Genomic DNA, 70,294 nt, shown 5'->3' with positions numbered 1-70,294 from the left:
TAAGCCCAAGAGGCGAGCCAAACCAAATCGAGTCTACCCAAGGGCATAGAAATAGGATGTGTTCGAAAGACTCCTCGTAAGCTTCACATATAGGATAGAGAGGGGAATATGATAATTTTCTAAAAAATAAGTTAAGCATAGAAGTAGCAGCCTTGTTTAACACTTTCCACAAAAACACTTGATCTTAGGCAAAGTATGCAAGTTCCACGATATTTTCCAACACTTTGGGTCCACCAAAAGAGAGGGGTTGCTACGAGTAGGGTGAGAGCTCAATTGTTTCAAATGAAACCAGTGATAACCCAATTTGACTGTATATTGACCATATTTGTTTCCTGGCCATATACGCTGATCCTCTTCTTCCCCGTCTCCAATAGGAATAGATAAGATCTTTGAGACTTTTGGTGGGTGAATCAAATGTAAAATCTGGTCAAGTACCCAAGTGTGTGAGTCTCTATCAATAATAGAGCAGACGTACCTTGGGGCATTTGCTGGAATAGGGCCAGTAGCGCAGATTGTATCTCGGTTTGGTGGAGGGAGCCATTTATCCTCCCATGTGTTAATAGAACATCCATTGATGACTTTCTAACAGGTTCCCTTCAGTAAAACATCTCTGGCTTCTAAAAGGCTAGACCAGCCCTAAGAAGCTCGATACACCTTAGTAGCCAAAAGAGAATTGCAGTCTAGGAAGTACCTTGCTTTCAAAACACGTGCCCACAAAGAAAAGGGGTCTTGTAATAGTTTCCAGCATTGCTTAGCCAAAAGGGCCAAGTTAAATTGCTGGAGGTCTCTAAATCCCATGCCTCCAGCAAGTTTGGGTAAACCCAAGTACTCCCAACCCTTCCAATGTAGGTTGTTACCCTTGTTTGTAGATCCCACTAGAATTCCCTAAAACTGAGTTTATTTCATTGCAGATGCCTTTTGGGAGTTTAAAACATGACATTGGGAAAGCTGGAATTGCCATAGCCACAGACTTGATGAGAACTTCCCTGCCTACCATTGATAAGGAGCTCTGTTTCCATCCTTCAACCTTCTTGTTTATTCTCTCCTTAATATAAACCAAAGCTTCTCTTTTTGAGCGACCCCATATAGTAGGAAGACCCATATAATTACCTAGGTTATCAACAACAATAATATTCAATAGTTCACACATTAAGAGCTTTATCTATAGAGAAATGTTGGGTGAGAAGAAGATACTAGATTTCTCATTGTTGATAAGCTGGCCTAAAGCACAGCAATCCTCCTTGAATATCATAACTAACTGCCAACAATTGATAAGAGTAGTTTTCATGAAAAAGAGAGCATTATCTCTGAAGAAGAGGCGTGAGAGAGTTGGGCAACCCCTGCATAGTCTGATACCAATAAGTTCACCATCATGTATTGCTCTAGTAAGCTTAGGTGAGACAGCCTCACTCACAAATCACAATAAGGAAAAGGTATAAGGAGAGGGGATCTCCCTGCCTTAATCCTCTACTAGGCGAGAAAAACTTTCCACGATTCCCATTAAGAACAATAGAAAAGGATACGGTAGTTACACAAGCCATGATCAAATTCACCCATTTTCTAGCAAAACCAAATCTAAAAAAGGCAGCCTCGAGAAAATCTCAATCCACTCTATCATAGGCCTTATTCATGTCCAACTTGAGGCCAAACTCATGGTTACCTCCTTCTCATTTCAATTTGAGGTAGTGATAGGATTCATGTGCAAGCATGATATTGTCTTGAATTTGCCTTTCTAGAACAAACACGTTCTGGTTAGGAGTAATTAATTGTGGAAGAATTTGCCTTATTAACTATCCTCCAATATTTATGATAAAACAAGCCTGGAAAATCGTCAGGCCTAGGTGCTTTTAAAGTACCCAGTTGAAAAGTGGATTCCTTCACCCCCTTAAGAGAAAAAGGGGCTTTTACATCAACATTCATAACATTAAAAACAATTGGAGATACACCTTTAAAAACTTCACTCTAGTTCCTTTGGCCTGAGCAAGTGAAAAGTTTTCTGAATTGGACTTCAAACAACCTTTTAATTTAGCTCTCCCCAATTATCCAAACATTATCATCCTTTTGGATCTTGAGGATTCGATTTCTCTGTCTCCTATGAAGAGTAGATAAATGAAAAAATTGAGAATTGGAATCACCGGTCTTGGGCCAATTGACTCGAGACCTTTGGTGTCAAAATTTCTCCTCTCTGATCCACAACCTGCCCAGCTTTCTAGTCAAATCTCTTTGGTCCTCTAAACTACTAAAGGGAGAAATAGTCTGCAGCTCCTCTAGTTGTAACAGACAACTCTTTATCTTAGCCTTGTTGCACTTTGGAAACTTACCTTTGCTCCAAGTAGTAAGACGGCTTCTTCAACGATTAAGATTAGAAGACCATTGAGAAACACTTGGGATACTGATGTCTCTCAGCCAACAGTCTTCAATAATCAGAGCTGAGTCTTCCTCATCAGCCCAAAAGGCTTCAAATTTAAAGCCAGACTTAGGCTTTCCCAATACCGGATTGGTGTTAAGAAGAATTGGGTTATGATCAGACCCAATTCAAGCTAGGTGAGAGAGGCAAGTTTCTGGCCATGAAATTAACTAATGCTAATTAACTAGGCTCCTATCCAATCTTTCTTAAAGAACAATCTCATCACCTTCCTTACTCCCCCCAGTGTTGGCCTTTATAGCCAATGTCCAGTAACCGATTTGTATTTAGAAAAGTACATAGAAACTGTCTTCGATTTGGATTCAAAGGGACACCACCTTCCATTTCATATTGGCAAAGGAGCTCATTTAGGTCACCGATAACCAACCATGGAGTATCGTCACCACGACACCGATTATTCCATGCATTCCAAAACTCAGATTTCTCAATGTTGTAAGGGGGACCGTACATCCAAGTGATTCTCACTTTAAAGATGTCATCTAATAAAGTGATCTCAGTATCAATAAAGTGCTTTGAAAAGTCAATTATATCAACCTTGTAATCATCTTTCCACTAAAGGCTCAAAACACTAGCCATGTTTATTGGGTCAACATTAAAACCCAAATAGTATCCCATTCTACTTCTAACATTATCCACAAAAGTACTTCCCTGATGGGTTTCAAAAAGAAATATAAAACTTGGATTGTGGGAGTGGGTAATCTCCCTAAGTGTCTGCTCTATCAAGGACTTCTCCAAGCCCTGACAGTTCCATGCAAGGAAAATCATTGAGACCTTGCAGCTGCATTAGGCTAACCGCCACAAACCTGGAGGTGGGTTAAATCCTTCGTACCTTTGGAATCAGTAATTGGAGTAATTAACTCCTGTTTTCTCTTGCTAGATTTCACCCTAGCCCTTGATACATTGAGACTTCCAGTTTGGGAGTCTATAGCAATATCGGTTGCTTGAGAGCCATCAATTCTATCTTCAGCATATCGCTCCTTCCCCCTTTATCTTCTTCCCCTTCCCCTGCCTCTACTAGTGTTACTTGAGAGACGGAGACTCGGGCTATGAGTGATCTTAGTCTTTTCGTTGTACTCTTAGGCACATCTTGATTGTCACTTCCCATCTTTTTCCTTCGCTTGTTTGAGGAAGGATAAGAGAGTGTTACAATATTTGTTGTGGATAAAGACTTACCGCTTATAGCTTCCAGTTCCATAATTTTTTACTGATGATGACTGACTCACAAGTTTAAAGGTATCAGTAGACAGTGGAATTGGAAAAAAAAAAAAAAAGGGTTTGCATTGTAATACTCATCCTTCTTCTTAAATGCCCAAGGTTGTATACATTCAAGGTTGGCCCATGACCCTTGATGTAGGCTCAGCCCACCCAATGCATAAGTAATACTTCCATTGCCCCATGTGCATCAGGGTCAAACATGTTGGGGCCCTGTTGTAAGGCTTGTTTTGTCAGTCTTGGTCTTTGTGTCACAATAGGCACAATGAGGTATCCTCTGAAGCTTGTGTAATGCCAGCAGAGTAGTCACCATTAACCTTTTTGTAGTGAGCCAATCTGGAATTGTCCCTTTCAGTTGCTCCCCTCACATCCAGATTCAAAATTTGACTTGTTCCTCCCATCTTCTTATTCCGGCCAAAGATTCCGGTGGTCGGTGCATAAGGGAACTCCAGAGGAAATTCATTCTAAGTGAAGACCGACTTTTGAGGAGGTTCTGCAATTAAGGAATTATCATATTTCACCCCTAGTTTGATGAGAAGAGAATTTACCTAATGTCTACAATAAGTAACCATATGTCCAAGCCGATCTCAATGGAAGCAGAAGTTTATGAGCTTCTCTTACTGTAGTCGGATATTAGAGACTGAGGCATTAGATCTGGGCAGCTGCACAAAAGTGGCAAGAAGCTTCCTTATATCAAAATTTACTCTTATCCTCAAATACCCTCGATTCCCTGCCTTGAGAGGGTCCTCCACTTCAATAACAGATCCCAGCAAGCCTCCTAATTTTCTTCCATTGTTGACATTTATTTGATCAAGCGGAATCCCATGTGCTTGAATCCAATAGGTGGCTCTATGTGTTTCGATGTCATCGATAGATTGATATCTAGGATAGTGCCTTATTGAGAAACAATGCCCTTTAATAATCTAGGAGCTTTCATCTAACAGCTTACTAGCAAGTTTCTTCGATCCAACAGTTAAACAGTAAGTGTTACTCTTAACTCGAATGATTCAGATTTGACCAAGGGCTTTTCAAATACCCATAAGATTGACCTTTACAACACCTAAGCCGGGCTCTTCATCAGCTATTAAGATGCCAAGTAGATTGATGCCATACTCTAAATCTAGAAAGTCAACACTATCCTCAAAATTAACTGACATGGCCTCAGTGATTCCCTCATCCTCAAAAGGGATTTCATCCTAAGGGGTAAAAGATGAAGCCATCTAGTTAATAGCAAAGGTAAAATAAGAGAAGAGACAAGCTCTTTAATACCACAGAACGTGGACAATACCCTAACTCAGAGAGAGTAAGTGAAAAATAATTGAGGAGAGATGCAAATAGTTTATGAGAGATGGGAAAGTGACATTTCCAACAGGAATGATAAGCAGTACAGGTTGTGGGTCTAGTTTTCAGGAGATAACAGTGTCATTACCAAGGGTCAAGAATCTTCCTCTTTTGTAGGCTCTTGACTCCTTCTGGAGAAAAGCCAAAGCACAGAGTAGATAACTTCCCTCCTTGGTAAGGGCATGACCCTACAAATCAACAGTTAGCTATTAATAACAAATAAGATTGATTACCTGTAAGAAGCCTGAGAAAGAACCAATTAACCTTCGAAAAAGAAGTTGGAAAGGAAGGTAGCTTTTAGAGATCAGAAGGGAAACATATTAGACTCTAACAAAATCTACTTGAATTTGTTCAACCTTGTTAGAAGTTAGTAAATGTCAAGAGGAGTGCAAAATTCAACCCCAAAAATAGAAGAAGACGAGGACAAGTGTTAGAATGTTCTTGTATAAAAAAAAAAAAGAAATAAAAATAAAAGACGTAGAATAGTGTACTGGAGAAGAGGAAGAAGAATTCATAGAGGAAAAAAAAAAAAAGAAGAAGAAGAGTGGGGATGTGAGATAATTAAGCTTTGATTAAGGGTAGCTATGACTTTTTAACTCTAGAAATGGCCATTTTTTTAACAGTTTTAGAAAACAAGCTTATAAGTCAATTTGATAGCCTAAAAGAGGTCGTTTTTCAAAATTTCTCATAGCATAATACAATCTCGGGCTAGTGTTTTATAAAACTAGCACACATGGATTCTAAATCTAATTGATAAGACTTAAAATAACAGAGAGGAAAGTAAATCCAATCATAATACAGCTAAAACAAGCAGCCCAATTAACCTTAAGTAAATAAATCACAACCTAATGCTAGAATTACAAAATTTTGGAAAAAAAAAAATCAAATTACTTTCCTTTTTTTTTTTTTTTACAATCCGAGTACATTGACTATCCTGAACAGCATTATTGTGGCCAAAAACATAAATTATGACCCAAAATTATGTCAACTTGAACAATCCGAAACCTTTGGATAACTCTTTTCCAAGTGCGTTGTGTTTGAACCCAAAATTAATATTTTTTCCCAAGGGGGACTCGAGAGAATCCTGGCCAATATCCGTGGCCCAAGCTATATATTCCCGATAAGTTCGGAATATATTATTTAGAGGCTAAATAAAGCCTACTTGGAGATCAAGCAATCTTGAGGCAAATCTGGATATTCATTTATTTACTATTTAATTATCAATATATTTGATAATTAATGGTGATTTGCTTGGTTGTCAAGACTGTGCAAGGATGCAAACAAGTTGGGTAAGGAGACAATTGCTTTGCTAGAGAATATCAAGGAAGGGCATAATCATTCTTGATGGCAATCAACAGAAGATATATATACAAGTTAATTATGCAAGCTGCATGGCTTAGATTACGTGGGCTATATATATATGCATGCAATTAAAGATTGTTGGACTTGGACATACAACATATGAGTCCTCGCGAAGATATATATGCAATTAAGACGTGCATATCCTACTGTTCGCATCCAAGAAGATTACGTCCAGGTTTCCCAGAAGGTAATTAACCTTGCCTAGAAGATTGCTACTAAAGAGTTAATCTATTATTGCCTACGATAGTTACCAAGACTATTAAGAGTTTTGATTTGATTCAAGGCCAATAATTGTGGCCTAAAATATAGTATTTCATTCATATTAGGAAGGAGAATCTACGAGTAGCCTATATATAGAGGCTAAAGTGATATACAAGACAAAACAACTCTTCAATCAATTAATTGCACAGATTATCAAAGTCTCCCAAGAGAAAACCTACCTTCAACCTAGTTGAAACCAGCGAAGCAAGGGTAACACCCTCGCAACCTAGCAAAGCTAAAGTCACGCTAAAGCGTGACTTTAGCAAACCCGTGCTTTCTCCTACTTCCCGGTGATTGCTTTGCTTAACCTACAACGTTAAGTATCGACTCGGTGACTCAAGAGATCACACCACAAGCCCTTATCCGTAAGGCAAGAAGTCCTTGTCCGAAAGGCATAGAAAAGAACCTGGTGACGAGGTTGGTGCTCTCCTCGTCCACAACGTTTGATCAAGAAGTCAGGTCAAGGGACGCCCCGACGACTGCACCCCACGGTGCTGGCAAGCCTGTGCATTCAAAAAGAGATTGTTTGCACGCCAGACTGGTTTTGGAGCCAAACACGTTGAATCTCCTTGTACGCGAATTTTCAATTTCTCAATTAGTAGTTTTATTTATTTATCTATTTATACAATTTTTCTCCTCCTTGTTCCAAAGTTGAAAAGAAAAAATTGACTTGGAAACTTGTAAGCAAAACAATATTCATTAATATTAATTAATCTAAATTTCATTTACATCCCTAACTTTTACATTTTAAATTATTGTGACCCTTCAATTCGAATTTCATCACATGTCTCCACCAATTTTTTATGTATGAGGAATTTTAATCAAAGTCCAATTTTATAGTGCAATAGTGGATGCAGTTTGGTTACTTTTCTTTGTCAATTGCAGTCCATTGATTATTTGTTCAATCCAATTTGCTGTTTTAGATCAAGAAAGGAAACAAGATTAAATAACCTGATATTGTGAATTTTTCATCATTATTATTTTTAAGATTTGAGTTCGCACATTATTAACTATACATAATCATTCTAAAAATTATGAATGAATATAAAATGAACATAACTAAACAATATAAAACTTGAAACATTAGAGAATTGAGTGAACCAAGACTCAATGAAGATCCAATCACAGGACACTGTCGTAGTAGGGGAAATGATGAGGTAATTATCTCTCCAAAAAAATTGCATTTAAGTCTTGCTATTGGAAAGAAAAATTTGGATGCAGTGACTATGGGCTTGTTGGAGGGACCTTCGAACAACAATGATCAACCTAAGAGAAAGAGAGGACGTCCTGTTGGAAGTGTGAACAAGCTGCCATATGGAACAGCAGGAAAAGGAAGAAAGAAAGATGGAGATCAAGAAAAGACAAAGAGCAAAAAGACCAACCTGATGCCGAAGTTGTTAGCTGCTGATGAGCCTAAAACAAGTACTAGCTCTAACCCTAAGGGGAAAGAGAAAGTGCTTGCTTAAGGTACAAAATTTCAAGACATTCTGAACATCAAGTCTTCTCAAGTGGGAGTGATTTCTATATACTTTCTGAGATGTTTCTAGTTGATACGTGTACCACAATTGAGTACTAACATATTAGACCAGATGAATTGATTTTGCCTTAGGAAGTGAGATTACTTTTACTTAATTTGTTGGCTTGTTGTTTCAGCGAGAGACCAATATTTTAGTTTTAATGAGTTTAGGTGTGACTTAGATAGGACGCCCGGTTAAATTCCGGATCATCTAATGTAAGTTCTGTTAGACTCAAAAAACTTTTTGAATTAAACCCATAAGGGCGACAATATCATTCATCTCATATCAGAATGACCATTACATACCCATTGACATCTATAGAAAGATAAGAAGATGTATTAGTACCCACAGTGGCACATAGGCCTAGGTCGACTCATTAGATATCAAATACATCGAAAACTAGGTCTCTTCCTTCGGTACTACTTCAAAAGATTCACTAAAAGTACATAAAAGTGCATAGCTCCCTAAAAAATAGAAAATTGTTGAAAATAGACAAAACTACATACATAAAGCTCCCTAAACAAAGGAAATTAATAGAAACAAAAAAAAATCTAATTAATTAGCAACCCACAGGTCCAAGGGGAAAAATCAGCCCTAGGCCCAGTAGCATGTCGGCTCAAAACCATTCCTAACATCCCTGCACGCCGTTAGTGCACCGCTACCACCCTACTTCAAGGAAGCCCACTACCACCGCGATCATCAGCAAAAGGACGAACGATGAAGTAGAAAAGTAGGCAACCCGACTCCCTATTGGGCAGGGTGTCCGCATCCAAGCTGCTGACTGACCTCCACGATGATGCCTTTGCAGTCGTCGCCACCTAAATTACTCCAGCCCTCACCGCCCCGCCTTCCTAAAGACCAAGCCCACAAGTGCCCCAGCCAAAGAGATATTGATCAGATCAGGTCCCATGCACCACCGATAGCCATTAAGCCTAGCAATCCCGAGAATCCAGGCCATAGAACCACCCGTCCGGCAGTAGCAACATAACCTCAATGCCACCAAAATCAGCACTGATGCCAGCCACCGCCGAACGAGCAATGTTTGAACGCCTGAAGTCGATTGGCTAGGGTTTGAAGCGGAGAAAAAAGGACGCGACTCCCCTCTAAGGCGTTTTTCATATGGTTGTAGTTAAGCTAAAGAACTTGAAATCAATTTAACCAAAAATTATGCAAGCATGAATATTTTACCTCATGTTGAGGTATATATTTTCACCTCGATCACAAAGATAAAATAAGGTATGTCTAGTATAAACCTAACCAAAAAGTAGAAAGTGAAGAACATTAAATCAATCTAACTACAAAGTCTATATAATTATAGAACACGATATGAACATAAAAAAAATATAGAGGAATAATTATTTTCACCTCATAAAGAGGTAAGTTTTTTATTCATATGTCACTAGAAAGGGTCCGGATCAAGGGACACCAAATTTTACACAAATTTTGACACACCTTGTGAGCCATTAGATTTTAAAAAGTTCAATGGTTCAGATTTATTGTTTGAGTGATGTCAACACAACACCAAATGATGTGAAAATTACATGGCATTACATATTTCTAATCTAAAATTAAATTTTTCTTCATTAAAAGATAAAAACAAAATCAATAAAAACTAAAAAGAGAAAAAGGAGAAGAACGAGCAGAAGAACAAGAATTCCTAGCTCCCATCAAAATTCTGCAGGCCTTCAATTATATTCCTCCTTATTCCAATCCCAAGTCCCTTGTAACGTGAGCTTTGCTGAGTGGTGATACTGTGTGGCCATGCCTAGCAGACCCATGAGAAGAATGTCATAATTGGGAAGAGATAGTAGCCATGGAACAAATAATAGAAAAAGCTTGCTGCAAACTTGCAAAGGCAAACATGAAAAATTTCACCAGCGTCATGCCTTTTGCTACAAGCACATGCCTGGATGGTGCTTGAATGGGAGGTTGCCAATAACAATCTCTGTTGACTTTTTTCAGTTCATAGTAGTATTAGCTTCCTTAAACTGCTATAGAAGGATAGAGGTTCTAGAGAGAGTAGTAACTTGATGCATATACTCTCGCAAGCATACGAATCGTGTCAAGTAACGAAAGTATTTGGACCTTAGTTTATTGTACCTCAGGGTTTAGGTGTTAGACCTAACCGAGATAATTGACTCTAGGACAACTTGAATGCATACAATAAAATTATATAATAAAAACTATAAACAATCAAGGCACCAAGCATTGGCAATGCTTGGCTTAGCTCACACTAAGCCTATTCATAGCCACTAACTTGTAGCCTCAAGGTCAATATACACAAATGAGTCGATGGATTCAATGATTGAATTGATTTGAATTAACAAAAAGTAATAAAATGTAAAGCGATTACTAAAAATGCAAAGAAATTAAACTAGAAAAGTGTAAACAATATAATGAGAATGTCGGGTGCTGGGGAGGTTCCTTCACCCAAATTTCATGTGTCGAAAGCTAATCTAATGTAGATGCAAATTTCCTACTTTGGCGGTAGTCTTATCCAAGGCGGTTCAAGGCTCAAGGACCGAAATTCCCTTTCATTGTTTTCCTACTCCGGTTCAAGGGTTGTAGGAACTCACTTGGCATGAATTAGAGCCAGTTCAAGGGTCTCTAATTCACATCAAGAGGGCTAAAGATTGAGGAATTAGACTACTAAGCGACCCGCCCACGCATTCACCCAACGGGTGTAAATCACCATGCTTATAACCCTTCGAATACGAAATTGAAGGTTTCTAGCTTAGGAATTAGAGGGGGTCAAGCCTCTAATTCCATCCTAGACATGCTCAAAATACACACCCTAGAGTTGACTAGGCTCCTAGATATGCATTTTAACCCAACAAATATAGATTTAAGCATCCATCATATGAAAATTACATCATTATATTAAAATAAGCATCTTTTACACAAGATTTCGACTAAGACACACAACCCTAGCCCCCAACAACAAAACTACTCACTACCTATCATTAAACTAACATCAATATACATAATTTAAAGAGGAAAAAGTGAAGAGAAGTAACCAATAACAAGAGCAAGCCACAAATTGCTATAGAATAATTATGGATAGCCTTGATTTGTGGCTCTCCACTTTTACCCAAATTTAATGGTGTTGAAGTTCTTGATGCTCAAAGCTGCAATGGTTTCGTGAGAAAGAGGAAAGGGTAAGAAACGCGTGGCAAGGCCAAATTGGTCTAAGGGGTAGAATGATTAGGCAATTAATAGCCTAATAGATGATGGTTTAATTATCCCAGGTGCAGCTCAATTTGCTTCATTTCAGCTTCTTTACATAACCCATGTGACGCCCACTTGGTTTAATTAACAATTCTTTCCTCCATCTAATTAATTTTTTTTCCTTTTTTATTTGTTGGCTTTGACTACAATTGACCGCGTCGATATTTTCTTTTTTTATCGAAAACTCTATTTTGCTCCAATTTCGCACAAATTCTTCCGAAATCCACAACTCCGCTTATTTACTACAAAATAGATAAAAATGGATTTATAACATAATAATTAGTTTGGAGACTAGCTTAATTATAATGTTTAGAACGTAATTACGCGCATAAAAATATGTGTAATCAAGTAGGTAGACAGTGGCGGACGCATAAACTTTTAGACGTGGAGGTGAAAAAAATTAACAACCACAAGATAAAACTTCGATGAATGAAACAAAACTTTGATCGGTATATTTTCTAGCAAATATAAATATCGATTTTCAATTAGTATATTTCTTTAAAATACAAAACATTTACATTCAATTCTTCTTATATAAATAAACATTGCTATTATTTCCCTATCAAATTAAATCTTTCATATCAGTAAAATACCCGAATGTATATTATTACAAGCCATAATGTGACATTAGGTTGCTTTCTATAACCAATGGTACAATTCAATCTTATCTGAAGCTTTGCATTAGGTTGATGAGCTCTTGAAAACTCTGGTCCTTGTCTTTATTTTCCTCAATAGATTACTATATGCATATTATTGTCCACCAACATCAATATACAAAATTGAAAAATAAAGAATGAATGAGACGTGGGGTATGATTGTGGGGACAAAGCAGTGAAATAATACTAAAATATGAGACTCAGCTCAACAAAAGTAAAAACCCATCGGGGGCCACATGCCCCACTCACCTCTATGTGCGTCTGCCATTGTAGGTGGATCTCATCTGCAATGAGGGAAGAAAAAAGCAATGCCTCACTTTTCTAGATTTTATGTTAACGAATAGAAAAACGATGTCAATGTTGATACGAACGGTAAGATTTTCATCTCACTACACTTGTATGAGTCACATGAACTACAAAACAAACACATGTATGACTCACTTAAATATTATACCTATAACACTTGTAAGTGACCATATATGTCTAAAACAAAGATAAAAGCTTAATTACATATTATATCTTTTTTTTTTTTTTTTTTTGTTAAACAACAACTCCTTAGTCCACCCACCCTCGTTACATATGTCAGTGAGAATCAAACTCATGACCTTTACAATGTTGGATTTATAACTTACTAACAGGTCACAGCTCACCGACAAAAATACATAAACAAAAATTATATTTACACGACAACAAATTATCAATTCATTGATAAGATAAAAATGGTCCATGTAAGAGAGTATATATAAAATGAAGACAAATTAAGTCAACAATTTCTAAATATATATATATATATATATATATATATATATATATAGACACACACACACACACCTACCTACCTATATTATAGAATATAAAACGAAAAAGTACATGTGGCATTTATCTTTATCATTCCAAATATGGAATAATAATATTTACCTCAATAGTGGTGATAAAAAATGTGATAAGAAAGACGAGACAAGATTGATAGGAGATGAGAGAAAGAAGAAGAAGGAGAATGAGGCAATACGTAATAGGCAAGATCAAGGAAGAATAATGTTATATATTTCTCTTTTGAATTTAATAAAGAAACTAATAATATAAATTAAAATCAACATATTAAATTTACTAATTTTATATTAAACATGATCATAATAATTTAGGATTGCGATTAAATAAAAAATTTATCCAATACAAGCAAGAACCGGCAGGAGAAGTCGGAGGAAAGGAGGTAAGGAGGAATCCCGTGATCTTTCCCCTCGTCCGGTGGCGGTCGACTACAGCGTTGGCGGTTCTACTTCGCTGTTGTTGTATCATTTGCCGGACGGAAATGGTTTTATATTATTACCCTATTGGCTTATGGATTGCTGGCCTTGGGGTTTTGACTGTGGTGGCGGCGTATTTCGGGATCTTTCTTCTCTAAGGCATGGAGGCCATGGGCATCATCTCGAGGGAGGCTCACGGCTTGAGTTGAGTTTCGGTGGCGGGGATGGCTACTTCGGGTGGAGCCAGTAGCGGCTTGAGACGGCGATCCAAGCTTGGTTGGCTTGCTCAGGTTTAATCCGTGCTTTTTGGTGGCCGTTCCTTTAGGCGTCGTGGCTCTGACTTGCTAGTGGCGGAGTGGTGTTGGCAGCTCGCTTTGTTTTGGTGCGTAAGGGGGTTCTGCATAGAAAGGGATGATTGGACTGGGCTGGGCCATGGGTTGGACCTTGGGCTTTAGGGTTTTTTAAGGTTTTAGTTTTTTAAATTCCAATAACTCCCAAATTTGTTTGGGGAAAGTAGTGGGTTTCGGCCCAGTTTTAGGCTTGCTATGTTAGTGGGCTTTAGTCCACCTTGCTATGGTTTCTTTTTACACCAAGTTAATGAATCTCCTGGAGTACCACAATTGAGTGCATTGACAAAGGGAGATTCGAGGTAATTTTCTTAGTGTACGTTAAGATTTGTAGTTGTGTAGGCTCTTAAAATTCAAGTGAGCATCATTGTACTAGTGGATGGTACCTGTATTCGCTTACATGCTTGACCACTGAGTTAAGGTACAAGCATATAGGGTTTATTTGTATGTACCGCTCTGGCTTTGAGATTAAATGAAATCTCTATTACTCTGTCAAAAATAAAAAAAGGATTGCGATTAGTATATTGATTTTTACTATTTTTTATGCAAAAGATATTAAATAAGGATATAATAGGAATGAAAAATTTACATGTTGAGTCAGCAAAATAGAAAATAAAATAAATCTAATATGATAGCTGAGTCATAAAACTGCCATTAACAAAATTATTGATCCTTACTGCATCAAATAAATACAAGGTGTGAGTTGTAGACATAAATTAAATCATCTCTTACTTTACTTTATTTGCACCTAACCATACTTATCCAAAATGATACGTGCCAGGCTTATAAAGGGTGGCCATCAGCATCTAATTAAATTTATTCCCGCGTAATTTGACGCTCAGCCGCCGCGCCCCATTTTCCAGTTCCACAACACAAAGACTGAAAGACGTATTCATTTTCTCTTCTCCACAACACATAAACACAAACCAGTCGGATAAACCCACATTTCCGCAGCCATGGCTTACTCCACTGTTGCTCCATCCTTCACCTCCTTCATCAACAAAAACACCAAGGTGAATTTCTCTTGTTCAATCTCATAAAATTGTCACCTTCAGCTCTAAATTTCTGACCTTGGATTTTTTTTTTTTTCTTTTTTTCCAGAAGGATTTGGATCTCTCTGCTTTCTCTTCCACATCGCCGGCTTCATTTCAGAGATGCAAGGGATCGGTCTCCAAGAAAATCTGCTCTGTCATGGCTCCACAGCAATCGGAGCGGAAGCCAGCCACTACTGGCTCGGTTAGTACGGTTTTATTTGGTGCTCTTGGGTTAATGGGAATCTTAGTTTTCCAGTCTTTGATATTGGGTTTTGGTCGACTTTGCAGGTCAAGACGGGAATGACGATGACCGAGAAAATATTGGCTAGGGCTTCTGAGAAAACCCATTTGAGCCCAGGTGACAATGTTTGGGTTAACATTGATGTTCTGATGACCCATGATGTCTGTGGCCCTGGTTCCTTTGGAATCTTCAAGAAAGAGTTTGGCCAGAATGCTAAGGTAATTCCATTTTGCAGCTAAGAAGATCATTGCCTTAATTACCACATATATAGTAATATAGACAATGTATGGTATATGTATGTATATTTGTTCTTCCTTTCGTTCAGCTCAGTCTTTGTCATCTTTGTATTGCTGTGTGTTCTGTGAAGTTTTTTAATTGCTTGATTAGGTTTATTTTTGTGGGGTTTTTTTTTTTTTTTTTTTTTTTATGGGGGTTAATTGTTACTTCATTGTAGGTTTGGGATCGAGAAAAGATTGTAGTCATACCTGACCATTATATATTCACTACTGATGAGCGTGCAAACCGTAATGTGGATACCTTGAGGGATTTCTGCAAGGAGCAGAACATCAAGTACTTCTATGATATCAAGGATCTTGGTAACTTTCAGGTGTGGATTTGAAGTTTCATTTTATGTCGATTTGCTAGCCTACTGTATATTTTCTTGTGTCTTATTCTGTTTTTGCAGCAGTGGTTAACTTAGTTCACAATTTGGCAGGCTAACCCAGATTACAAGGGTGTATGCCATATTGCTCTTGCTCAAGAAGGTCATTGCAGGCCTGGAGAGGTACTGTTCTTTAAAAAGCCCACTATATTTTTTTGGCTTTATGATCCAAAACAGCAATCAGACATTTTGTGTTGGCTTCAGGTGCTGCTGGGTACAGATTCTCACACCTGCACCACTGGAGCTTTTGGACAATTTGCTACTGGAATCGGGATCACTGATGCTGGTTTCGTATTGGGCACTGGGAAACTTTTGCTCAAGGTTTGTGGAAGTTGCATTTTGTTTTCATTCTCTCTAATCTCATATTTTGATAGATTTTATGCAAATGACGTGATTCCACAGCTTTAGTTTCCAATAATATTTTATTAATGAATAAGGGCCCCTGCCCGGCTGCCCCTCCTTTAACTTTCCTAATGGGTTTCACAGTTCACATGTAGGACAATTTTCTGATTCATTGATAGTGTTTGCTGATCTTATGATACTGTTTAATTAAATGATTTTGGGAGTTCTTCTCTTTTCTTTATGTACAAATGCTGAATGAGTATCAAAATGATTTTATTTTTGGAAGTTTTATACAAATTTAAGGTTAACGAATCATTAAATTGGCCCATGTTTGCCAAAGCTTATGGGGCATTTGTTGGTATCAAGAATCTGTGATTTTCTCACCTTTTTTAAAAATTGCAGGTGCCTCCAACTCTGAGATTTGTGCTGGATGGTGAAATGCCTGACTATTTGCTTGCCAAAGACTTGATTTTGCAAGTAAGTTCGACCAGCTCTCAAGCCAAGTGTTTTATAATGTTCAGAGGATACTGGAAAGTTAAAACTACATCAGATACAGCCTACGATTTCAGTTCTTTTCTTGATATATAATCCGGTGAATATATCCAGTATTTATGTTGCTTCCTTGAAAACTGATTTTCATCTCGCAGATTATTGGTGAAATCTCTGTTGCTGGTGCAACATATAAAGCTATGGAGTTTGTTGGAAGCACTGTTGAAGCCTTAAGTGTAAGTGAACTCACTGCGATATGGAACTGCAGTTCATTTGGTTGCAGTTGTTAATTACTCTTTGTTTGACTTATACTGGACAGATGGAAGAGAGGATGACATTATGCAACATGGTTATTGAAGCTGGGGGTAAAAATGGTATCGTCCCTGCTGATAGCACTACATACAAGTACCTTGAGGTTAGTATTGTAAATCATCAAATCCTCTCGCACTCCCACACAGGGTTCATATCCAAAACCAATTGACAACGGATGGAGTGGCTCAAACTCTTATAAATCTGTAGGCAAGGTCCCATTTTTCCCTATAAATCTATAGGCAAGGTCCCATTTTTTCCATGTGGGATGTATATATTCTCAACACGCCATTTATAGGCAAGGTCCCATTTTTTCCATGTGGGATGTATATATTCTCAACACGCCCCCGCATGTGTGGCGAATTTTCAAGCCATACACGTGGATAATTTTTGGGTGACGTGGAGCCCGTGTGGCCGTTAGGCATACACACGTGGGTAACCCGCTCTGATACCATGATAAAGTAATCTGGGGTTTACATCCAAAACCAATTGGCAACAGATGGAGTGGCCCAAACCCTTATAAATCCATAGGCAAGGTCCCATTTTTCCCATGTGGGATGTATATATTCTCAACAACACATACATAAAGTTTTGTATGTATATGTATATTAGCATCAATAGCATGTAAATGAATGTCTATGTGTATGCGAATAGTCAATAGCTGTTCTTGTTTTCTCTGGTGCATGCTGTTGATGCATTTGTGAGCATCTGTGGGTGACTGTAAGGCTGGGTTTGGAACCTTCCTTGTCTAAATATTTTAAAGCGTTTGCATGAGGACATCAACATTCATTATCCCATATACCTAGTGGCGGCAGGAACTGCTTGTCTAGAATGGGTTAGGAACAAGCCTAGCCTTTCACTTTTGCTCTGTCATAAACATGTTACTGTTTTATGGGTTGCTTTGCAACAAATCGTTTTCTCTTTGTATGTTGCTGTACATTTCAGTTCTCTAGCACAGGGCTAAATGATGTAAATTTTGTATTGCAGGATATAACGTCTGTACCCTATGAACCTGTGTACAGTGATGATACAGCTAGGTAAATTTTTTCTATTAGATTTTCGCACTTTATTAGCGTAGCCATTTCATATTCTGGTTTATAAGTTGGTACATCTTCTGTGTATTAACATTGAAATCGGCATTAAAATTGCATTCAACTTGGAGATGAACTCTGGAATTTGTGTTTAAGTTTGCTATGGTGAATGCATCACCTTCTGATTTTACTAATATAAAGTCAGGATTTCAGAAAATGATTTTACTTGGATTGCAATTCATGAAATTTCTAGCTCATTGCTGGTGCATGCCCTTGCCATGTTAGTAGATGAGACTAAACAACAGTTTAGATCATTTCCTAATTCCTACCATATTGCTCCCTAAGAATCATGCTGTACTAATGAGTTTGTTTTCCTGGGATTTAGATTTCTTACAGAGTACAGATTTGATATCTCAAAACTGGAGCCATTGGTGGCAAAGGTGAGCTGCACATATATAACTCCCATATAATCCTCTGTTTTTGGTATTGAGGATTACTTTTTTAGCCTCTCTTCTGCAAGTAATTTTTTGAATTTTTTGTAGCCTCATTCTCCAGATAACCGTGCTTTAGCAAGAGAGTGCAAAGATGTGAAAATTGACAGAGTCTATATTGGATCTTGTACTGGTGGGAAAACAGAGGATTTTATGGCTGCTGCTAAAGTTTTTCTAGCTTCAGTAAGGACTCCAATAACATAGTATATTCAGATTGCACAGTTCAATTCCCTGTATCTTTGTATTACATCTCAATTCCTTGTATTTTCCTTACATGTTTTTATTTAATTTACTTACGCATGCTACTATTGGTTTAAGCTTACAGAACTGATTGCTATACTGCAGGGAAAGAAGGTCAAAGTACCCACTTTTCTTGTACCTGCTACACAAAAGGTTTGTCATGCAACAGAATTAAACTTCTAAAAATTTCTTGATAAATGCAAATTTGATCTATTGCATTTGCCATTTGTAGGTTTGGATGGACGTGTACAGTCTTCCAGTGCCAGGATCAGGTGGCAAGACTTGCTCGCAGATATTTGAGGAAGCTGGTTGTGACACACCTGCAAGTCCCACCTGTGGTGCTTGCATGGGTGGTCCTAGGGACACTTATGCTCGCTTGAATGAACCACAGGTAAATGTATTTCTTCACCTGCACACATTCAGATGATCTAATCATGTCCAGGCTCTTATTTTCCGAGGCTGTTAGACCTCAGATAATTGCATCTTCACTGATGTAGGACTGATTCTCTGAACCTCATAATCCCATTTGCAGATAATCTTGTCCTAATGGAAACATTAATTATTTGAATTTAATAATTCTGAAACTATTGTCATCTTGTTTTGAAGATCCACTGATACTGAATCATTATTTTCCATTTCGAATATGTCTACCATTTCTTCCGTTGCAGGTATGTGTCTCTACTACGAACAGGAACTTCCCCGGCAGAATGGGCCACAAGGAAGGCCAGATATATCTTGCTTCACCATATACAGCTGCAGCATCTGCTTTGACAGGTTATGTCACCGACCCAAGAGAGTTTTTGCATTAAGCAACCGATCAGTATTAGTTTATTGTGTACTCTTCCGGTGTAAGTTAGGTAGCAGATCGAGAAAGTAAATAATGGGTCATCACACCCATCTCAATGGTTTTGTATGCTGTGATTATCAGGTCAGTATCATCTGTATTCTATCTGAATTATGAGAGCGAGTGCTTAGATTGATTTGTGACCAGAAAACGAGGCATCTATCTATATGAGCATAATTTGACAACTTTTGATGACTTTTATTTGATAAAATTACATTCCCGTTTCCTAACTTATATATCCTGCCTTCAATGTCATTAAATTGTACGAAAAATTCCTGCATCGCAAATAGCTTCCTGTAGTTGTCACTAGCCAGTAATCCAGCATATACACCTGTAAGATGCGAGACTTTACTGAAAGGCAAGATGCAGTAGAAAATTCTGAGCAACTCTCAATTTCGAAACAGAAGTTCTCCCTTTATTGGAAAGGTTGTAGACTTAAACCATGCCCTTGTCCATTTCTTGATCCTAAAAATACGTTGCTTCTTTTACTAGATTTCACACTTACTATCTTAACTCCGAGTCCCCACTGGCATTCATGTACACATGGTCATTCTAAATGGGATTCTGGAGATGGAGATGAGTTGTTATGTAGGACCTAGAGACATTCACACAGGGGTTTATCTAACTATCTATTATTCATCATCCTCAAGACCTCAAGTAGGTATTGGCATTAAATGTAGTTCCATTGCGATACGATTTTGAATGCATTATCGTATACACTCAGGTTTGTACATGAGCAACAGTCGTCAGAATGTGTGTGAAGTTGTGACGACTGTGTTGGGTTTTGCTAAACCTGTCAAAGAATCCCGCGTTAGAACCCACAACAACGAAGAATTCGTGACAAACGCATGTCTGTTATATTAGGATACTAAATTCTTCAAGCGTGGATGAACCTATACGCTCTTCTAGTACCACCAGGATCTGGTGGCTAAACTTGTTCTTCAATAATTGAAATGAATGAAAAGTACACATACATTGAGTAGAACAAAAATCCTGATAAATTATTGTCTGTGTCAACGAACAGAACTTTCCGGATCAAATCAGACAATAAGAAAGATAGATATCTCTTGCTTTTCCATTCACAGCATTGCATGTGCAGGCACTAATGGTTATGTCAATGATCCGAGAGGGTTGTTGAACACTTGAACTAGAAATGTAGAAGGATCATAAATCAGAACTCTGGTTGCGTATGCTTCTTTTCTGGTTTTTAAGGCCAGGTGTTTATTTTGTTTCTTTTTTAGTTGGGTTTTTGGAAAGCATTGATCATCTATTTGGTTCTATCTATTTGTTGTGTACGTGAGGAATGGGGAATAATGTTAATTTGATATACATTGTTGACTTCTTTTTAAGATTTTAAATATTTAAAATTTAGAAATTATAGAAGAATTATAAATCAAAACTCTAGTTGCGTATGCTTCTTTTTTTGTTTTTAAGGCCAGGTGTTTATTTTGTTCCCCTTTTAGCTGTGTTTTTGAAAAGCATTGATCATCTATTTGGTTCTATCTATTTGCTTTGTACGTGAGGAATATTGTTAATTTGATATATACATTGTTGACTTCTTTTTAAGATTTTAAATCTTTAAAATTTAGTAATTATCTAAAGATTTTAAAAACCAATTAAACCAAATACCACGATCAATTCAAAGGCATCACATAATCGACATGCCAAAACCTACCAACTGTTTTCTTTGCCAAAAAAAAAAAACTACCAACTGTTTTAGGGGCTGTATAGCTGTGATCCTCATTATGTACTATTTGGTGCACCACCAAACTCATCTTAACACCAAAAGTCCCAGCTTTCTCAAGTGCTTAGAATTGTGACAGTCTTCCACCCAGATAAAGGAGATGGTAATAACTCAAAGCTTTCCAGCTGTTGGGTTCCAACGCAATTATCAGTGCTCTTCTTTAGGCTACATGATAAATAAGCTCTGACGAAAGTTAAGAAGAGCTTTAAATAATGACGACTCAGTTATTCAATTATGTAGCCAAATTAAGAAAAAAAGCTCTAAGAGGCAGAGAAAAGAAAATAAGCTATTTTTAGTTACTCCATTTCACCAAGGAACTTGTTCAACAAGATATGAAATGGAAACCAGCAAGAAAAGGCATGCAAGTCAGATCAGAAAGTTGAGCACGAGTCTGGCCAATAATAATAAGACACAGTTGCCCCATGATTTAATTAAAAGAAGGTGATTATGCCAGTTGCATTTGATTTCCACCAGGACCACAATTGTCCAGTATCATCAATTGGGTAGTAATCTGCAGTCAAAAACAAAATGATTGCATAAGATTTACCCACATGTGAAGGCTGTCCGCTTTCATTGAGCATTGCTGCAAACAAAGGATGACTAAAAGACAGATATGATAAATCCAAAGATAACATGTGTGATGGTTACTCCTTGAGCATTAGTCCTCTATTTCATGAATAAAGTATCTAATTCTTTTCAAAATTTACTTAGGTTTCAGAATGAATGTTCAATATGGTATGTGTAAGACATTTTTTTGTACTTTCTGTAATAGGTTAAACTTTTGTCAAGAAAACTAGCATAATATACTTTCTTGGTCTATTTTCTCCTCTCTCTCTCTCTCTCTCTCTCTCTTTTTTTTTCTAATAACTCATAACTTTGGAGAACAAATATTTATTCTTTAGTTTCGGGGTGCAAGAGGTCATCGATTTAAGATCTCTAATTCCCTCTCTCCCATTTCTTTGATTCATCCCTATACGCTGGGAAGGCTATACAAGTACGTTTTCTATTCGAATAAAGCGTTTGCATATACATTGTTGGTCTATTTCATAACTGTTTAAGCTTTTGGGGTATGATATACTGGTTGTGCGGTTGGACCAGTTAGTAGAGCTCAATCTATATGAGCTACTGCAATTACAAGGGTTCTTAGAATTGACAATTCAGAAGACTGGGGTCCCTCCATTGTTGTCAGTTGGACCAGTTAGTAGTTATGATATAGCAGGTGATTTCTGTGAATACAAAACCTGCCATCACCTATATCTCATGCATATTTTTCAGATTTTAGTTGGTACCACTTTTTGTTTGATATTTCTACCAATTATTCTAGATAAGTATATGTGAATCAGAACTTGGTGATAGTGATAGAAAAAATCAACAATTAATGGTAATCAACATAAACCAAATAAATAATTAATAAATAAAAAAACCACACAAGCTTTTCTTCTATCATCAAGAAAAACGAGTCACTAGATTTTGCAGCAAAACACTCTAGATATGAAGTGCTCCCATATTTACAGTATGAGAAAGCAGCATTTAGCCGAGTATGCAGGGCCTGTATGCTAGCACTATGTAAGAAGAAGTAAAAAGAAAAATACTAAAAACAATAAATATCGCCTAACCAAAAAAGAAAAAAGAAAACCAGCATGAACCAGAGGATGGTTGTGAAAGAAAAGCAAACAAAGCCCAGTGGAAGCCAATCTTTCTTAGCACTCCTGTCTCATCAGATTTTGCTTCCTTCTGTTGTTGTCAAACTCTAGGTTTCCGTTGTCATACAAGACGGTAAAAATAAATGGGGCACCAACTGTGTCTTATATAGGTCTGTTTCTTTGTCTCTCACTCCTTTCTTGAAATCTTGGAGCTGCAAATTCAAAAATTAATCAGCATTAGCGAGGTCCTAGTCAACGTTTAGGGAGGCAAATTTGATAAAATGAACTCCAAAAGCAAAATGCAACCTTGATGTTTTTAAAATTGCATACCGAGTCCGTTGGCCTCAGAGGTCCTCATTATTCGAAGCCTTTTCACCGAGGTGAGGAACATCCTATATACCATAGCAAACATTATTAGCACATTTTAGTGGGGTGCGTTTCTTTAAACTTCATTTCAACAAAACCTGTATCACTGTCAGCAGCATACCTCCAAGGGACATCTCCAACAAGCATCCAGTCTCCGTCTTTGTCTTCATAAGTGAGCACAAACTCGGAGGATCCATCCAGAAGCCTTGAGGGTTTTGTTGCTTGTTCCTTGTCTCCACCTAACATAAGCACATCAAAGTCAATGCCATACAAGAATACTAGCATCACATACGAAATGCATCAAATAATCGACTGATCTATAATGATACTTTATTGGTTCACGACCTATCCTGCCAAAGGCGAAGAAACTTACCGATTGAATTGCCAGTTGTAGTGGTGCTGAAGAACATGTCCTCAAGTGTTTGAGCTAAAGTCTCATAGCAAGTGTGAGCATTTAAATCCACTTTCCTCCCTATAGGAATTCCATCCATGTTGACCTTCACAAATCCCAGATGCCCTTTCTCTTTCACAGTTGACTTATTACCAGTGTTGATTTTCTTCTTGTAAGTGTCCTTAGAATTGTCCCCATCTGCCTTGTCATCTTCAGACCTTGCAGTCTTTGCCTGGTTAACCAAGCTGTTCATCCTTGCAGCACTTATAGGTGGCCATCCCACAACTTGACTGTTTCACAAAATCAATTATCAAAACATGTTAAGATATGTCATAAAAAAATAAAATAAACATGTTAAGATAAATCCAAAAACAGGGGAACAGTATTCACCACTTTATTCTCAGAATTATAAAGCATCTCTCTTAATTTTTATTGAGAATATTTTCTACAAGATACACAATCATATATGATATAGACTAACACAATGCTACGATACTACAAATTAGTGGTAAATGAAATTCATAATTTTCTTAATACAATATTTTTGAATAGTGTTCATCAGATTAAAAACTATCTGTAATTTTTCTATTACATAAAAACTATGTATTTACAAGACTTAAACTTTATAGTGTGGCATAATGACGAATAAGACAACTAGAAAAAACAGTTGATTATAGAACATAGCAGACAAAAATTGCAGAGATCAGCAGAACAATCAACTGGTAAATGGAGACAAATTTATTTTTATTTTTTTCAAACAAAATTCTAATCTTTTCTATGGGGTAGTAAGACTAAATTTAAGATCAAAAATGGAAAATCATTTCATTACCACCAAGCTCTATACAGCAAAGAACATGCATATAATATTCTTCAAAGAATTAATTTTCTCATTTTCCCCAAGTTTTCTCATTAACCAAACACATTAAAATAGTTATCAAAAAACAAGAAAGTGCTTCCTTTCCATGAATTAATAATCTGACCTTACAGCAGTGGGAGATCCACCCTCTTCAGCAGCCCTCTTATTTCCAGAAACAGAAGAAGCATTATTTGCTCTCTGTGAGAATCTTGCAGACCCATGAGACACCATGGAAGGGAAGTCTTTAGCAGTCAAGATTCTTCCACGCTCGCCCCATGCACAGGCTTTGGACTTCTGTGCAGAACCACCACCACCCAGGCTCAGGCCCAGTTCAAGCTCAGTTTCAGCTGGGTATGAAGATACCTCAGAGGACATGCCCACATAGTCTTGCTCCACCACCTGTTGTTCCACCTTTGACATTGCTGACTCATTTGTTGAGCACCCAGAAGACCCACCTCCAAGTAATCCCAGAGTGCCTTCCATTAAAACCAGAAGAGAGATTTCTAGACAGGTTGAAGAAGTTGGGAGTTGCGAGAGAAAGAGAGAGAGATGGGGTTTCTTCGATTTGAGAAATGTGGGAGTTTGAGAAGTAGTAGTAGTATAGGAGGAAGGGAAAGGGAAGGAATAGACAAGAATGAAAATGAAGGAGGCAGAAGCAAAGCAAAGAGGTAGGTTAGGAGAGATGGTGGAGAGAGTGATGATATTGGGACCCAAATGTCTGCTAGTGCGCATAGCACTCTAACTCGCCACCCACCCTCGGTTTTTTCCTTGACATGAATCATATCTTTCAAGAATCTGTTTCTGTGTTGGAGCTGGTAAAAGAAAAGAAACAAAAAAAAGACTGGATTTTTATTTTTATTTTATGAAGAAAATGATGGTCGAGATTGAGAGAATCATATTATAAAAATGGAGCTGGGGTTCTTGTGTTTTTCTCTAATTACAAAGATTATCTTTTACTTAGTTGTGGGATGATGATAAGGTTTAGAAGAGGATTAATGGGGTATAATTAAAATTAAGTGGGGAAGGAATGGTATGATGAAAGGTTGGAAATGATACAAGTTCCTAGCAAAGTATGATGGTATTTTTAACTTTTTGGTCTTGGTATGATGGTTAGTGATAATATTAAAACTTTGGCTTGTCGGAACTTTTAACTTGGACAGTGAGGAAGATGGGCATTCTAGTTCTATAGACAAAGAAAAAACCATATAGCTAATGCCTAAGGTTACTTGTTTTTGGGATGTATCGCATTTCTATATTCAAAGCATTGAACCAAAGCTAATGAGGCCTTGGAGAATTCTTTATAGCATTATGCATTTAGGTCTTTTATGAAATGTAGAAGAAAATAATCGTAATACATTTTGAGTAAGACAGCTAGAGTTACTAAAATAATAAGTCCAACAATAAAGGTTAGTTAATAGTGGGAGAGAAAAAAATTATTTCTGAACATAACTCAACTTAAAATACCAAAATATCATGTACAATGTCTTTTTGAGATAATAATATTGGTTCTTGATTATAAATCTGATCTTCATGATCTTACTATTTTCATCTATATATTTATTTATTTTTATGTAATTTATATTCTTTACACTATAATATATATCAAGGTCGAGTGAAAGGACAAAAAATGTGATTCCTCATATAATGGTTAAAAAGATTTAAATACATGGCTACTAAAGCTACAAAGCATATGGGGTTCATAAAAACTTAGATGGAAATGATACATAATTGTAGACCTAATTGACAATTATACTGTTAAATTGAGGTTAGGTGTCACTTAGCCTTTGCTTAAAGTACAAAAAGCATAGGGTTAAAGGTTAAAGGCTAAATGTTGAGTCTTTTTACAAGAGAGAGGGGAAAAAAAAAAACAAAAACAAAAAAGCATTATTGTATTGTTACACACTTTTTATTTCTCCTTATGTGCTGTCTACTATTTGGAAGACAAAGGGCACAAAGCCTTGTTTTAGAAAGTTGAGACCTAAACAGATGCACTGACAGTGGATGGTGGGGCCTTCCAGTAAAGTTGAACCAAGAAAATAATAACAAAAGCATATTTTGATTAGACATTGTTTATGAGTAAGAATTATGGAATTTGGGGACCACTGCTCAAGAATTTGTTGGGTTAAAGTCCAATCTATTGATTGTTTAAGAAATAAAGGTACATGAGCATTAAGTTTTCTCTTGCTAATGGTAAAGAAATAAGTCTTTTCATTTTCTTTTTTGTCTTGAAAAATAAGTCAATATTACACTTGTTGCAAAAAAAAAAAAAAAAAACATATTACAACTATAAAGGTGAAAAATGTGTCTGTGTTTTATTCAGACATTTCACCAAAGAGTTCGTTGAGAAGTTCAGTAAAAAAAATTTAATTTTTTTAATTTTAAAATATTAGTTTATATTCATTTTTTTCAATAATGTGTGTAATATGAAAAAAAAATCATATATAATACATATTGTTTAAGGAAAACTGAATTGAGAGATAATTGAGTCGTACTTTCATTGATAATAGGAGCCTCTTTATATAGAGGATTACAAACATAGAGATAGAGTTGTACATGGAAATATAATCGTACATTGATTGTATATCTCCTAAGATTCTCCGAGAATATCTCTAATATAAACCTTATTTCAACTAGAGCAAGTATATAGAGGATTATAAGCATAGAGATAGAGTCGTACATTGATAGTATATCTCCTAAGATTCTTCGAGAATATCTCTAATATAAACCTTATTTCAACTAGAGCAAGTAACCTCGACTTTGGGCCAGACACATATTCTGGATTTACTTGAACACTCCCCCTTGTGTCGCCTAAACGTGGTGCTCCTCTCGTTGCCTCATTAAAAACCTTGTCAAGTAACAAAAACCCTGTGGAACAAAAAGAACCTCAGTCAAAGGGGAAAAAGAGAACAACACACCCTTCACGTTTCGAGACCATACATGTAGACATCTCCCCTTGATGACAACGGTCATGGTCATGGGAGTTCGGATAACTTCCGCAAAAGATGCTACCAACATGTTTCTCGAAAGTGGAATTTAGGCAATGACTTAGTGAGCAAGTCTGCCACACTGTCCTCAGATCGAACCTAGTTCACTTTGATCTTGAGGAGAGTCTGTTGTTACTGATTATGCTTGGTGTTGTCGCTTTTGATGTAGCATTTGCTTCTTTATTCAAAACAAGCAGTATTATCTTAAATGCTCGTAGGCTCATCTGTAGTAGACTTCAAACCACAATTGTTTGAACATGCGTAATTATGGATCCAATCCATATACATTCACGAACCACTCTGTGAAGAGCAATAATCTCTGCATTGTTCGAAGATATAGCAACTAGGGTATATTTCTGTAGACCTCCAAGATATCACGGTCTTTACCCATGGTGAACACTTAACCATTTTGGGAATGACCTTTGTATGTGTCAGAGAGATACCCAACATCAGCAAAACCTTCCAAAAACACATGTCGTTTTGGGATGGGGATAGTGGACGCAGGCCAGTGTTGGCGGCGTTCCTAGTGTGTGATGGGTCTGAGTCCATCATCTCTTTGTAGGGATAGAACAAGTCCATATCAATCTTACATCTCAAGTATCGAAAGATATCTTTTACACCAATCCAATGGCGTCACGTTGGCGCAGAGTTATATCTAGCTAACAAGTTCATGGAAAATGAGATGTCCGGTCTTGTGCATTGAGCTAAGTACAATAATGCGCCTATTGTACTCAAGTAAGGCACTCCTGCCTCTAGCACATCTTCATTATCATCCTTCGAATGAAGAGGATCCTTTTTAGGATCAAGACTATGGACAATCATGGGGGTGCTTGAAGGCTTGTCCTTGTCAAAATGCCTAAGCATCTATCGACACGATGCTCAAGTTCCAAATCGAGACATAATCGTATTCTTCCATAATCCTTCATCTCAAAATCGGATTTGAAGTGTTCAACGATTTCCCTTAACTCTTTAAGGCCTTCTAATGAAGATCATGTCCAATATGAACAGCGATAGAATCTGAAACTTGTTATGGAAACGCGTGGGCATATCCCTTCCCAATCAAGTAGTCACTTTAGTGAGCGTTTCAACCTTTTTGTAAACGCGCTCCGTGGTCTAGAGCCACTTAACTTGGGTAAATGAAGTTCACCATGAACCTTCATGTATATTTCATATCTAGATCCCCATATAGATACATAGTGACCACATTTGTAAGCTGCATGTTCAGTTTTTTGGAAACTACCAAATTGACAGGGTAGTAGAGTGCAATGGCATCCATTACGAGAGAATATATCTCATCGTAGTCGATTCCAGAGCGTTTTGTGAGAAGCCTTGCGCCATAAGGCGAGATTGTCATCTCTTTTTCTCATCACGCTTTCTAACGAATACCCATTAGTTAATAGGTTTTATGTTAGGAGATGTTGGAATCACTGGCTCGAAAACCTTCCTCTTCGTTAGAGAATCCAACTTAACCTGGATCGCATCTTTCCATTTAGGCCAAATCTCTCTACGTTGGCATTTATTTATCAACGGAGTGTGGTTCGATATCATCGGACTCAACATACTCATGTACAACGAAGTGCGTGACTACATCATCAATTATGATGGAGTTTCTATCCCACGTCTCATGTACACTAGTGTAAGTTTCATAGAGCTCTAAATTCTCAGGAATACGTTCTGACGTTGAGGTGTCCCCCAACGATAACCATAACCCGGAAGATTCTCATGAGACGGATTTTGAGTGTCGATGATCAAAGGATTGGAGTGTGCCAAAGCATCCTTCGAACTCACGGGCCACCCACGCATCCTAGCTGGGGCCATGACCTGTAACGCCAGAGTGCCACTCTCTTTAGCGTTGGCGCCATGCCTACCTCCGGGTAGGGTGGCGCTATGTCCTCTTGTAGAGACGTACTTCCTTGCAGACATATTTGCAGCAGATGTGTGATCTCGTCACTTTAGTAGGGATCGAGATGAGACATAGTGGGGACAGGCCACGACAATTCATGTCGTTCCTGCTGAACATCCGTGTTCTTATCTCCCCCTAACGACTGGAAGACTGTCTCATCAAAGTGACAACCCGCAAATCTAGCAGTAAGGAGATCACCTTGCAAGGGCATTAAGTGCCGAACAATTGTTGGAGTCTCAAATCCAATGTAGTTGCCCATTCGTCTGTATGGACCCATCATAGAGCGTTGTGGCTGCGCAATTGGCACATGAATGGCACACTCAAAGATGCGTAAGTACGATACTTGTACCCAGTCACTAGCTGTAACGCAGAGGTAGATTGAGTAGCGGTGGGTCGTAGAGAAGTTAGCATAGCTGCAGGTGATATTGCATCACCCCAAGCGGATATAAGGAGATTAGTGCGCATTACCAATGTCCGGACTACCATCGTAGATATTTCTGCGAGACCATTTGGGTGTGTTCATGGAAATGTGATGTCCAACATCAGTCCCAATGCAATAACCATCGTCTTCGATGTAAACTCCTAGCATCGTCAAGTCTAATTGAAAGAATAAGATGATCCGGGGAGTGAGCCCGTTGTCATATGATATTTTCTAGGAGTGTAGCATAAGCAGTATTACAAGTGGACAATGGCAAAACACGTGACCAGCGTGTTTGCGTATCAACCAATATCATGAGATATTTAAACGTCCGCAAGTTGGTTGAATCAGTCCATAGAATCCCCGTGGATTCTATGTAAGAACATAATGAATATTTTCATATCCTTTGCATAGGACGATCTCAGTCCTAATTTCCGTAAGGAATTATCTTTGTAAAACTAGCGAGAGGCTTTAGAAGCAACCAATGAGAATTTTGGTTGGACCTGAGCGTCTGAAACGCTATTTGAAGCAAGTTGGTGATTGCAACATCACCTAGGGCACCATCACCATGATGTCATAGATAGGGACTGCGCTAGCCCTAGGCTGGTGGTGGACGAAGGCGGTGCCCTAGGCAGCTCACACTTAGTCCAGAAATTAACTTTTGATTCATGCTTCGTTTCGCTCGAAAGAAATGATGTCCATGTGAAGTCATTAGTAGACGGATCATCATATCATGACTAGGATGATCTATCATGACAGGGTCCGCCCCGGATTCCACCCTAGAATCCGAAGTGGCCCCGCGGGACCCACCCTTAAGGAAGGTTTACCAAAAATTTCGGCATAACCTCCCTTAAAAATGGGCAACCCAAAACCTGTAGAATTTCAATTTCACTTCTAAACAACCCTCCCAAAACTCCTGGAGCCACCCTGCTCCCAAAACCGCACAACTTCACAATTTAGAGTATCAAATTATCCAATTAACTCAAATTACAACCAAGTCATAGGTTACAATATTAATACAAAATACTCAAGGTTATCAGAGCAATCTAGAACCAAAAGAACAACGATACACATAGTAGGTTAGCAAGTAACCTACGAGGGATAGATGACAGCGGTGGTGCTAAGCCTCAACTCCTAAAGCCGAACAGCTACACTGCGAACTGGGCATTTGAAACCGAAGGGCCCAGGGAAAAGTATATAAAAAAACGTTAGCGTGAGTGGACAAAAATAAACAATTTTAACCAAAAGGAATTTTATACTTTCCCACATTTACTTCTTTAAAATTTCCGATGCATGCAATGATTAACAAAAAATAAAACAAGAGGAGTTCCGCTCATGAAAACCAACTAGCCCCGCTAGTCACATACGATTTAAAAGAAAAAGTTGGAACTCTGATACTCAAGGAAAAATAAGACCAGCCCCGCTGGTTAAACGAAAATCGAGCTGGCCCCGCTAGCCTAAGTAGTAAAGTGATTAGGGGAAGGCGATAGCCATACGAGTGAGCCTCCTAGGCTCGGATGATAGCCTCCCAGGCTAAAATACTCCCATAACTCTCGTAATATACCCTTACGCCACTAAGTGTAGCGATAGGATACCGGGCTACAGAATTACTGTCACAGAGACAGTAACCTGCGCCACAAAGGCGGAGGGCTACGGTGATCCCATCACCGCGCCACAAAGACGGAAATCAATGCTAGCAATGATAAATCACCCAAAGTATGGCAAAAGAAACCCGAAAAACCAAGTAAATCCATAAAACTTCCCCAACTCTCGTAAATGAATTTCCAAAGACGTGTCCCACACGCCAAGACAATCTCAAGTTCAAAATAAATAGGAGAAATAATATTACTCGTAAACCGGAACGAAATCAATTTCCAAAATCATCAACAAGGCATTCCCAATGCCAAAACCGAAGTCGATAACTAGATAAGCATTAACTTCATCGAAATCCCATTTCGAACAATCTTTCTAAAAATCTCGTTAATAAAATAAATGGGAGGGAAATAAGCATTCCAAGGACGTGACCCCGCACACCATAAAATCTTCAAATAATCATAAATCCAAATCCATTTTCAAAAATAACCATATGCTCGAAAAAGTAAATTGACAAATAAATAGAGCATAATCAAGAAATAAATGCATGCATCATTTACTTAAAAACAAAAGTCCACTCACGATATACGGCTAACGTGGTATCCAAGCGTAAGGATCCTCGTCGAGCGATAGGTCGGTATCACGTCCTGTACACAATTATAATCCGTAAACAACAATTTTATAAATATTTACGATAATCAATAATTAATCTCAAAACCCATAACCTCAACTTCTCCAATCCTCTTCCACACCCAATCAAACTTCACCATTAATATCCATCCGTCGATTAATGTATTCCATATCGGAACAAGGGAAATCCGAAGGTCGGATTCCCACAATTCAACAACCGAAACTCCCAAACTTCGGAAATTCATAATCCATGTCAAACTTCTCCCAAAATTAACCAAAATCACATATTTAACCTCTACAACAATTATAGAATTTAATAAGCTAAAAATTGAAATTAAAAAGCACCCCTACGCTCCTCCACGCGCAACCTACAGTGACGGCGCGTGGGGCCCACGCGCCGAAGGCCACCACCTCCGATGGCCACCAAATTTCGGCAGCAACAACTACTCAACACGCCCAATCTTTTTCTCAACTACAACACAATCTAATTTTACCTTGAAACAGTCGAAATCAACCGGTGAAGAAAACCCAGAAATTCAAGAACCCTAGGTTGTCGATTCTGCCTCTACACGGCAAATTGGAATGCAAGGCCTTAGGGGAAATGATCTCCGTTGAAAACTGTGCCTTCGACGCCGGTTTGGTGGCCGGAGACGGCTGGAAACGAAAGAATTGCCGGAAAACCCCAATCTGCTACAGTTTGCTTCTCGCCGTCGATTCTCGTTTCTCCGGCCAAATTGGCGTGACTCACTGGTACTAGCGTGAAGAGGGGGAGTAGGCGCGCCGGTGATGATCGGTGACCCGTCCCCAGGTGGCCGGACGGCCGGGAATTGAGAGGAGGAAGATAGAGGCCGAAAGGGAAAGAGGGAGAGATCGGGGGAAAGAGAGAGAAAGGGTGGGTTTCCGGTTTTGGAAACCTACCACAGTAAAATTTCAATATATATATAAATTTACCATGAACAGTAACTTCCTTATTTCGCTCATAACTTTCGCATACGAACTCTGATTTTTAAGCACCACATATGCACGCGCTCGGTTTAACGTCCTCTACAACTTTCATGAAGGAAATTTTCTCAAATTTTGACCCGAACAAAAAGTCGACTTTTAGGGCCACTAAACGTACTGAAACGATAGTAAAAGTGAAAATAAAGGTAGTTTACCGTCCAAATGACTAGTAAACGGGTAATTGAGATACGGGACGTTACATATCATGTCGTGACAAAGCCAATATGTGTCTAAATCCAAGAGACCTTCTCTCATAAATTTATTGGATTAATAGCTCGAATAGTGACATAGAATCCACTAGAGAGACACATAAACTTCTCTAAGATGCGCCTTTATTCGTAATCATTAGAGGTATTGCAAAGGAACTCATTTTCTTTCTCTACATGCGTTTTCATATAGAATCTGTTGGCTATTCAGAAGTGCGATTGGCCCTAGGAGCGTAGAGAGTTTCTGTGACAGTAATTAAGGTGTCATTTGGCAGGTGGAACTTGAGCTATTCCATGTCCTTGAATTAATACTGATGGCCCAGCCATCGTAGTCACAAAAGTCATATGCTCAGAATCAAAATGAAGTCATAAAGAACTCGAAATTTTATTCATAAGCCAACGGAGTTACATCATTGTCTCTTTGACTAAACAAAATCTAATCCAAAATGATAGCTAATGCAAAACAATAGTAGTCGTCTAACTTCTTTCGGTAATTCTAAAATAAATGTGACCAGGTGAGTAGAGAGATGTCGGTGGAGCAAGGCTTGCTTAAATACCACTAATCTCATAACCTTCCTTGACATCACATTTACTTTGAGTGAGCCTACTTTGAAGGAAAAGTAAACCATTGGCATTTACTACCAAAATATATGGCAATTGCCTATTACATCTCTTGGAAAAATAAAGACTTAAACAGAATTGGCGATCTATTGATCCCAGCCAGATTTGTAGTCTTCAACTCTTCACTCTAGATCATCTTCTTAATCTTCTTGTTCCATATAGTGAGCTTCTCTTGCTTCACAATATGCTTTGTAGGCGGTGACGATTTCTTCACAAGCTCTACAAATGTGTGCCTAATGATCAGACACTCCACATCGAGAACATACATCTCTTTACTCAAACTCTATTAATTGAGGCACTTTGAAAGCATCATTTAGATGGCTCTTAGTGTTGGTGGCTTCACCAACATGGTCAGAGGCGTTGCCTCCCTCTCTCTTTCCACGTTTACCTCTTCGGTTCCGTGTTCGCCTATTTTGGCGGTTACCTTCCCAAGTAGAGCGATTATATGGACCAGAACGTCCAGAAGTATCCCTTAGATTAGGGTTTTGCTCTTAGCGCCTTCTCTTAGGGGGGCGACTATAATTGGATTCCGTAATATGCTCTATTTTCACGAATCTCGAGGATGTTGTCATGCTTTTCAATGACATTCATAGCTCCAATGAGCTCATGAAACCTTGTGATCCGTCCTACAACAACATCGATTCGATAGTTCTTAGCAACCATCAATGCAGAGACGGGGAAGGTAGAGAGAGTTTTCTCAATCAACATCGCATCTGTGATCTCTTTACCACAGAATTTCATTAAGGATTTAATGCGAAGTGCTTCCGAGTTGTAGTCAAGAACTGACTTGAAATCACAGAAGCGGAGGCTATGTCATCTCACTTCTAGGTCAAGAAGCAAGGAGTCACAGACGTTGCCAAATCTTTCTTCGAGTGAGACCCACAACCTTCTGTGGTCTTCTTCATTCATACACTCGAACTAGAGCGAATCATCCATATGATGAGTCATTAGGATGATGGCTTTCGCTTTATTTGCCTCTAAGGCTGCTCTATTTGCTTTCAAAGCTTGAGCTTGCTCAACAGTTAGCACGTCTTGGCTAGGCTTGAGAATCGTATCCAGGATTCCATCGGCCTTGAGATGCTGGCGGACATCACGAACCTACCTGTGATATCTAGAGCCACTTGTTCCCAATGGAGCAAAGTCCAATTTGTTTTGGTTACTCATCCTGAAAGAAAACAAGAAATTAAGTTTCGGAGCGAAAAAGGCTACCACGAAAACAAATAAAATTTCTGAGCGTAGTCGCTTCCAAGAAATTTGATTCCAAGAGGGGTTGGATTAGATCGAAACAATGATGTTTGTTGTCGATCGTTTTATCTCAACAAACTCTAAGTTTGGATGACTCTACAAGCTCCAAGCTTGGAGTGAGCACGAACCCCCACAGTTCGGCTTAATTTGGTCTCCCCTATGATGAAGAAAGGGGGGTACAAGAAGGGATGTTGCAAGTCCCCGAAAAAGAAGAGAAATTGAATGTAAAAACTCTAAAAAAATACCTCGAAATATGTCGCCAGAAAATTTGGCCAGAAAAAGTCGCCGGAAATTGGCGAGAAAAGTCGCTTGAAAGTGGTTGACCGGTCGTTGACTGATGTTGGCCTGGGAGCTGACTTGGCAGTGGGTCCCCTTGCTAACGTGGCGTGGGTCCCCTTTGATGACGTGGCACAGGTCCAGATGCTGACGTGTCGTGGTCCCTCTTGCTGACTTAGCGCGGGCCTGTGATGACGTGGCGAAGTATCTGGGCTTTGACTTCTTCCTTTCTTTCTGGGCTGGGCTTCCTTTCTTCTCTTTTTCTTTTCTTCTTTTCTTCTTTTCTGCGGGTTCAAGATGCAGCTGCTCAGGTGACCGGTTCACGTCTTTTTAGGCCGATTTTTGGACTTTTTCTTCTAGTTCCTGAAACTTCAGATCAAAGGGCTTCTGGTGGAAATTGGAGGTCTGGAAGATGGTGAACCGGTGGAAAATTTGCTGCGAGTTGTATGGAGTTTCCAGTGGCCGGTTCGATAGGTTTCCGGCCGATTCTTGGGGTGCCGCCGCCGGTTTTGGACTCCTGGAATCAAGTTCTTCAAGGTGTGAGGTGGAGGCAGAAAAGGCTTCAAGGTTTTGTAATCGGATTCAAGGTTTTTAACTTCTTAAATCAGGGTTTGGCTATTTGTTTCAGGGTTAGAGGTTCGTGCTGATAACGTGTTTAAGGAAAACTGAATTGGGAGAGAATTGAGTCATACTTTCTTTGATAATAGGGGTCTCTTTATATACAGGATTACAGGCATAGAGATAAAGTTGTACATGGAAACATAATCGTACATTGATTGGATATCTCTTAAGATTCTCCGAGAATATCTCTAATATAAACCCTATTTCAACTAGAGTAAGTAACCTTGAGTTTGGGCCAGACACATATTCTGGATTTACTTTAACACATATATAATACTTTCAGCTTTAAAAATACGAGAAATTTAACGAGTCACTTTTAAAAATACAAAATATGACAACTTATAGGGAAAATGTTCATTTACCCAAATTTGAGCTACACTAACCCCACTTACCCAAACATCTTATGAGATTGCTCACTTATCCAATAATTTACATATATTTTGCCCAAATACCCAATTACGTATTTTTTTATTGCTTTTTATTTATTTTTATGATAATTTTGTCATCTCCTTCTTTGTCACTTAGAGAGAGAAGTCATCAGAAATCTCACCGAACTCAAGTGAACGGAATCTGGCATCGGATTTTATTGCTCCCCAATAATCTTTTTATTGCCCCTCAATAATCATATTATTGCCTCCTAACAATATTTTAATATCTATTTACTCAATAGTATTGAGAATAAAAAATACACTATAGTTACATGGCAAGTACCGAGCAGAGAACACACTATATCAAAGATAAAATCACACTATATATGGGTCTACAAAACACAAAATTTATATCTTACAACAACACAAGGACCAAATGACAACTGCCACTAGCTTATGTATATTCCCATTGTGCTAGACTCAAATTCACATAAGATTAGTGAGTGATAAACATTGCTTATTGGACCAGCCCAATGACATGAGTCTGATTAAACTCGACTTATTTACAACGCGCCACGCATGAAAGTGTAGCAACCACAACAACAATGCCGAAAAGCCACAAAAGAAAGCAGCAAGTGGAGGTTGACCACAACCCAAAACCTCCAACCAAAACACCCAAAACTACCAAAGAAATCCCAAAGGACCCATACCCGAATCACGCCTGACCCACCTAAGAAGAATGTGTGTCTGTCCTGTAAGAGAAGAAATCGTAAAGGGGAGTCGGAGAGAGAGGAGAGATAGGACCCATACCCGAATCACGCCCGACCCACCTAAAAGAAGAAATCGTAGAGGGGAGTCAGAGAGGGCGAGAGAGAGAGAGAGAGAGAGAGAGAGAGAGAGAGAGAGAGAGAGAGAGAGAGAGAGAGAGAGAGAGAGAGAGAGAGAGAGAGAGAGAGAGATCAGGAATAGTCACCGGGCCGAGGGCTTCTTTGGCTTACATGTGTCCTTTTTGAGTGGTGACGTGTGCGCGGGCGTGCCAACTCGCGGTCGAGAGGACAAGCGAGGTTTTGTTTTGTTTGTAGATCTTGCGCCGATCTGACTTCTGATCACTTGATTGTGGGCCGAAGAATGATCAATCTCGGCCGCAGGATTCTCTCTACCTTGAATGCAAGGACTTTAGCACTGATCAGCCTTACCTAGCCGTAGTGATGTGTAACTCGGTGATTGAGGTGATAGTGAAGTGATGATGATTCTTTTTGTGATTTTGTATAAAGTAAATGAAGTAAAGTAAACAACACGAAATAAATAACATAAATGAAAGTGCAGGTAAAGAAAGTGCAGCAATGTAAAAGTGCAGGAAGATAAAGAACAAGAATGTAAATCGCGGGAAATAAACTACAGCAAAGTGAACAGCGAAAAGATAAATTGCGTGAATGTAAAGAGCAACAAACAAAGTAAAGTGCAGGAAAGATAGATACCTGTAAAGAAAGCGATAAGATTAACATGTAAAGATTGATAAGTGTTGCTGAAATGTTGAAATGTATTGAGATAAAATTTGAGTAATCACGTAGAGCGTTTGGTCGAGGACCTCTAACAATGAATCTTTTGGTCCTTTTTATAGTGAAGCTAAACTACTGAAAGAAGGAAAAGAAGTAATCTTAGCCTTCACAGCTAAAACCGTATTGATTACAAATAGAACAGTATTCACGTTTGTGATACTTTTGACGTTATCAATGATTGAATCTTTCATGAGCAATCAATCAGGTCTTATAACTGATGATTGGCAGTAAAACCCCTTAATGCTTATTAAGTTAATTAAACTAAGCTTTGGTAACGTTTCTCCTGACAATCAAGCTCTTTAATGTGCCGCAGCTAATCAGCCAATTAGTCGCGGTCATTCATTACGCCTTGTGGGTCCGCAGTCATTCATTAACCCTTGTGAATCATTTGATCTCAGTAAAGGTTATCCGAACACGTTATCTTCTACCATAAATTTGATAATCAACTTTGTAAATCTTTAATGTTCCGCGGCTAATTTGAGAATCAACTTTGTAAATCTTTAATGTGCTGCGGCTAATTAGCCGCGGTCGGTCATTCATTACGCATTGTGGGTCGGGCCCACCTATCTGCCATGTGAGCCTTGCCAAATATTGATTCAAACAAGTGGCAGAGCTGTAATTTTATTAATTGGGTATATGATAAGATTGTAATTTCACACTTAAATGGGGTAATTGAGTACATAAATCTTTTAGTAGAGTAAGTGGGTTCTTGTTTGGCCAAATTTGGATATTTGGTCAAGAACCCAAACTTATATGTTATATTTACGTGTAATACGGAAATTACTAAAAAATATTACTATTATTGTGATTTAGCAGGCTAGGTGACTAGAAATTTATTTTCTTGGTTACACGGGTGTGTGTGTGTGTTTATCAGATAAACAACTCAAATACTACAACTAGTTTTTCGTGAGTCAAACCCACAATCTCCCACTTATGAATGAAAGACTATACCACTAGACAAAATGATACTAGACCATTGCTAGGTATATTTTGTTAGGAATTTTAAATTTTCAATTATTATATTTTAGAGAAAATTATCATTTCCTAAAATGAATCAATATCCAACATTTAGATCAATACATTAGTTATAGGCTTCTAGAGTCTTAGGCTAGGGCTCGCATGCCGCAAATAACACGCACCCTCGAGTCATTTTCACAGGGGAAAGTGGAGACTCATTACCAGAAACGTTGATACAACACTGATTATGTACAAGAATTTTTGAGCTTGTTTGGTCATGTATAGACTGAAGACTTTGACTGCTTATTTAGATTCAAGACTTTTGTGCAGTACGTAGCCATCATTACAAGTTTCCAAAACTTTCTAATCTTAGTGTTTAGATAATGTGGAGTGTGGAAAATATAGTCTTGTACGTGTAATAAGGTTTTCACTCTCCTTCATCGGTTTTTAGCTAAATTAATGAGAGTGACAAAGATAACTTGCAATATTGCTTGAATAAAAGTCGACCTAGTCAAACTTTAAACCAAGCACAAAACTAGACGGATGAGGTTTTAAAGAACAATCCAAACCTACTATCCGGCCAAAGTCTTGTCTTCTTCAACCTTGCTGCTCGGAAACATGTCCATCTCTGTTGAACCTACTAGCACCTTACATCAACTGATGCACACCATCACCATCGATATGCTAACTGAAACTTGTACCAAACCCTAGCTAAATTTAGTCGAACCCACGACTAGACAAAATAGGGGGTAAAGCTGAGCTACAACCAGCTTCACCTATGACTCGACCCACAAACCCAAACTCAAGTGCTCTCGAATGATTGGAGAATGAACTCTTACTGAGAATTTGAAGTTTTGTCTCACATTGATAAACGGTGGCCTTGCAAATTGGTTGTCGCTGTGTTGCTCATAATTATTTTATCATGATATCAAACCGAGTTAGTCCATGAGACTGATGAGATGATACATATTGAGGACTAACCGTGTTCCATGTCCCCTAATACAAGTGTTTGGTTTGAATATTCGACACACATGAGAGAGCGTGTTGAGAATATAATTACTTGCCTACCTTTAAAAGAAGGTAAAATAATTTACAAATATTTAAGTCTCTGCATTCATTGCTAATCGGTTAATGAATGTAATGTTTATATTACTTTAATCTCATATAAGCCGAGAGCATGATGGATATTCTAACTTCTTGATTGGAGAATAAATACAAATAGAAGTAGAAGCGATGGAATCACAAGTTCATAACACTGATGAGCACGACGGCTTGCTGATCGGAAACTCCAACTGATTCTCCATGCTTATGGGTAACTAGCATTCATATTGTATAACGATGATCCAGACCACCATGTCTGGATTTAACTATTTACCTGGGTTGGAAAGGTAGAACTGTAGAAGGTAAAAGGTTGTGTGGAGCAGCGGCTTGAAGAGACAAGACAACAAGGTGGGAGTCAAATCACGTGCATATTGCGTCGACGCCATGTAAGCCGACAGGGAGCGGCGGACTGGATGACTTTTGGGGACCACCAGACATCATAGTCGTGTGCCACATTTTTAGTCCGAGACAGCTTCACAGTTCACACCTTTTATTAATTTTTTTTTAACAATTTTTTTTTAATTTTTTTTTTAATCAACATCAAAATCGTTCTTGAATCGTAAAGTGATCAACAATTTGCCCTAAATAATTACAAATTGTCAAAACAGTAACTTAAATTTCTATGATGTTATACCGGTTTGTTTCTCCGGTAATCGATTCTGATTTTATGAAATTTTCTCGCACAAGTATTTTGTGTTAATGTTTTTTTGAATTAATTTTAAAACAATTTGATACATAAAATATCAATTTTGAGCTCGATTCAAGCTGACTCAACATCAGTTTTACAAAGACAAACCATTTTTTTTTTTTCAGTTGGCTTAAGTAATTAAGGATATAAACTGCACAGCAATTGGAGATCTGAGGCCTATGATGAAGGGAAGGAAGGAGGAAGAAAATCTTCAGGCGTTTATATTCTGGTTGAGAGCAGAAGTTTGTTAAGTTGTTTTATGTTCTTGAAATATTTCAAAGCCTCTTATTCAGTTATTTGACCAAATTAATGTTAAGAAAATGTGTTATTTGCCAAATTTCCTTGTATACTATAAAAAATATATATAAAAAAACTTATCAAAAACGGGTAAGTTTGACAAGTACGTAATATGGGATATTTGATAATTTGTAATAGGGAGATCATGTGTTATCTCTTACATTTGAACTCACTCAGATCAAAAAAAAAAATTCGGTATGACTTATCTCCTAAAAATTTAGAGTATAGACTTCACTCATATTTCAGATACTTTACAGTTTAACAACATAATTCGACGAAGTCTGTCTCTTAACAAAAGTAAACTACTCTCTTGATGTCACAGTTCCTCACTTACATCAAGTAACGAGGAAAAACTATATTCTAGTAATCCAGTCTCTTGTGTTCATAAGTTGTTTTGAATTGAAGAAACTAGTTGCAGACGCGTGGGGGAAAGGAAGCTTCATATTGGTATCTTGTCCAGTGGAGTTAGAGGTGGCCTAGAAAACAAGGGTGGGTGCAGTGTTACCTGGATCGCGGGTCGTTGCAGAACGGGTACGCAGTACGGGTACGCGGTACGCCAATCTCTATAGAACGCGGTTCGCTAATATATATTAGCTAAAATTTTTAATTAAAAATAAATTACATATGATAAATATAATTATAAAAAAAAAAATAGATACCATACTATAAATAAAAATCAGGACTCCTAAACATAATTTTAATTGCGTATTTGGAAACATAATTTTTTTACGTAAATATCCCTTATACATATACTATGAAAACCACATAAATTTAAAAGGGTAAACAAGTAAAATTAGATATTAGAAGTTATAAAGAATTAGGTTTAAAATCTTTTAGATATTAGCATTTTTTTCTTATCGGAATAGTCATTATAAGAAAAAGAAAAGAAGATGAACAGCCCAACCAATCTGTTGCAGAAGTCTAGGAATGGACGAAGTCCAGAAACAAGCACACTAGAGCTGATGCAGAAGATGGGACCGCTGAGTAAATATGGGATCGCTGGAGTCACCGATCTGGTTCGTGATCGTACTGCGTTTCGGGTCGTGCGATCGGGTTCGCGGGTCGCCGGCAAACTGAGCGATCCCGGCATCTCTGGGTGGGTGGTATATTCTCAATTCTTGATTCTTCCATAATTAGATTTGGATTTTGGACAGCCGAAATATGTCTTTTAGGATACGGTTGCCTCCATTTTGTGTCTCCACGACCCTTTTTGGCCGCCAAAGGGAAATTCTTGTTGAGTTGTATCCTTCCCTTTGCTCTCCACCTCATCAAGTGCCCACTATTATATTACAATTAGATGTTGTAAAGAGAGTGCTTTCATAATTTGTATTGCTTTACTTGCATATACATGTACTGTAAGTTGAGAATGTCTCTCTAGTGTCTTGTCACCATACCGTTTACGGTTTGATTTTCTGTATTTACAACATAATTTGGATTGACACATGAAAGTTAATCGTGGCGGTCTCTGGCACCCTTGTGTGAGATGTAATATTCTCATAATTCTCATTATGTAGCTGCGCACTTTTCCGGTTTTCTTAATTGGATCTGCGTATGTTTAGCTCTGGGTGTTGGTGTGCATATTTCTTGCTCTGGGTTTGGATTTGCGTATGTTTAGCTCTTGGTCTCGAGTTTCAAGTTTAAAAGATAGGGGCCGTGACCACTTATCTAATTTTAACATAAAATTGTCTACTTGCTCCACTAAGAGTTTTTTAACCCTCATTTACCCAATCTAATATATATTGACAGTATTGCCCTCATACTCTCTCTCTCTCTCTCTCTCTCTCTCTCTCTCTCTCTCTCTCTCTCTCTCTCTCTCTCTCTCTCTCTCTCTCTCTCTCTCTCTCTCTCACACACACACACACACACAAGCCTCAATGGACCAAGTGAATCACACCCATGCCCTCGCAAGAATCCGAATCAGACTCACTGGCCACCGCCGTTGGGATCTGGTCCACGCCGAGTTCTCGTTCCTCCGAATCTACGACCTCCGCTAGCTCCTCAAGTTCCTTCGATCCGTCGCGGAGTCCAACTCCACCATCAACAGTCTGCCACCGCCGTCGGCGATTTGGTCTGCGTCGAGTTCTCGTTCCTCCGAGTCTGCGATTTGGTCTGCGTCGAGTTCTCGTTCCTCCGAGTATGCGACCTCCGCTCACTCCTCAAGTTCCTTCAATCCGTCGCGGAGTCCGACTCCACCATCAACCTCTTGTCCCAAACCCAATCGATTCTGGAGCTTTAAGGTCCGGCGATTTCGCACCTGTAATTTCACAGTTCCTGTCGATCCGAGAGCAATCGCAGGTGTTTTTCGTCCCTGGTCGATCCGATCTGGTGCCCAGAGCACTTTTTTTTTTTTTTTTAGTATACTGTGAGCTCCTAGAATGGGGAAGGAAAAAAAAAAGTTAACGTGTACAATTGAACATATAAATTGATCAATTGTGTCTATAGTGTATTCATTTTGATTTTGGGAGTATATGCAATTCACTTGAAGGCAATAATATGATTATTGGAGGGTAATAAAATGATTATTGGAGGGCAATAATATGATTATTGGGAGGCAATAAAAAGAGTATTGGGAGACAATAATATGATTATTGGGAGGTAATAATATGATTATTAGGGGGCAATAATATGGTTACTGGGTATTATTAGGGGGCAATAAATTCAAACGCCGGAATCCGGTCACCAGTTCGGTAGCCGGAGTCCGCGGCTGGCCACTGGTCACCGGAGTCCGGCAAGGTCTCCGATGACATCTCTCTCTAAGTGACAAAGAAGGAGAGGGCAAAATTGTCCCAAAAAAAAAATTAAAAAAAAAAACTTAATTGAGTATTAAGGAAATGATCTCTTAGAGTGTTTTGGTAAGTGGCCAATCTCTTAGAGTATTTGGGTAAGTAGGGTTAATTAACCCCAAAATTGAGTAAATGATCATTTCCCCTAAAAGATACTCTACTTAGACAGTGACACTTCTGTCGCGTTACAAATAATGAAACGTTTACTTTTTAACAATTGAAAAAAAAAAAAAACACCACAACAACAACAACATAAACTAGAAAACAAGAATTCACACTCAAAACTAATAAATTACATACATACAAACTAGCGATTGAGGCATTCGAACAATAAACACCTAGCTACAAATAAAAATATTATCAATCAACCCTGTCCTTGTTAATAGGTTGAGGCCAAGTGATGTGAAGTGGATCTCAAGTCTTTTTAGTTCCTGTCCTCCAGATGTTACTTACGCTAGAGATGTAGATTAGATTAATTGTGCATTTGTGCCATCGAGCTCGATCATTCAAGCTGCTTCTGCTCATCTCTATTTCGATTATTTAGCTTCGCAAGGTACATAATGTAGTAGACTGATGAGAATTTTTTGGTCAATTCTCTAATCCTGTTTAAAAGTACCCTAGCTTAGATCAGTAATCTAATCCAGAAATTACAACTAGTAAGCCAGTGATTATAAAACTAATGAAAACAGTAGTTCTGTCTGTGATGTATTTAAGATTAGATTGATAGGATTGAGGAAGATATGTTTTGGCAGTCAAAATCCTCCTTCAGAAAAGATGTCTCACGTTTAGATATCTTTTTTCTCCAAGTAGCATATTAATTATTTGATTAACAACGCTAAATATTTTATAATGATCACATTATTCCACAGGTTTAGGCCTTTTACAATAGATATTGACCAACTCTATCTAATATATTGATTTTCTTTGGAGAAGACAATATTCGAACTTATTGAGTTTTCTTTATTCCCGTTCGAGTATGGTACTGGATTCTCAGTGCTCGATTAATATTAATTTACAGATAGCAAGGGGTTAACATTACAGAACTGCTCTTCATTGTGGAAAAAGAAATCTTTATATATATAGAATGGTTTTATCTTTATGCGTACTTTAATCCAAATAAGACTATATATATCATTCTATAAAGATTCTCTTCACTAATTGGGGGACAAGCTAGTTATGAAAAGCATATATATTCACTATTTAGTGCTCAAGAAGATCATGAAACCTGGGTTTCTAGTGGTTCTCTTCTCTTGATGATGGTCCTAGCTAACTGAGAATTGACACCCACAATTCTAAGTGGTTATGCACACCAGTTCACTTTCTATGAATCAGAATATCACACTTGTTGGTAGAGATTTCAGATTTCTATAACTCCTGCTGGTTGTTTTGCACTTTTGTGTCACTAAAGCAAAAACCTAAGGCGTCAAATACCATTCAACCTAGCTGATAATAAGGCATGAACAAGACTAGCTTCTAAAAGAATAGTGTATATTTGACTATATATTCATACATTTTACATGTAGTTCCAATCCTTTGTATTTAGCTCTCCTGCTGGTTACTTGCTTCACAAGCGAAAATTAGGGCATGAAATACAAGAGGGACTTGCATAGCCCAGCAAAATGAAGTGGTGGAAGTTTTGCATTGGATAGAGTACGCTTGCCGGTCTCCCATCTGTAAGTGGGTTTAATAAGAAACCTTAAGCTAGTTGAAGGTTTTGAGTTACACTCGATGCTAACACCTTGTTATTTAGTAACATGATTATATTGCAATCGAGCAATTGACCATTTGCGAATAAATACCAAAGGTTTAAATAGAACAAAAACCAAATAAGTCAGGAACCCCAAATCCAGTACAGATATCTTTCTTAAATAGTACAAGATTTTTTGCAATCAATTTCAGAATTTGAGCTCCATTAAAGTTACAAGGAGAGGAACATAATCGCTAACATCCTGCCCAATCTCAACATCTCTATTTATGAGGGGTGCTAGTTCATTGACAACTCTCCGATTTCGACTATTTCTTTTTACCTTAGTGATTTGTATACTATGGACAGATCTAGACACATTTGTACTAGCCATGGGGATTGATAGATTTGTTGGGATTGTTTTGCCTAAGAGAGGGCAGTTCACTATCATATATCCAGAACCAAACCTGATACATGAATATTAAACCCAGAAACCATAGATTGAGTTGCAATTTAATGTGTTGTGTACTGCTATCTGATTTATAATTGTTCATAATTTCATATTTATAAATGATACACTTTGATTTTTCACATCAATAATAACAAATTCCAAGTTTGAATTTGGGGGATCCTTTCTTCTATTGTTTTTGGGCTTCGATCAGTCAGAAACTTAAGAAATTCAAAATTAAAAAAGAAAAGAAAAAAGAATTAAAGAATAAAGGGAAGAGAACCAAAGACCAACTCGTTAGTGCGCACATCCTTATTCTGCGCCCACGCCCTTTCGTAAAACGAACCACCTTCCCGCTTTACCAGTCCACCCAAAGATTAGCATTAACCCAATAAGGTTAGTTTTTTTCTCAGGCCACCCAAATAAAGAAAACGGAGAACGGACCCGACCCGACCCGGCCCAGCTCAAGTTCAAACATAGCTCAGATTCTCCGCTGATGGGCTCCGCCCGACTGGACCGCTACTCTTGCTGCCCCCCGCCTTCTTCCGATCCTTACCGGCGTCGCCGCCGCCGCACACGATGGAGCACTCCACGCCGCAGATGTTACTGAAGCACGAGAACAGCCCCGGGCCGCCGCCTCCGTCGGTGTGCCGCCGCGTGTGGTGCCCTTCGCTGCTGCTCGGAAAGCTCGAAAAATCGCCGCGATCGTACACCGGCGGCAGCTCCGTCCGCCACCGCTCCAGCTTCGACTGTAGCCCCTCCACGCTCTCGTCCTCGTTCCAGGCCCCCACCACCACCGAGCTCTCGTTGTCCTGGTCCATCCTCTCCTTCGCGATCGCCGCCGCCACCTCCGACGGCGACGGCCCCAGCTCCGACTCCGTCAGGTACGGCGGCACCATCAGATTCGACTTCCGCGGCGTCACGTACTGGTCGTACGTCCCCATCTTGAACGGCGACTTCCCCGGAACCGAGGACCTCCGCCCAGGGGTATTTCCGTAACTCTCCACCACGTACTTCGGCGACGGCTTCGATAACGGCGACGCGGCCACGATGTCGTGTACGACCGCGGCTCTGTAGTTCCCGTTGTGCTTGGGCTTTCTCACCGGGTCGTCGGGTTCGGATCCGCTCGTCGGTTTCGGATCCCTACCGCCTCTCTTTGACGGGTCGCTGATGCTGATTTCGGAGACGCTGAGTATGGAACTTGGTTTTCCCTTTTTGTCCTTGGCCCCACCAACGTCGGAGACGCTGAGTATGGAACTTGGTTTTCCGTTTTTACCCTTGGTCCGGCTTAATTCTGACGCGCTGACCACGGAGCTGGCTTTCCCTTTTCTACCCCTTCCCCTGATGATTTCTGAGCCGTTGATTAACGAGCTGGCCTTGGATCGGCTCTTCTTATTCTTTTGGCTGCTGACGTCGGACCCGCTGACCACCGAGCTCCCTCTGCTCTTTTTGTCCTTTTTCGTAAATTCCTTGGTCCGGACCTCCGACGCTAACATGGAGCTGCAGTCACTCTTGCTACGTCTCAGCTCCGCCTTCGAAAACGTTGACTGACTCCGGTGGGTTTGACTCCGCGGCGGGTCGTCCTCGCCCATTAACTGTTTATATCCCACGGCGGATGCGCTGAGCTGAGAATACAAAGGCATGCTGCGCATGGAGCTGTGAAGCAGCGCCACACCGATGTTCAATATCCCCTGTGGCCGGCCGGAGGGCCGCCGGACCTGGAGCGCCACGAAGCGCATGCCCAGCTGAGGATGGTGGTGGTGGGGCTTCACCGGAGTGGGGATGAGATTGCCGACGAGGACACGGATGGTGCCGACGTGGACGTCTTTGAACCAGTGGAGGGCGTAGATCTCGATCATCACGGCGGAGGTGTCCTCATGCAAGAAATCCTCGTCCACCCGGAACACGAACTTGTCGTTCCACGTAGGGTTGTTGTGGCCGTGAGTGTCCACGCGGGTCGACAACTTGCGATCCGGGTGCACCCATGCAATGGCGTACGTCCGCATGGAACGTGATACCGGGGCAAGGTCTTGCGCCGAGATCACGTTCAGTTCCAGAAGTTGGAATGGGTTTAGGATCGACATTGTTTTGTTGTGTGTGTGGCCTCTTCAGGCCTCAATGAATTGAGATCGACGACAATAATAACCTAGGGGATCGATGAATGATTTTATGATGTATATAATCTCAAAAAAGAGAGAAACTTAGCTGGTGGGTTGGTTAAATATTGATGTTCATATCAAAGCAAAAGGGTGGTAGTGGTTCCACTCGCCGTCCGTCGACCTTCCGAGAAGAGGACGACGAGAGGGGTGGGTAGGCATGAAGGTAAAGAGAGGGAATGAAGAAGCAAAAATGGTGGGAGGAGAGAGAAAAGTGAGCACTGCAAGGGTGTAAATTTTTTGTTAAAACAGCTTGAAAACAGCGTTTCGTTGGTTATTTGAGAACGAGAGACTAAAATGGGTATCTGAGTTTGAGTTTTGACCACCCCCACAGTTAGTATTGTTAATTTTGGAAGGTGGTCGAGGAGGAGGAGGCTGTTAATAATTCATTTGGCATCTTCATTTGATTACATGTGTACACTCATTGCCTTAAAATAGAGGGTTGTACGTGAAGCTAACAGTGATTTAGGTATAGAATTTTCGGTTCTAAAACTTACACTACTACATGGAAAAACAATCCAACACTATAACTTGAATTTGCAAGTTACAAGAATCACAACTGACACTAGTAACCAACATTGAAGCCAAATTTGTTGAAGCAATCAAACCCTAAAAAGAGGTATACAATTATAGGCCTTAAACGAGTAAGAAACAAATTGCTTTAAACAAATATAAAGGCCAGGGAACTGACAATGTGTGACTTACTGAAATATCAAAAACCGTACAATTTGAACCATGTTATTACATATGTAAAACTAGTTTTTACTTTTTTTTAATTTTTTTATTCAAATATGTAAAACTAGTTGAATATTAGTTAATGTCAAGAGAAGATCCAAAATGATGTTGAAAGACATTACATAGAGTAGAGAATGATACCTGATTTGGTGGGAGGACAATCAGCTAGTCTTTTAGAAATTTCGTGCTCGATGAGCATGCAAAAACCGAAGTAGCAGAAGAATAAAAGTTTAATATAATGAAAACTATCTCTAGCATTTCAAAAATAAAAGGAATAAGTTGCGATGCAAAATCTTGATATTGATAACAGAAAGTGAGTATTAAACTTGACAGATGCATGGTTGAGATCCAATATGTTATAAGTTCGTATGTAAATGATTACTCTTCTCTTCACGTTTTTGACATGAAGTATTAATTTCATTTTCAATACAAATAAATGTGTTGTAAATGATAATGACTATTCATGCAATAGGTATTGCGTAATGTATGCGATTGACAGACTCGTAATGTATGCGATTGACATACTTGTAATGTGCGATTGATTAGTATAGCTATTATGTATTGTCTTTTGTATACATGATGTAACCCTATATAAACCTCATGGTGAGATGAATACAATACAATTATCCAATTCTCTACAACACGTTATCAGCACGATACTCTAATCTAAGCCCTAGCCAGAAAAAAAAAACCTAACACCCAAAATTTCTTTCACCAAAAACTGCCGCAAGCTCCTAGCCCTAGCTAGCCATAGTGTGCGCTGCTCCTGCAGCCCTTGAGCACCCGTGTGCCTCCTATTGCCCTCCTATTGCCCCTGCATCATCGTCGCACGCCTGCTGCCCCTGCAGCACAGCAGCACGCTCGTTCTTGTGCAAATCAGTCTGTTTGCACGCCCCTAAACGTCTTGATTGGGACCTCAGATCAAAATCCTTCATTCATCAAAGTTGTTCGTCTCTGCCTCTTTTATCTGACCTCCAAATTTCAGCCCTATTGGAGTCGTTTTGAGCCTCGCTCCACTAACATCTCTCTCTACTTTCCTGGTCATATTTGATTGGAGTTACCAAACGGATAGAGTGACTACAATGTGTCTTAGTTTGATTTTATTTTGGATTAGACTTTTTGGGACCTTTGATGTAATCATTGGCTATCTTTATTAATAAAGTATCGTATTATTATTCGATGTCATGGACATGTTTTAATTCCGAACTTTATTATTTTTCAGTATGTTTCCTGGAGAGTTGGAATGCCTTGTTGATAGTGGCACCACACATACTATATTGCAACATAGGCAACTATTTCTATGGATGACGCCTACTCGATCTTCTGTGACTACGATGGCTGGACCATCACAATTGATTCATGGTCGAGGACCAGCTCAATTTATGTTGTCAAATGACACAAGTATTAATGTCACCAAAGCTCTATATGCTCCTAGGACTGGAAGGACCCTATTGAGTTTTAAAAATATAAGAGTCAATGGTTTTCATGTGGAAACACAATGTGAGAATGGACAAGAGTTCCTTTGCATCACCTCTAATGACTACGGACATAAACGAGTATTAGAGAAACTTATGTGTCGATCTAGTGGGTTGTATGATCTAGTGGGTTGTATGCAACCACTATTACAATTATTGAATCCAACCATGTCATGAGAGATGACTTATGAGATTCTGACACATATACGTTTTGGCATGATCGTTTGGGACACCCAGGTCGTGATATGATGATCTGTATATTAAAGACTTCACACGGACATCCATTTTTCAAAACGAAAAGAAGTCAGAACCAAAATTCGATCAAAGGTAGGGTTGGGGCCGCCTACCCCCTGCGGCCCAAAAGTGGTATTGACGCCACCAATACCTCCTTGGTTCATTTTTCTACTTCTAAAGTCAATTGTGACTTTGTGGCTCAACCGGATACTTCCCTGGTTGCTTCTAAAGCCCATCTTTCGTTTTGCAAAGCCTGCTCTTTAACAAATTAGGATCGAGACCATCCTATGTAAAGGACACTAAAGAAAATATTCCATTCTTACAAAGAATCCAAGGTGATATTTGTGGACCTATTCAACTAACTTGCGGACCATTTAGATATTTTATGGTGTTAGTTGATGCATCAACACGATGGTCACATGTCATGCTATTGTCCACAAGAAATGATGCATTTGCTAAACTCCTAGTACAAATCATTAAATTAAGGGCTCACCACCCTGATCATCCCATTAAGTCAATTCGTCTTCACAATGCTGGAGAGTTTACATCAAAAACGTTTGATGACTATTGTATGTCCATTAGGATTGAGGTTGAACACCCTGTTCCTCATGTTCACACCCAAAATGGTCTCGCAGAAGCTGCCATTAAAAGACTTCAAATGGTTGCTAGAGCATTGGTTATGCGCACCAATCTCCCTGTTTCTGCTTGGGGCTATGCAATATTGCATGCAGCTGTGCTCATTCGTCTGAGGCCTACTGCCACTCAACCCTTTTCTGATCCCAAATGGTTACTGGATATGAGCCTGATGTCTCATACTTACGCATATTTGGGTGTACAGTTTATGTGCCAATTGTGCCACCACAGCGCACCAAAATGGGTCCTCAAAGACGATTAGGCATTTATGTTGGATATGACTCTCCAACCATTATCTGCTACTTAGAACCCTTGACAGGCGATCTATTTCCTGCTAGATTTGCAGATTGTCACTTTGATGAGACAGTCTTCCAGTCGTTAGGGGGAGATAGGAACAATAATGTTCAACAGGAACAACAGGAATTGTCGTGGTCTGTCCCCACTTTGTCTCATCTTGATTCCTGAACCGCACAGTCTGAAATTGAAGTGCGGAGAATACTCGATCTTCAGAACGTAGCAGACTTTATGCCTGATGCGTTTTCTGATATCGCTAAAGTGACAAGATCACATATACTTGCTGCAAACGTGCCTGCAAGGATTGATGTCCCTAAAAATCATGGACATGGCTCCACCCCTAGGGGTATTGGGCATGGCGCCTCCACCACTAATAGGGATGGTAATATGGCTTAGGCCTTGCTCCCAGCAAGGAAAAGTGGGAGGCCCAAAGGTTCGATGGATTCTCGCCCGAGAAAGAAAGAGAGTTTGGCATAGAAATATCTATTAATCATCGACATAAATAACCCGTCTCATGAAGATATTCCGGATTATGGTTATGTCGAAAAGACATCATTGGGGGACACTCCATTATTAGAACCAATTCCAGGGAATAGGGAGATCTCCATGAATTACACTAGTGTACATGAGACGTTGAATCGAGATTCTATTATCCTTGATGATGTGTTCCAATATTCTATTGCTCAAGGAATTATAGAACATGATGATATCAAACCTTGCTCTGTTGAGGAATGTCAACGAAGAGCAGACTGGTCTAAATGGAAAGATGCGATCCAGGTTGAATTGGATTCACTAACAAAGAGACAGGTATTTGGGCCTATAACGCTGACACCCCCAAGTATAAAGCCTGTTGGCCATATATGGGTCTTTGTTAGAAAGCATAATGAGAAAAATGAGGTTGTTAGATATAAAGCCCGCCTTGTGGCGCAAGGTATCTCATAACGCCCTGGAATCGACTATGAGGAGACATATTCTTCCGTAATGGATGTTATAACGTTCCGCTACCTTGTCAGTTTGGTAGTTTCCGAAAAACTTGACATGCAGCTTATGGATGTGGTTACAGCATATCTCTATGGGGATCTAGATTCAGAGATATATATGAAGGTTTCAGATGGACTTCAATTACCCAAGTCAAGTGACTCTAAACCACGGAGCGCATTTCAATAAGATTGAGACACTCACTATATGGATTGAAACAATCCGGATGGATGTGGTATAACCGTCTAAGTGACTACTTGATTGGGAAGGGATATGTCAACAATGAAATATGTCCATGCATGTTTATAAAGAGGACAAGTTCCGGATTTGCAATTGTAACAGTTTATGTCGATGACTTGAACCTAATTGGAACTCTAGATGAGTTAAAGGAAACTGCTAAGTACTTGAAATCTGAATTTGAGATGAAAGATCTTGGGAAAACACAGTTTTGCCTCGGACTAGAACTCGAGCACCGTAGTGATCGATGGGATTATGATCCATCAGTCAGCATACTCAAAAATTATTAAGGCGCTTTAATGAAGATAAAGAAAAGTCTGTGAGTACTCCCATGATCGGTCGTAGTCTTGAGCCTGAAAAAGATCCGTTTCATCCAAGGGATGAGGACGGAGACTTATTAGAGGCTGAAGTGCCCTATCTAAGTGCAATAGGCGCATTATTGTACTTAACTCAATGCACAAGACCGGACATCTCATTCGCAGTGAACTTGTTAGCTCGACACAGTTCTGCGCCAACACGCCTCCATTGGATTGGCATAAAGACAATCTTTTGATACTTGAGAGGTACGATTGATATGAGCTTGTTCTATCCCTACAGAGAGAAAAGAAATAACGGAAGTGTGGGATCGGACTCCACAAGGCAAAACGCCACCTTCCGCGCTCCTCCTCCCTTCCATCAAAATGACAACGATGCCTTGATGGGTTTTGCTGATGTAGGGTATCTCTCTGACCCTCACAAAGGTCGCTCCCAAACGGGTTATGTCTTTACTATGGGAATCACTTTGCTATTTGGGAGGTCTACAAAGCAGACCCTTGTTGCTACTTCCTCAAATCATGCAGAGATTATCGCTCTACATGAAGTCGTGCGAGAATGCATATGGCTAAGGTCTGTAGTTAGACACATTCGAGGAACTTGTGGTTTGAAGTCTACCACAGATGAACCTACATGCATGTATGAAGATAATGCAGCTTGTATTCAGCAAATGAAGTTAGGTTTTATCCAGGGCGACAACACCAAGCATATATCGCCTAAGTTCTTTTACAATCAACAACAACAAACACTTCTAAATATTGAAGTGAATCAAATCCGTTCAGAGGATAATGTAGCGGACTTGTTTACCAAGTCGTTACTTAAATCCACTTTTGAGAAACATGTGAAGAGCATTGGATTAAGAAAGTTATCCGAACTCCCATAATTGTAGAAATCAGGGGGAGACCTTGACATCAGGGGGAGGTATGATGTCTACATGTTCGATCTCGAAGAGTGAAGGACGTGTTGTGCTCTTTTTGCCCTTCGACCAGGGTTATTTTTGTCCCACAAGGTTTTTGTTACCTGACAAGGTTTTTAGTGAGGCAACGATCAAAACGTCATCACCAAATTTGAGCGGCACAAGGGGGAATGTGGAAGGATGTCTACTAGTCCACATTCACGCGCGTTGTGCTCTTTTTCTTCTTCGACCAATGTTGTTTTTTCCCACAGGGTTTTTATTACTTGGCAAGGTTTTTGACGAGGCAACTTAAAAGCGCATGGCAGAGGCAACACTATTGACATGGAATATCTAAGGGGAGTGTTGTAAATGATAATGACTATTCATGCAATAGGTATTGCGTAATGTATGCGATTGACAGACTCGTAATGTATGTGATTGACAGACTCGTAATGTATGCGATTGACATACTTGTAATGTGCGATTGATTAGTATAGATATTATGTATTGCCTTTTGCATACATGATGTAACCCTATATAAACCTCATGGTGAGATGAATACAATACAATTATCCAATTCTCTACAACAAAATGAAGATTAGGATTAAGGTATTACAAATGCGGTGAAGTCAACTCAAAGGTTATTTCTAGCTAGGTTGCAAGGAACCATCAACCATGAGTCCATGACATAACTCAACAGTTGGTGCAAAATAAACAAAAGATACGAAATCCGACATCAGAAAAAAAGATTCAACAATAGAAAGAATATACTTTGATAGTTTTTTTTTCTTTTCTTTTTCCTGAACAAGAGTATTTGAACGAGGAGGCAACCCAACAACCCAGGGACATTATAAATCATCCGTGTCCTTCAAGAACCCAACTCACATTTGAGTCCAGCACCAATTATCAAGTGAAAGCAGTCAAACTCTGTAGGCCCAAGGTTTCCACTTTGAAAGCCTGTAGACATATATTCGGCAATCAGGCTCATGATGATGCAGACTCTTAGGAACCTGACACCCTCACCAGCGTCACATGGCTCTTGTAGGACTCCAGTACTTAGCAACCTACTAACGAGAAAGACCTGTGAATGTTGGGGCTCGAACGTGGGTGGAGGTTTCACTCAAGCTAGTACCTTACTATCTCTGCCAACCCTTGTTGGCATACACTTGGGGTAGTTTGCTTCTGATAGTATTGAAGCCTTTTAGGTTAAAATGCTACATCTATCAGTATAAAAAAATGATAACATTAGGACAATATCAATACTATATGAAATTAGAAGTGAGGTAGGCGGATTCAATTGCACAACATATGGTGGTATCTTATTTTGGGGACTGAAACACATATGGTGCTCTTGGATTTTTTTTATTTGTTATTTATTTAGAAGAAACAAGAACACTTCATTAAGCCGGATGACAATATTACAAAGACACCTGTTACAAAGTGGCCCAGAGAAAAAAAGTTCTCTACTTTATGTACCCTCAAATACAAGGAATAAGAGCTGGGGAATTATGAACATTAAATTCTTAATTGGCCTTATAGTTATTCCTTGTAGTGGACCGTTTCCATTATTAAATAAAACAAAATAAATTAAAGGACTAATGTGCTCCCAATCCCAAGTCTGCTTTTCGGTGTTGCGGAATGGGAACCCTATTGGCCATATCACTCAGGGTAGAGGAATCCGACAAGGTTTTCCACTATCTCCGTATCTTTTTTTTGCTAATTGGAGAGGGTTTCTCAAGTTTACTAAGACAAGCAAAATTATCAGGGTTGTTGTCTGGTATTAAAGTTTCACCTTCTGCCCCACCAATATCCCATCTTCTCTATGCAGATGATAGCTTGCTTTTCTTGAATGCCACTTCTACTACACCACAAGTTCTGATGGATATTTTCAGCATTTATGAGGAAGTTTCAGGGCAACAGATCAATTACCAGAAGTCTGCCTTATCTTTCAGTCCTAATGTTGACTCGGTTTTTCAAGATTTCATCAGCTCCTGCTTAGAGATTCGTGTAGTTGATTGCCATGAGCGGTACCTGGGACTCCCCACTCTTGCAGGCAGAGGTAAAAGGACTCTGTTTAAATCTGTTAGGGACAGAATTTGGCACAAGTTAAATGGCTGGAAAGAGAAAAAACTCTCACAGGCTAGAAAGATGGTCCCCTTAAAATCAGTTGTTCAAGTATTACCCTCCTATTCTATAAGTGTTTTCCGCTTGCCTTTGTATCATTGCCACAATCTTTCAGGATTATCGGCTCGGTTTTTGTGGGGTCTTAAGAGAGGTAAGAAGGGATTGCACTGGTTGAAATGGAGTTCTCCTTGTCGAAATAAGAAGAAGGGCGGTTTGGGGTTTCGGGACTTTGTTGATTTTAACCAGGGGTTGCTTGCCAAGCAATGTTGGCTCTTGTTTTCTTCACCAGATTTATTGGTCTCCCAGATTTATAAATGCAGATATTTTCCCCATTCTTCCTTTTTAAATGCAAGGGTTGGGCTGTCTTGTTCACTGATTTGGAGGTCACTATTATGGGGTAGAACACTGCTGCTCTCTGGTTTGAGGTGGAGGATTGGTGATGGAACATCCATTATGATTTATTTTGATGCCTAGGTGCCAATTCCTTACTCTTTTCGCATTTCATCACCTCCAAACCTACTCTTCAATTGCCCTGTTTCTGATTAAATTTCAAATGGTACTTGGAACTTTGAACTTAGAACTTATTTTAGAATCATTTTGGGAGACGGAGGTGGCGGCTATTTGTTCCATTCCTTTGCCTATTACTCCTTGTCCAGATAAATTAATTTGGCACTATACTAACACGGGAGTTTATACTGTGAAGAGTGATTACCAGCTTTCTCAGAATATGAGGCTACGAAGTGGAGGTCATGAGGGGAGCTCTTCCGTTCAAGTGGATTTGATTTGGCAAGTTATGTGGAAATTGAAAATTCCAGAAGGAGCAAAAATCTTTCTTTGGAGGGTGCTTCATGAAATCTTGCCAACAACTTTCTCTCTTCCCCGTCGACATCTTCTTGGTTCTTCCATTTGCTCGAGATGCCAGGGACAAGAAGAGAGTATTCTACATGTCCTTTGGTCTTGTCCAAAAGCTAAAGAAGTTTGGAGGCTTACTCCTTTTAAGAGTGTAATGGGCTGTACGTGGATTGGAACCTTCACGGACTTGTTTAGACTTGCAATTTCAACTCTTACTTTGGTGATTCTAATTTGTAGAAGCATTTGGGAGGCTAGGAATGATGCAATTTTCACTTATAAACGGTTCAACCCTCATTTTCTATATGCCCATGCTTTAAAGTTTCAACAAGATTTCCAAGAGCAACAATTACAATCTTGTTGTTTTGTTAGAAGACCTACTGCCCAGGTTAGTTGGACACAACCTCCTTTTCCTTTTCTAAAACTGAATGTGGATGGTGCAATAAATTTTGAGCTTGATTTGCGGGGATTGGGAGCGGTCCTCCGTAATGAGAATGGTGATCTAATGCTAGCAGTTTCAAAGGGGATGAAGGGTGGTTTCTCTGTCAAAGCTACGGAGTTATATGCAGCAGTGTTGGGTTTTCAAACTATTATCTAGGTAGGTTTTCAATTGACAGATATCATTTTGGAAATGGATGCTTTGGGAGTAATCAATGCTTTGAATGCTACTGATGTTGATTTGTCGATTGAAGGTGCTTTGGTTGAAGAAGTGTGAAACCTTTTCCATTTCTTCTCTTCAGTAATTTGTACAAATAGCCCTAGGAAATGTAATCAGGCAGCGCATAGTTTAGCCAAAAAAACACTTTTGTTTCCTGCATTTCAAGTTTGGGTTGAGGAAGGGCCACAATGGCTCTCCAATGTACTTAGATTTGATGTAACTATCTAGATTGCTTATAAATGCAATTCACTTTCTCAAAAAAAAAAAAAAAAACACCAAAACCTAACCCTAGGGCACATGAAATCATCCATACCGCCTTTCACTGATCTAAAACCACCACCACGAGGCTTTGAACCAACCTCGTCGATCCCACCCGAAGAAAGCATAGCTGAATCAACAACCGCAAGAGTCGAACCCGCCCTCCACCACTATCACCGTCATCGTCTGTTTGTACTCAGCCCCCTCATTTAAAAGAGCAAGGGCAGTTGCCAAGTACAAGGTGTGATCCACAACCGTTGACATTGTTACGAAGGCTATTTGCCTATGAGGAAGAAAAAGAGACAAAAGAATGGGTACGAGAAGGAGGAGAGGTAGAGAGAAGGAGAGGAACTGTAAAGAAACAAAGCAGGTAGTCGAACACAGCTATACTTGAAAGAGTCGAGAGAGATCGAAAACTCTCGTATCAGAATAACTGCTCTTGGATTTATGCTTAAAGTTAATGGCTTAATTTTTTTTTTCCTTTTCTTTTTTGAGGAGGAAAGAAAGTTGCATCACACAATTGAGATAGTTACAACAAATATAAGTACATGGGAAAAACCATTGTGGTTCTTCCTCTACCCTAACTTGAAATGCAGGAAACAAAAGCGCGATCCTAACTAAAATATGCGCTGCCTAAATACATTTCCTAGAGGTAACTGTGAAGAAGAAGCGAAAATAAGGTCCTCGCTTCCTCTATCAATGCACTTTCCACCGCACAAAACAAGTTTCACACCATATAACAGTAGATAGAATACCCTGAGCATCCATCTCCAAAAAATTCTTTGAACTCCAACGAACAAAAAACATGCTCAAAAAGCGCCACAGTCCAAACACTTTAGTATCTTTGATTTTGTACCACCTCCATGAAACATCGATATATCATTTCACCATCGGTGAATCCATTTCAAGAGGTCTTGAAAAGGGCACCCAACTAGTACCAGCGACAATAAATCTACAGTAGTAGTAGCCAAATCCCAACAACTCCATTCATCAATTAAACTTGAATGATTGATTAGAAATAGCAACTGCACCCCAAGCTTGTTTGTAAAAGCAAATAAGGTTTTTTGGCCAAGTGGTTTTTGAGATTCTACCCGCGAAGGAAAATGAGTAGTGTGAAACTCAGAGAAAGTTGAGAAAAAAGGAGAGTTCATGGAACCCAACTTCGCAACAAAAACTGACATTCCTAAGAAGGAAGTAATGTGGGAGTCAAAATTCTGCAATATCGAGGGATGCCTAGTTTTCAAAGAACCGGACAGATTGTAAAAATCTTTCTATGACAAAATTGATGAGTTTAAGTGAACTCGATCCTCTCGTAAGACTAATCTCATATAGTGGTAGACTGGTCTATCGTTACATGAAACTAGTCTACCATAGATCAAATTTTTCTATACATCGTGTCGACTCATAGTCTCATATCCTGAATTTGATGACTATACTCGAAGAAAGGAGAAACACAAAGATGGTCTTATCAGCTATGACTGTATGACCTATCCGCTCAAATGCAAATATTAGAGGCCCATAGCCATGACTCATGATCAGCAAAGTTTTTGGCCTGTTGCTCAACTCATTTGGAATCATGACACCTTTCTTCCCGTGACCGTACACGTGGCACTTGCTGCTGTCTCTCCGAGACACCAACCAAAGAAGTTCCAAGGTTAATGTACTACTCAACGGCTAAGCTCACATATCTCTCCCCATCACGTCACATCCTTCAATGACAAATTCAACAACTAAACAAAAAGGCCAACCCCTACTCTGCAATGTCTGCTTAACCCAAAATCAAGCTCTTTCACTCTTCTTCTCTATACCTCTCAAATATTGAAGTACCTTCAAATACAATGTTCAGCTTAGCCTTCTTTCCTTACATGTAAAGGAAAGAAGGTAGCAAAGGCAATGAGACAGGTATGTACATATAATTGTTTAGTTTCATGTTCATTTTTCCAGAATTAGCAAAATCTTGAAACACTGTGACTATTCTCTGTTCTTGCTAATGCATAAAACCCAGTTATAATTTGATCCAAAGCATGTGACCCACTAGTTCTTTATCAGAAAAAGAAGCTTAATTTGCTCACAAGCTTTCTTATTTATGGAATAGGGATCACATGTTCATCATCCCCAGAGAAATGGGGTCACATGTTCTTGTTGCTTGTTTTGGATTAATAAAAAAATGAATGCAATATATAAATAATTGGGATTTTCCCAGATCCCAAATCATGTTCTTTCCAAAATCAAGCTAGTACAGCTCTGGCTGAGCTGTTGGCATTTGAAGTTGTAGATTGGATATTTATTTATCACCATAGGCAACTGTGATCTCTATCTGATTGTCAAAATGCCCAACCCAGATCCAGCTTCTAACAAGTTTGAAGTTTAATGGGAGGTTTTGGTTCTATTTAGTTTAAAAGATTTCACATAGTTAATTTCATTCACAGGTTTGAGGCACAAAGCTTTGCAATCTCATTTGGAACCCTATTCTGATCCAAAACTTCAGGCATCTGAGCTTTTCGGCGAGCCCCATCTGAAGGAAACTCAGAAGGACTAGTCTATAGTTCTTGTCAGATGGAAGAGCTTAAGAGTTCAGTGACACCAACACAGTCTTTAGATGACCAAAACGATTCAATGCTGCAGACAGCCCCATCTCTTTCGATATTTAACTCGGATGTTGATGAGTTTCGAGAATCAAATCAACAACTATTGGAGAGAACTATTACAATAGAAGATAGAATTGGAGGGACTCGTGACTTCAGATTTGGAGACAAGAGTATGGGATTCATTAAGGAGGAAGGTGAGGAGGAGGAAGAAGATCAAGTACAACCTCCCAGTCCTCCTATGTATCTTGCAACAGGGCTTGGGTTTGATACTGGTGGTTTTGGTTTTGATGGTGGTGATGATTTTCCTATGCCAGAAATTGATGAGAACGGCAATCCGGAAGAGTATTATAAGAAGATGGTTGATGAATATCCCTGCCACCCTTTGTTCCTTAGAAATTATGCTCAAGTTTTACAGGTATACTGTGCTTAAATTTGTGATTATCATATTGAATTGAAGGAGCTATGTTTAGCATTAAGGACATATAGAAGTGTATAACTGATACAGATACCAATTTTCAATTCTTAAAACTAGGATATACTGATGTGATATATTTCGATCCACTGATCAAAAAGCAATCACATGCCTAAATTCCCAGTTTCAGTAATTCAGTAGGTCAATCTGTATGCATCACAACCAGTGGTTGTGGCAGGCCGGGGAAGCATGTAGCCTAGGAGTGTTGCTGCTTCTGTTCTTTCCATTATCGTAGACTTGTTGGTGTTTTGGTGTGACTTTTGTTCAGGTTCCATTATTCCCCTTAAGTAGGGTTTAAGTTATTTTGGTTGAACAAATCCTTTGCCTCTATCACTACCAGGGAGCACACAAATTTTACCTGTGAACATGACTTATTATGATTTCCTGGGGAAGTTTTTTATTTACATACTAGACTGTAGTTTTTTGACTAAGTTTGGTTGCTAATTCGTGCATAATGTACTAATACTTCCAATGGCAGTCTAAGGGAGATTTACACGGTGCTGAAGACTACTATTTCCGCTCTACACAAGCGAATCCCGAAGATGGTGAGGTTTTAGTGCAGTATGCTAAACTGGTTTGGCAGCTCCGTCATGACCAAGATAGAGCCTTGAGTTACTTTGAACGTGCAGCTCAAGCTAGTCCTGATGATAGGTGATTGTTTCCTTCTTTCATTGCATCTCCAACAAAATGGAAATCTAAACAGACACCGACAGTTTTAGATAATTTATGAATTGGGTTAAATTCCAGGTTAGTTAATCCCAATATAAACTTGAAAAGTTAATCATTTCATTCGTGTTTCCAGTCATGTTCTTGCAGCATATGCTAGTTTCCTCTGGGAAATAGACGATGACCTGGAAGAAGACGAAGCAGGTCAAGATCAGATTCAGGTGATTTTTTGTTCTTTATGATGCCATTTGAGAATTCCTACATTGTTGTCTTCAATCTAATACATTTTTGAATAAATGCAGGTCAACAATGGTCAAAATATGAATAAACTTGAAAACAAAGACACCAATGAAGAAATCATAAGGGGGCACATTTCAACAGGGAATGAGATTGATGATGAGGAGAACTACAAGACCAGGATTCAAGAGAATCCCAAGAATGCTTTGCTTCTAAGAAACTACGCCGAGTTCTTGTGCCAGGTGAGATACGTGCATATTCACATCTGGGTTTCTCTTATGAACACTTCTGAAAAATATGGCTATTGTAGAACACAAATAAAAAGTAGATCCCATACACCTACATACAGTTTATTTTGCCTCAGATCTGAGTTATTATTTTTCAAAGTGATTTTCCCGGTTCTCCTCTTGGTTACAGTCCAAAAATTTCTTGGCATGAAAAGCAATAATGTTCACAGGGTTAGCTTGATATACTTTACATTTCACTTAGTATGTTTCTGCACTGTCCATAATATAGTAGTGGGTTGAATGCACATTTGCTTATTGAAACAGGAGCATGCAAAAACTTATCGACACTTCTGTGATTATTATGAACAACTTGCAAGTGTAAAGAACATTTCTTATCATTTACAGCAGACTTTTTAGTGCAGAAGCACCAAACATATAGTTTTTAATCTAGGTAGACCAGAATGAGAACATAGGTGGCTCATACTTTACTTTTCACCTGGTATGTTCCTGTACTGTCATAATACAATAGTGGGTTGAATGCACATTTGCTTATTGAAACAGGAGCATGCAAAAACTTATCGACACTTCTGTGATTATTGTAAACAACTTGTAAGTGTAAACAACATTTCTTATCATTTACAGCAGACTTGTGAGTGCAGAAGCACTAAACATATAGTTTTTAAGCTAGGTAGACCAGAACGAGACCATAGGTGGCTTATACTTTGTTGATATAAAGTTAGTTCCATGGAAGTGAGGACCTGCCAGGCGCATATGCAACTTTCTTAAGAACTTTGGTTACTAAACTAATGGAAATAGGCAGAGAGAGATTGGATTGAACCTTGCTTTCAGTTATTAATAAGCAGGAATCTTCTTTCCTCATCGTTCTTGATATATTTCATGTTTCATCTTGTGATTGGACATTGGATTTGCTGCATTGTTTTCTGTTTATTAGTCATATGGGGTAACATTATACTGATTGCCTACAGACCAAGGGAGACCTTCACAGCGCAGAGGAATACTATCTGCGTGCCACAGTAGCTGATCCTAATGATGGTGAGATCTTGGCACAGTATGCTCAACTGGTTTGGGAACTTCATCATGACAGTAAGAAAGCAACGTCTTACTTTGAGCGAGCAGTTGAAGCTACTGCTGAAGATAGGTACACATTTTTACATGATCATCAATATCTCACTCTGCATTTTGAAGAACAATTTCCCATATTCTCTCCGATATAAAAAGATTCTCCTTCAGATGTAACGTATGGCGTGTAATGGGCATATGGACAGTGATATACCTAGCGAGTTTTTTAAATGTAAATAATGATGATAGACCATCTTTAATCACCAAATAATCCACTAGAACAACATTTGATATGTGATAAACCTGTGATTTCATAGTGGTTTTAGTGACTAAATCACCTCTTCAATATTCTGTACTGTTGTGTTCAGCTATGTTCTTGGGGCGTATGCTCATTTTCTCTGGGAAAACGAAGAAGATGACTGACTATTGCGAGGATAGAGTAACAGAAGGGCATATATTCAACTTCATCTTGTACAAGGCGTAGCCATGAGAACTGCACATGCCTGAAATCCTGTCAGAGTGCAGGACTACAAAAACACTGGAAACCAGTTTCTGGTGCTTCATTGGGTCAGCAGCTGTAGATATACCTGTATTAGAAGTTTACAACTGATAAATTTGGTGGCCATAGAAGTTGGTCAAGTGAGCATTTTTTTTATGTTAAAATTGTTCTTTAAAGAAGCCACCATGTTTTTGGTCAATTGTATACGACCTGCACAGTTGCACCCAACTCTGTATGTAGGTTATGCTTGACCATAAAAACACAATGATATTGTGAAATTATGTATTCATGTATTGTAGGAACAAACTAATATTTTGGCCCTTTTTTCTTCCTGAGCTCTTGGTAGAATTTATTACTTGGTGCCAAAAACACAGCAATGCAACGCTTGTTTTGCATTTAAGTTGTTTCCCCCATCCTTCACAAACTGATGGTAGTCAAGCTCCAAATATGAGACATCAAGTAACTAAATGAAAGGATGTATCCACATTAACAAACTTAAACCAGCAAGGACACCACAAGATTTCAGTAGGAACACATGACCGCAAAATTCCAAAAAGATCACCTATTAAATTATGTCACCGGGTATTAAACAACCCCTTCTTTAGAAAAATATGATTCACATGCCCATCACATCTAAGCTAAGCAACTCTAGGAAATTCCATTATATAGTTCTTGAAATTAATAAAGGTTATCTGCTAACCCAAAATTTCCTTCTCTTCGTAAAATAATCTTAATTAGTACTCAGATGAATATTGCCCGTTTCTTGACGATTGGTAGCTTGGGTTTGCCCTGTCTTGTCGGCCACTTGGACGATAGAATCCATTTCCTCTTGGTCTGCCGTAGTCCTGGTCACCTCCATCGTAGCTTCCACTCCTCCCAAAATTCCGAGAGACAAAACGACCTCTTGGCACCTCTGATTGGTAGCTGCCCCTTCCTCTACCCCTTCCTCCTGTTCATAATTCAGTCACAATAATTACAACAAGAACTAAATTTTTATATGAAGTCCTGAATAGTAGAGAGAACAAACAGCAAAAGACCATAACATATTATCACAAACAAAGATCAAGTATCTTTTTCCAGGTGTGGTAACAAAATTACTATCTATTACACTAACTAGTCATACTGACAAAGGGTTTCAAAAGAAATCATCACCAGAGCTTCCTTATTATAACAATCTACACATAACACCCCAAAATCAAATGCAATGGCCCTCAGAATCACAATTAGGATATAGTGCAACAAAACATTGGCCCTGGTTGAATATAGATCCAACCCCCGAACCAAATGTAAAGGGTGGCTTGGTGTTACAACCAATCAGTGTGGCTACCTGAAGGCCACTGTGGTTGCGACAAATTAGTAATCCAGGAATTGTTAAACATCGCAAATTCCTGTCATCCAGACAGTAACAGTGGTATGATGGCATAGAATATTGGTAAAGGAAACTTACTTCCCATTCGAGAGGGAATGTGACTGTTTGGTCTCCGCTCTTCAATGTATACTTGTCGCCCAGCAATCTGAACACTACCGGCCTACAAAAGTGAACAAAAAAATCAAGATATTCAGTAAAGAGAGTGTCCTATCCAAACATGAGTAGTAACAACAAATTGGTATGGGTCGTAAGAATTTTGAAAAAGAATAAAACAAGAAGTTTTCCTCCATCTCCCCACCAAAATCCATTAAAATTAGATCAGCAAAGAAGAAAAGTCATTGTATAAATTCAATTTTTATAAATAGGGATACTAAATGGATCTTTTCCAGAGCATCTTCAACCTTGACAGCATTACGAACACCAGACATGTCTTCGAATTCAACAAATGCATAGCAAACACCAACATCCTGCAGAAGACTTGAATGTTTTAGCTTAATAAAGTGGGAAAGATAAATGATGATACAACTAGAGAGAGATAAGCTAAGAAATGTACCTTGCGACTCCTAATGACCACTCCTTCAGGCTGCTTGAGTTTTCCAAAATTAACAAATTCCTCCTCAACTTCAGATGGGTCCACGTTAGGTGGCAAGTTTCGTACATAGACGGACTTGATTTCATCTAAACAAATTATCGGAAAAAACAAGATATTATTAATATTGCTGTCAAAGGCCTAATTAAAAGGAAATTGTTTAAAGAACAAAGTATAGGAGCTTTTGACACCATGACAAAAGAATAGAGCAGTATTTCAAATAACTCATAGGGGCTGAACCACACAGCTCAATGATAACAATTGAAGGAAGCCAAGAGATTCACCTTCATCTTCTAGGGCAGAAACTTCATCTGCTGTCTCTGCTACAGGCCTTTCAACTGCATTGGACGATGCAATGGGCTGTGAAAAGTCATTCCAATCTGAAGCCGGTGGTGCACTCTTGTTAACTGAAGGCTGAGGAGCTACAGATGGTGCAGGTTGTCCTTTAGCAACGCGTAACTTCGAAAAAGAATCAAACAGGCAAATTGGGTCAAATACAAAAAATATGATATTTGAAAGACAAATTCTGGTTGAACAGGTTCAGTTCATACTATAGAGGCATAGGTCTGCTTCTGGGGCTCTCCAATAGGTTCCTCAACAGATGCAGGCAGCTGTTCTTGTACAACATTCACTGCACTTTGAAATGAACCGTTCGACAATTCTGCAGCAGGATCCTCCATGATATTCTCAGATTCAACAACCTGCTGCAACCGTTGCTCTGCATAGCCATAGTTGTCAACTGGACCATTTCCATTGACATCAGGCACCACATAGTCTCTGGTATGAGTTTCTCCACTCATCATATAATTAGCCACTGCAAAACCATGAGTTTAATAAAATGATCAGTAAATGGAAAACACTAGATTTCACATATGTTACAATGAAAGCTCATCTACCCATCACAAATCAAGTTGCTAAGAACCCGGGAAAAGGAAAAACAATGACATTTTAACCAAAAAATAGCTCCAAAGAGACCAAAAGAAAAAGGCATTGAGGGCATTTTCTTATGAGACCATAATGAAGTATGAACATGATTTTAAGTCAAGTTGCTATCACTACTTAATTATTGAACACAAAGTAGAAACCAAGAAGCAGAAGACCTTCCGTTGCTGATTATGGAATTGATCTCATTATGACTAATGTAAAGAGATACAAAAGTATAACCCCATACAAAATGCAGTAAATATACTCAAAAATTCCCTGACACTTGTTTAGTAAACAACCATAACCTTTCCCCACCTCTCACAAAAATATAAGCAAAAACTATAGTCCCGGCTGCCAATGGAATTCTAAAAATCAATGTAAAGCTTAATAAGTAAACAAACCTGGCTCAGGAATTGTAGTAGGGGCACTCAGTTTGGAGTCAAGAGTGCTATGGGCTAATAAGACTGCTGGATGCTGATGAACTTGATCCTCATCAATGAAGTGAAATATATCATTAAGTACAAAATAACCTTTCTCCTGAGGTGCAAGGAAAAAAGTCTGAACAAAGTTCCTCCTCCCCCCAAAATTTTTCAAATGCACAGAGCCAGAAACCATCACAAGAACACCTCCATTCCAAGATTCCAAAGAATGCGCTGTCTTGATTTCAACTCCAGAATACCCGAGTGACATAACAACTGTATGGATTTGCTGTTGTGTACAGAAAGAAAGGATTAAATGGCGTAAACAGAGAAGCAAAAATCTATATCAAGTAAAGGCCCTCAGCATCATTTTATAAACACCACATGATTAGAACAAACTAATGACTGTCAAAGCCTCAACCACCTTACAGATAAAGAGAAAAAGGAGCATTAACATTCTGCCATGTGTTAGTGCTAAAAGAGCTGCAGGACAATAACTAGCTGCCTAATAGAATTACAATAGGTCAGTCCTAAGTTGAATAAAAACCCAGACCAGCTACCAACAAAATATGTTGTTGTCCTTTATCATTGTCATAGTTTTTAACAACTAATAAGCGAACTTAGATATTTTAGTTATCAAAAGTTAAAACTAAAACCTGAACACAACCTATACCTCACAACAAACAAGCTTACTCTTTTTCCAATTTAGCCGCATAAAGTTGCAATGCAATGGGGTGAAGAATCCAAGCATGTGAAAAACAAAAACTTTACTACTTAGCCCACTCTCTGCGACTGCTAAAGTCACCTAAACTACACTGAAAACAACTGCATATCAAAGAAACCCAGCAAGTCATTTTCAACGACCGGTACATATATGAACCTCACCAAAACAAACAACAATTCTCATACATAAAATGACCGAAAAAGCCCACAAATTCATTTAACATCTTGCTTTAAATACATACACATAAACCCACATTCACCCAATTCAACCTTAAAACACATAATTCAGCTACTTCCTTGGCATTTTCAGATAAAGCCGTAAACTTTAACCCGAAACGATACTTCCTAGGTCTTTTTTTTTTTCAGATAAAGTTGCAAACTTTAACTCGAATTTAAACTAACAAAAGGCAAAAGAATACCAGCATTCCAGAGGCGGTGTCCCTGGTGTTGCCATCAATGCGAAGCATAGTGCTGGATTCAGAGTAGAATTGGTGCACATAGTCTGGCTGCTGCTGAAGCACTTGATAGTACTGCCCCACAAAGTAAGTCCCAACCTAAACCACACAAGCACCAAAGACGTGAACTTTCATTTCAACACACCATCTGTAATAGAACAGAGAGAGCAGCAGAGTCTATAGAGCATGAACCTGAGCAGCAGTGACGGGAATGGTGAAGGGAGTGGCCATGTTTCTAAACCTCCAAAACCCACAAAATCAAAAACCCTAGATCTGCAAATGCCCCCTCAAATCTGCACCAAAACCCCAAAAAGATAAGATTTTTACGGAAATGGGATACATGGAAATAATGGGTCGTTGAGATAGAGAGTGAGAAATGGCGAGAGAGTGAGGAGAGATTGAAGCAGAGACCTTGAGATAGATTTGGGGGAGAGGGATCGAATTTTCTCCACTGGTTGTTTTGGGTTTTGAGTTTTTGGTGGTGCTTTGCGGCTCTTTGTTCGTAGCCGTCACACCACGGATATGGGTGACACACCACTCCATGGGTACACTTTAAATATGGACTTTGGAAAAATTATTATATCAAAATTCAAATAGAAAGGGCCCTTTTTCTTTTGGTCTTTACTGAGTTTTACTTTGCTATTCTGTGCTATTTATTGTACGCTGAATACTCACTCAGAGCCTCTCTAACAGACTACTTATTTCAAAATAAATTTAATATTTAATTAATTTTAGGCTAAAATTCTACTCCAGCATAATACCTAAACAAAAGTTAAATTTAAAAGAAAATTTAACTAAAACCTAAATTTAACTTGAAATTTAGGTATTCTGCTGGAGCATAACTCAATAGAGCATAACTCAATAGGTTACTAGTTATATTTCACTTTTAGCTATTTTTAACTATGAATATAAGTATCACTGTTGGAGATGCTCTCATCTAATCCATATTTATGGTCTGTTCTTTTTCTTTTTTTTTTTGAAATATATGGTCTGTTCTTTATAACTTGTTAATTTAAACATAATTCTATACTTCAGAACTTGTATGGTATTTTGAAATATCTAATCGATAATTGGTGAAATAATATATGTATAAAAAAAAAATAGAGATACTCGCATTGAACTAAATTGGAAATGGGTTCTACGGGCATCTCCAACAGACTAGTTAAATTCAAATTTGAGCTATATATAACTATTTTTAAAGTAAAATTCAACTCTAACAGACTAGCTATTGCTAAGTTAAATTTAGCTTTAGCTATATTTAGCTAGAGAATCATGCATAGCTAAAGCAAAAGTTATATTCATCTCTCCTCTTTTGTCCACATGTCAGTTTATGATTGGATAAAATATAGTATATTATTTATAAATAGCTACTACTACTGGAGCAACATTGTTAAATCAATAGCTATATTTCACAATTTTAGCTATATTTAACTATAAAATAATTCATACTATTGGAGATGCTCTTAGGGTTAGTCAAAATCATGGAGGAGAGTTTGAGAATTAATTGAAGATTAGGTTCGGTCAGGGATTCAATCCCACACAATTGGAAATATGTTTGTCTGACATTATTCTATATTTTTTGTTATGTAATTAATGTGATACTATCATTGAAACGGTTCATATATCAGACAACTCTTTAAAGATCATGCAATCATATACTAGATAGCTCAATTGAAGATTGTGCAATCAATCAATATTGCAGTTGGGTTCTAAATATCTAATTATGAAATTATAAACTTTGCATTCCGTCTATCACTTTGGTGTATGCCGTTAATCCCTCCGTCAAGCAGGATCACATAATGTGTCATGTGCCATTTTCCAAGGGTATTTTCATCTTATTGGAATCGAAGATGTCAAAACCCTTTCGATAGAAGAGGGAAAAAATTGGTACTGTTCTTCTCAAACCATACGCCAAACAGGGAAACGATCATGTCAAAACCCAACTCTGTCTTACAATTGGTTCTATGAGATTATGAGAAAACTAGGGTTTACTCAAACCATACCGCATAGTGAGATTCAATCTGCGAATTTTACAAATAGCTCGAGTGATGATGGCGAATTATTGGAAGTATTTCAGGTTTGATGGAGAAGCACCTTGTATGGATGGTAAGTGATTTTGCATCTCCCATTACTAAGAAATAAGCCCAGAAATATTTCTCTCTAGAAATTGGTAGCAGCTTATATATATATATATCTCTCTCTCTCTATATATGATGATTATGATTAGGGGTTTACCGATTCTTTTGTTCTAGGTTGTTTTCACACACTGGCTCGATCTCCTGGTCAAGAGAGAGCCTCTCTTGATTTTATGCTTTGGTGTTAATGTTTTCAGTTCTTTGGTCTTTTGGGTGTGTTTGTATCAATGTGTTGTGGTTTTAGCTATTCATTTGTGATTGCATTCAAAGCTTTGTCTTCAATAACAAAAATCAACAAGGGAAGTTTAAGAAAGAAAGAAAAACAGAGTCTTTATGTCTGTAAAGAAAAAAAAAAGAGTCTTTATGTCTGTACTATAGCCAAAAACCCCATTTTGCTATCTTATAATGGTAAGG

At 38.8% G+C, this 70,294-nt stretch overlaps 5 protein-coding genes across 6 annotated transcripts; 2 read left to right on the top strand and 3 right to left on the bottom strand.

Moving 5' to 3' along the window:
* Positions 1–14,417: 14,417 nt before the first annotated feature.
* Positions 14,418–19,470, top strand: LOC112197147 (3-isopropylmalate dehydratase large subunit, chloroplastic). The gene is made up of 15 exons (XM_024337725.2): positions 14,418–14,606; positions 14,695–14,829; positions 14,916–15,086; positions 15,323–15,475; positions 15,584–15,652; positions 15,734–15,850; positions 16,274–16,348; positions 16,519–16,596; positions 16,680–16,775; positions 17,657–17,706; positions 18,086–18,140; positions 18,243–18,374; positions 18,537–18,584; positions 18,664–18,822; positions 19,100–19,470. Exons 1-15 carry the CDS (start codon positions 14,550–14,552, stop codon positions 19,238–19,240), a joined length of 1,536 nt encoding a protein of 511 aa, XP_024193493.1. The 5' UTR covers positions 14,418–14,549; the 3' UTR covers positions 19,241–19,470.
* A 2,956-nt stretch (positions 19,471–22,426) lies between these two features.
* On the bottom strand, positions 22,427–24,978 carry LOC112195874 (auxin-responsive protein IAA13). 2 transcript variants are annotated; one of them, XM_024336100.2, is made up of 5 exons: positions 24,400–24,978; positions 23,402–23,709; positions 23,150–23,267; positions 22,993–23,054; positions 22,427–22,874 (listed from the first exon to the last, which is right to left on the bottom strand). In XM_024336100.2, the coding sequence occupies exons 1-5, from the start codon at positions 24,756–24,758 to the stop codon at positions 22,825–22,827; spliced, it is 897 nt and encodes a 298-aa protein (XP_024191868.1). In that variant the 5' UTR covers positions 24,759–24,978; the 3' UTR covers positions 22,427–22,824. The 2 variants fall into 2 exon arrangements, with proteins under 2 accessions (XP_024191868.1, XP_024191869.1); XM_024336101.2 differs by having other exon boundaries at positions 22,969–23,054; positions 24,400–24,977.
* A 20,769-nt stretch (positions 24,979–45,747) lies between these two features.
* LOC112200233 lies at positions 45,748–47,863 on the bottom strand. The gene has a single exon (XM_024341257.2). It carries the CDS (start codon positions 47,741–47,743, stop codon positions 46,130–46,132), a length of 1,614 nt encoding a protein of 537 aa, XP_024197025.1. The 5' UTR covers positions 47,744–47,863; the 3' UTR covers positions 45,748–46,129.
* An 11,312-nt stretch (positions 47,864–59,175) lies between these two features.
* On the top strand, positions 59,176–63,598 carry LOC112197123. Its single transcript, XM_024337696.2, has 7 exons — positions 59,176–59,399; positions 59,927–60,500; positions 61,036–61,208; positions 61,360–61,444; positions 61,526–61,702; positions 62,674–62,846; positions 63,136–63,598. The coding sequence occupies exons 2-7, from the start codon at positions 60,054–60,056 to the stop codon at positions 63,188–63,190; spliced, it is 1,110 nt and encodes a 369-aa protein (XP_024193464.1). The 5' UTR covers positions 59,176–59,399; positions 59,927–60,053; the 3' UTR covers positions 63,191–63,598.
* A 204-nt stretch (positions 63,599–63,802) lies between these two features.
* Positions 63,803–68,297, bottom strand: LOC112197122 (nuclear transport factor 2). Its single transcript, XM_024337693.2, has 10 exons — positions 68,157–68,297; positions 67,938–68,038; positions 67,710–67,844; positions 66,550–66,856; positions 65,776–66,038; positions 65,509–65,683; positions 65,189–65,313; positions 65,037–65,102; positions 64,714–64,795; positions 63,803–64,215 (listed from the first exon to the last, which is right to left on the bottom strand). Exons 2-10 carry the CDS (start codon positions 67,974–67,976, stop codon positions 64,001–64,003), a joined length of 1,407 nt encoding a protein of 468 aa, XP_024193461.1. The 5' UTR covers positions 67,977–68,038; positions 68,157–68,297; the 3' UTR covers positions 63,803–64,000.
* Between the last annotated feature and the right edge of the window lie 1,997 nt (positions 68,298–70,294).

This window comes from Rosa chinensis, chromosome 4, assembly GCF_002994745.2.
Source record: "Rosa chinensis cultivar Old Blush chromosome 4, RchiOBHm-V2, whole genome shotgun sequence".
Classification (NCBI taxonomy): Eukaryota; Viridiplantae; Streptophyta; class Magnoliopsida; order Rosales; family Rosaceae; genus Rosa; species Rosa chinensis.
This window is presented reverse-complemented; position numbering and strand designations above follow the sequence as displayed.

Coding starts and splice junctions, on each gene's coding strand:
- LOC112197147 (XM_024337725.2), top strand. CDS start 14,550: ATGGCTTACTCCACTGTTGCTCCATCCTTCACCTCCTTCATCAACAAA. Junction 14,607..14,694: donor TCATCAACAAAAACACCAAG/GTGAATTTCTCT, acceptor CTTTTTTTCCAG/AAGGATTTGGATCTCTCTGC. Junction 16,597..16,679: donor GCACTGTTGAAGCCTTAAGT/GTAAGTGAACTC, acceptor TATACTGGACAG/ATGGAAGAGAGGATGACATT.
- LOC112195874 (XM_024336100.2), bottom strand. CDS start 24,758: ATGGAAGGCACTCTGGGATTACTTGGAGGTGGGTCTTCTGGGTGCTCA. Junction 23,268..23,401: donor TACAACTGGCAATTCAATCG/GTAAGTTTCTTC, acceptor TGCTTATGTTAG/GTGGAGACAAGGAACAAGCA. Junction 23,055..23,149: donor GTTGGAGATGTCCCTTGGAG/GTATGCTGCTGA, acceptor TATGGTATATAG/GATGTTCCTCACCTCGGTGA.
- LOC112200233 (XM_024341257.2), bottom strand. CDS start 47,743: ATGTCGATCCTAAACCCATTCCAACTTCTGGAACTGAACGTGATCTCG.
- LOC112197123 (XM_024337696.2), top strand. CDS start 60,054: ATGGAAGAGCTTAAGAGTTCAGTGACACCAACACAGTCTTTAGATGAC. Junction 60,501..61,035: donor ATTATGCTCAAGTTTTACAG/GTATACTGTGCT, acceptor TTCCAATGGCAG/TCTAAGGGAGATTTACACGG. Junction 61,703..62,673: donor ACGCCGAGTTCTTGTGCCAG/GTGAGATACGTG, acceptor GATTGCCTACAG/ACCAAGGGAGACCTTCACAG.
- LOC112197122 (XM_024337693.2), bottom strand. CDS start 67,976: ATGGCCACTCCCTTCACCATTCCCGTCACTGCTGCTCAG. Junction 66,857..67,709: donor ACACCGCCTCTGGAATGCTG/GTATTCTTTTGC, acceptor TGTACACAACAG/CAAATCCATACAGTTGTTAT. Junction 65,314..65,508: donor TTCTGCCCTAGAAGATGAAG/GTGAATCTCTTG, acceptor TAATTTGTTTAG/ATGAAATCAAGTCCGTCTAT.